Here is a 60,948-nt window from a genome sequence, read left to right as displayed (position 1 = left end):
GGCAAATGCACAGCCCGACTCACCTGGTCCAGCTCCCCGGGTCCAGCTCCAGCCGTGCGCCAGCCCCCAGGACGCACAAGCAAGGCAGTCAGGGCTGTCAGCGAGCGCCACTCTGGGTCAGCTCAGACTCCAGAGAGCCCTGGGCAGCCCTGCCTTCGGGTTTACACCCAGAATGCCAAGCATGCCGGAGGATATACACGGGAGATTCGGAGCCAGCCAAGTCGAGTGATTGGAATCAACCCCTCGGGAAGGTATTGACTTCCTCGGGCCACTTGTCAATTTGTTAACTATGTTTTTTGAAAAAAGGAGGCTGTGATAATCATCAGGAAGACAATGAAGACTTTCCTTAAATCTGGAGACTTGGCAGGAGCATGGCTTGTGTCAAGCCCAAAGGGCCTTGATGATCTTCTCTTAGCAATGCCAGGTCCCAGCGGGCCTGCAGCCTGGACCAGGGAAGGAGCAGGGTGGACACAAAGAGGCTGTCCGTGAGCCACCACGCTGGACAAACAGCCCTGTAGCTGTATTCAGCTGGGAGACTCGGAATTTAGAATTCGTGGTCCTGTGGTACTGCCTACAGTAGTCTCGTTTCATGAACGGAAACAGATTGGTGAGCACCATTTCTCGATGTGCTTCACTCAGTATATGTGTGGTTCTTACGCTACAACGGGAACCTGAAGATACCTGGCTTATCTGATACTTAGAAATATTAAATATATCTGATAGGAGAGAGGAAACCTCCCCTAAAATATCACTAGATCAGCTTCCTGAACCTTCTCCTGCTCCTCAGTTATATCTCTGGTCAGAGACCTCTTCTCAGAATCCTTCATGTGCATTCCGCTCAACTGAAGAACCCAGGACCACAGTGAGTACCTGGGGAGGAAGTGCCACACCTGGGCATTCTCAGCCCCATGCCCAGTGGGCAGGGCAGCCCAAGCAAGTCAGGGATCAGGCCTGGCGGACAGGGAGGGAATGATCTTGCCTCTTCAATTCCACATGTGTTCACTGAGGTTCTAGTATGTGCCAGGACCATGGGGTTTCCAGCACTGTTCCCCATTTTCATGATATGCACAGTATATTAGGGGGAACAGAGGGGTAAAAAGGAATCAAAATAGATGGAGCAGTGTGGGGACAAGGGGCTACCTACACAGCCAGCTACATCTGTCCAAGCAACCTTGGACAACAGAAGATTCAGCCAGAGTCATTCACAGTCAATAATCAATACAATGCAACCATACGGGTATTTAATGGATATGGAAAGTGGCATCAGCGAGGTGAACAGACTAGCTCCATTTGGGGGCTTAGGAAGACTTCCCAGACAGGACATTCTTGAACTGAATTTTGAAGGATGCCTAGGATTTTCCAGACAGGAATCTGAGAGGTGAGAGGAGCTAGGTCATTGTGGATGAAGCATTCTACTGGTTTGAGAGTTCCCTGCTGGAGTGTGAGCATTGTGTGGGCCAGGGCTGGAGCGTGGCAGAGACGGGGTAGCCAAGGCAAGGGTGGAGAGCCTCGACAAGAAAGCACAGTAGAGGGTAGGTGGGACCATGTCTCAAAACGTCTTTCTTGCTATGCCAAGAAATGTGGACTCTACTCTGGAAGCAGTGCACAACAGTGAAAGTGTTTAAGCTGGAAGGTTAACTTAGAGCATTCTTAGGTTTGTGTTTTGGCGAGATCCTTTTGTGGAAATGTAAAAAAAGACAAGGTTGGAGGTTAGGCAACCAGTTGGGAGATGACCATATAATAATAAAACATTGCAGGACACCACGTGACCCAGCCTGCTGTGGTTTGAATGTGTCCCCCAACGTACATGTGTTGGAAATTTGAGCCCTAATGTGGTGGTGTAGAGAGGTGGGGCCGAAAGGGAGGTGTCTGGGTCATGGAGGTGCCACCTGCACGGAGGGATGAACGTCATTACTGTAGGAGTGGGCTCACTACACAGCTTGCTCTCCGTCTCCTTCTCTTCGCCATTCTGCCTTCTGCCGTGTCATGATGCAGCAAGAAGTCCCGCACAGATGCTGACCCCTTGATCTTGGACTTTCCAGACTTCAGAACTGTGAGAAATAAATCTCTGTTCTTTATAAATCCACCCAGCCTCCGGTATTCTGCTACAGCACCACAAAATAGACAAAGACACAGCTTCATCACAGTCTCACCTCTAAGGAACAAAACACAACAACTAGAAATTATGAAAAAGTAACTCCAGTCTTTCTGTGTGCTTCCAAAACCTGTAAAGGGAATACAATTCAAAGCATGAAGCAACACATCTTAGCAGCTGTCCACATTCCCTGAATGTGAGCAGTTGGAGAGTGGCGACCCCGCCTACCGTATTTATTCCTGTATCCGTCGTATCTGGACTAGCATTTGGAGTGTGTGTCTGCTGACTTCTCTGTGGAGCCTCTCACACTCCAAACCCAATTATGCTTACCCTCCGCCCATTTGGCCCATTTTTCCTCTTCCTGTTTTCTTTTCTTGGCACCACAGAAACTGGGAACTTGCCTGGCAAAGTCTATGCTCTGCATGAAGGCTGGTGGAAAGCTCCAAGGTAAAGATGCAATTCTTTTGTGGAAAAAGAGGCTGAGAACACTTAGACATAATGACTCACAGTTGGGACACTCCAGGCAAGAGACGACAAGGACTCACACTCAGGGGCTGGTAATGGGAGGAAGGCAAGGCTGGCCAGGACCGATGGCACAGGGACAGCGTCAACAGGATGACCACCCCAGAGACGAGAAAGCTGGAGGGTGACTCTCGCAAGAAGGAGGACTGTGTGATTTATTCCCATGAATGTGGCCTCCGAAGTTAATGAGTTACTGTTTATTGCACTCATATTATGTGCCAGGCAGGACACTGCACTCAGCATCTTTGATATTTGACATTGCGAAGTAATACACACAACCCCTGTGATGTCACTGTTACCTCCATTTTACAGATGAAGAAACTGAGGCACTGGGAGGATAGGTGACTTGCCTAATGTCACACAGTAAGTAGCAAAAATGGGACTTCACCCAAATCTGTACAGCTTCAGAGATCAGAACTGTTAAGCGATATTGTATTGGTCTAAGTTTACAAATATTGGTTTTTCTCTAGGGAGAAAAATTAGAATCTGTCCTGATATCATAAATTTTTCAATATTTACTTTGTCTTCTTCGTTAAAAAAAAATTTAACCTACTATTTTTTGGGTAAAAGAGAGAAGGAGAGAACAATGGTGTACGAGGTAACGTGTTTGTGAGAAAGTCTGTCAGTGTGATTGATTGCCTTCAGTAGATACCTGCAACCCATTAGCTAATGATATCAGATAATTCTGTATCAGCCAATCAACAAAAATTTTGTGTGCACTTACTCTGTGTTATGTACTGAATGTTTGTGTCCCCCCAAAATACATAAATTGAAATCCTAACTCCTGGTGTGATGGTCTTAGGAGGTGGGTCTTTGGGAGGTGATTAGGACATGAGGGTGGAGCCCTCAGGAATGGGATTCGTGCCCTCATAAAACAGGCCCCAGGGAGATACTGCACCCTCTCTCCGCCGTGTGAGATGCAAGGAGCAGCTGGCAGTGCACAATCTGGAAGAAAGCCCTCGCGGACCCTGACCCTTCTGGCACCCTGATCTCAGACTCTCAGACCGCAGCACCATAGGAAATAACTTTTTGTTGTTTATAAGCCACCCCATCGATGGCATTTTTTAAAAAGCCAGCCAAATTTAGAAGTGGAGGCTTGTAGTATGGCATTTTTTATAGCAGCCAGAACTAAGACGCTTTATTAAGAAATCCATACTAGCCATTGAGAGAATCTTGAGAAAGGCAAACGGAACCAATGCAAAATTTTGGGCCAAATGAGATTTCTATATTCCAGTAATGTTGAAAATCCATCTGTGGCCCGTAAGCTTGGCTGATACCTTCTGAGCAGTGGCTGAAAGCATTCGTTTATCTGCCCTTGGACTGTGGGTGTATGTTTATAACTCTGAAATGTTAAGAGGTACCATTGGTTCCTTTCTCTAAACCCCCATTTTGGGCTCTTGTTCTGCCATTCAATATGTGGCCATAGTTGGATAATTTCTTATGAAGAAAGAAAGGAAATCTCTAAAGAATAGATTGGAACATTGATCCAGTAACTCACCAGTGATGTCTTTCCTTGTGGCCTTTGCCTCAAAGTCCGCAGTGTTTCAGTCAGACTTGGTGACTGTGCAGTGCCGTTTGCTCAGCCCATCCACCGCCATGTTCTTCAAGCAACTCTTGAAAGACCTGGGTCTTGGTGTGCATGGACAATGAGCACTTTCTCACCTAAATCAGAGAAAGAAAAAAATCTTTCAGGGGGGAGGGAATTCCTCTTGGTCATAATTCAAGGAAGAAGAAAATCATTAGCAAATATTTAAGTACATCAGCTTATTTGAAGTGGAGAAATAAGATTTTTAGTACGTCATCTTTTAAAATAGTGATCATTTTACATGTTTTAAGGGGTAATTGATGAGGTTTACTTTCACCCGATTTTACAATATGCAGGGTTGGAAAACAAGATGGAATAAATCGTGTCCTCTCAAAACAAAACAGCCGAACTTTATAAAAAGACTGCTATAATTAAGCTATTCTAGGTGAGGGGTTTTAGCCAGTCCTCATGAGAATAATAATAATAATTCATGCTGTGCCTTGAATCCACAGGAGTGCTGACTTTGGCTCTCAGCAATGGTCACACCCTGAAAAATATCAGTCTGGTTGTAAGAATGTTTATGTTTTCTTCTCCTCCAAGCCCATAGGAATTTGATACTTAACCCAAAGCAGAAAGAGCTAGCTTAGGATCCCTAGAGCCTGAGACCCATCCACTTTGGGTAGTGACACAGGTAACTGGGAGAAATTGGAACTGGTGACATCTCACAGGCTTCAATTATGTGGGCATCTCACCTGCCCCTGGTGTGGAGCCTCATGATTTCGGAACTCCTCTAAGAGCATTGTCCTTCCGGAAGACAAAATGGCAAACACCCTCTGTGCCAGCGAGGGGGCACACAAGACTGAACGCTGGAGTGTGAGCCAGGGCAACTGCAATTGCAAGGATAAATTCTGGATTTTGCAAGGATAATTCTGGAAATTGCAAAGATAAATTCTGAATTTTGAACCACCTGCTCAGGCCCTACTACAGAGGCAATATTGTACACAATGCAAAAATAATCTGTTTCAGGTCATTCTAGCAAGAATAGGAGTTGAGAATCAAGAATGTTTTTCTTAAGGTTTTTATTCTAGTCTCCAAAGCCCATGTTTCATGTCTTGGAAAATTAGCTTTATGTTTTTTCCTGAAGACGATTTTATTTATGGCTCCAATTTGAACAAAAAGGAGGAGACCCTGATAGCTCTGGATTATCTGCCAGCCATGATCCCTTTCTCCCAAGGTGTACTTTGGTCTGGGAGAGGTGTGATCTCAACCCCCAGGGAGGAGCCAGCGTCACTGGGATGGGTCAGTGAGAGTGTCACAGGGCTCTGCTGCCACCTACAGCCTGTGCATGCGCAGTGGCACATTCATGACAGCCCAATAGCAAATGCACCTGCAGCCATCCATCACACCAGCTTGGGGATCAAAGCCTTTGTTTTCGTCCAGTTAATCCTGTGGGTCCCTAAATGCCCTTTAGCTGGGCTCCCCCCTTCTACCCTAAATTGCACAAGAACTCTGGGGGTGTTCTTAGGGATTTTGGTTTCAAATTTTGAGAGTTGGGCAAAGTGGAAAAATCTGATCTATCCACTAACACCAGTGCTTTTGATCCTGCTGTTTTGGAGTCACTGTTGAGTTTATGTCCTGCACAGCCTCATGAACAAGCATCTGCTGGGGTGGGCATGCCCTTGATGGTTCAGGGCCCCTACCCCCCAGGCGGCCCCTCTGTGTACTCTGAAGGTGCCGCCCTTTTAACTCAGCCACTGTCCCCAAGACAGAGCTCCCTGTCTCGGTGGTTGACATCAAGAGAGTTTTTAAAAACAATACATATCTAGATTTATTTTATTATTATTACTCTTATCACAAACGATTCACATATATAAAAGTAAACCTTATATAAGGCCAGGTACAGTGGCTCATGCCTGTAATCCTAGCACTCTGGGAGGTCAAGGCAGGAGGATTGCTCGAGGTCAGGAGTTCGAGACCAGCCTGAGCAAGAGCGAAACCCTGTCTCTACTAAAAATAGAAAGAAATTATCTGGACAACTAAAAATATATAGAAAATATTAGCCAGGCATGGTGGTGCATGCCTGTAGTCCCAGCTACTCGGGAGGCTGAGGCAGGAGGATCGCTTAAGCCCAGGAGTTTGAGGTTGCTGTGAGCTAGGCTGACGGCACTCACTCTAGCCTGGGCAACAAAGCAAGACTCTGTCTCAAAAAAAAACAAAAACAAAAACCTTATATAAATATGACTTAAAGGACAGTGAAATGAATACTTGAGTATCCACCACCTGGCTTAAGACATAGAACATTAATAATAGTATTAAAGACCTATGTGTCTCCTCCTATCACATCACTATTCTGAATATTTAATGATTATTTTACCACATGAGTATGTATCCCAGAGTGACTTTTTATTTGGCATGTGTTTATACTTAGTCTAAGTGACATTCTGTGACCTGGTGTTTTTTTTTGTACTCAATTTTATATTAATAATTATGAAATATACACATCTTGTCTTGTATATTGTAGTTAATTATTATTTTGAGGGATAGTAAGATGTGTAAATGCTCAATTTTACAGTTAAGTTTTTGGAAAGTGTACTCATGTTCACTAATGTACACTACCCACCAGCAGTGTGTGAGCTCTCCTATTGAACCACATGGGGTAATCACTAATGCTTGGAACCATCTAGACTGCTGGGCATGGTGATTTTTCTATATCTATTAAATCAATTTTGTTCAACTATTTGTTCTTTTAATTTTGTCTGTTTGACTTTCACTTACTAAGATATGTGTGCTGAAATCTCCCACTCTGATAGTGGATTTGTTGATTACTTTTCATAATTCAGTGTTTGCTTTACACAGTTTAAAGCTGTTCATTAGATACATACAAGTTTGGAATCACTATAACTTCATATTGAATTGAAACTTTCATCATTACGCAGAGACATTCCCTATCCCTAATCATAGATTTTGTTCTACTGTCTGTTTCTGTTGGATGTTGATGCAGCCGTCCTGCCTGCTTCTGAGTCAGTGTTCGCGTGGCAGCCTGTCTTCTTTCACCCTTACCCCGCCGTGTGCGTTGCAGATACATCACTTATACACTGCGCATAGCTAAATTTAATTTTATACACTCTGATTCTGGCTTTTAACTGATATTTTTATTCCTTACCTTTTTTGTGATTACAGATAATGAGGATTTGTTGCACCATCATATTCTATATCCTTAATTTGTCCTGTTTTTATTAATACTATTTATTTTTTCTCCATTCTTATCTTCTTTTGGATGATTGTATTTTTCTCACTCCATTTTTTCCCTCTACTAATTTGACCCTCAATTTCCATTATTTTAACGCTTATTGAAAAAAACCCACTTATCCTAGAATTCGAATACACATACATCACTTAAAAATCTAAAGTTAATCACTAAATTTATCCTCCTTGGAAAAAAGTAAGAACTGGCTGTTTTAATTTAGATTATACCCACTATGTTTTAAGTTATTTTTGCCCAGGATTATAGTTCTAATAACATCTGGTTTTGAAGCTTGTGAATTCGACTGTATTGTTACTACTGTCTTAGTCATTGTTTGGGTTCACTCACATACACCATTTTCCTTGTTCCCCATTTCCTCTTGCATTTTAGATCTTCCTTTCTTCTGGAATCACTGCCCTTCTAAAAGAAATACAAATTTTAGAAATTCCTTTAGTAATGACTTTTCATAGCAAACTGTAGTGTTTGGTTTTGTGAAATGTCTTTATTTACTCTAATAATTGAAAGAGAGGTCTGGATTTATAGTTATCTTTTCCACAACATGTTGGTGATGCTATTTCACTGTTTTCTGATTTTCACTATTGCTATTGAGAAATCTGTTGTCATTCAAGTTGTTGCTCCTTTATAGGTGATTTGTCTGTCCTTTCCATTTTTCTTTTGTGGCAAATAGTTTTGATATGCTATGTCTGGATATTCGTTTTGGTTTTTTTAATCCTTTTTGAGATATGTGGCACTTATTAAACCTGAATAATGATATCTTCTATAAATCCTGGGAAATTCCCAACTCTGGTCTTTTTTGAAATATGATACTTTCCCATTTTCTCATTCTAGAAATTATCATATAAGAATTATATTAAAAATATAATAGGTCTTTTAACTCTATTCTCCATGCCTCCTAATCTGTTATCCTTTTCATTTCATTCCTTATTTGTTCAGATCTATCTTTCATTTCACTAATTCTCTCTTCATCTGTCTAATTTACTTATTTATTGAGTCTTTAATTTCAATGTTTGCATATTTCAGTTCTATTATATTATTTTTCACGTCTGTTCACTTGAATGTCTTTATTTCTTTAAACATTTTATTCATGATTATTTTGTGTGAACATATCTTATAATGCAAATATTGAAGCTCATGGGCAATTGAATCTATTTCTTAGTGTTATTTATTTTCAGTCATAACATTTTGTTTCCTCATGTGTTTGGTAATTTTGGAGGGCATATATTAGGCTGATCTTACTCAGGGGAAATTCTGACAGGCATGAGATAATGTTCTCCAGAGAGAATTTATGTTTACTTTTTCCTACACCAAAGATTTCTATCATTTGAGGTCACTTAATTTCTTTAGATTTCACCTGACTTTGTAGATGTGGGTAGAATAAATTCCAATCCAAGATCCTATGGTACGGGAGAGGTGGTTTTTACCTACCCAGAGCTGAGAAGGAGGTAGGATACCTATCTCCCTTTAAGGGCAGGTATGTTTTTCTACCTACCTTTTCACTAGGGTGCGGCCCCTTTACGCAGGGTCCTGATTCAGCTGCCCACATTGCACACACCAGAGCTCGGCTCTCTTGCTCCCTTTTGCCAGGTCAGAGGCATCAGTATTTCATCCTGAGGCAGCCTGGGTTTCTCACCTGCTTACCATGCTGCTATCAGCAACTAGTTTTTTGTTCTTGTTGTTTTTGTGGGGTGAGGGGTTGCGGGTGATATGCTTGGATATCTCCCTTAGTTTCTTGTGATCTTAGTAATGCATTTAAAAGTACATCTGTTGTATTTATCTTCTGGCATAGAGAAGTTTTGCTGCAGGAGGGCTTTTTAAAATGTCTTGTCTGCCACAGAGCAGGAAATGCAAGTCTGTGTAGCATTTTTTACCTGAACCAAACACTTAGCAAGAGAATCTCTGATTCACAAAACATTAGGCCTTTTTGAGCCAGGGAGCCCAGCTCAGATTTCTTCTATTTTCACTGCGAACTCTCCTGTAGTGTCCTTGAGGGTCATTTCTTTAAAATGTCTTTTGTTCAGTGCTGCTCCAGTTCCCTCTGACAAGGTCCTTACCCTGAGAGGTTCAGAGTACAAGCTCTGGAAAAGGCTGCCTTGGGTTTAGTTTCAACTCTGCCACTTGTAGGGGTAGAACCCTGGTCAAGTTACTTCAATTCTCTAAGCCTCAGTTTACCCATCTGTAAAATAGAGATACTAACAAAACCTTCTTACAAACTACCAGCTCATGCTGGGAGAAATCATCACAAAACACAAACCTTCCATCAGTGATTCAAGAATTTAAATCAGTTCAAGCAGACACATGATCTGATTCCTGATAAACTTTGTCCTTGATACATTTTAATGAAACACATAACTAGATGGTTTTATTAATAGGTTTCAGCACATCAGTCCCACTTTGCAGAAGGAAAGAACCGGTGGGAGGCAAGCAGGAATCAGGCTTGCGGGGAGACACACCCTGGGTCAGGAGCGGCACGGGACTACTGGGATTCCAGACAGGATTCCAAACTGCTCCTGGGATGTCAAGGGGAAGATTACATGTGACAGAACTGGGGACATACTGGCATCCTGCACATCAGGTGGGGACCTATGTAAGGCCAGAGTCCCCTTATTTCACAGACGGGGAAGCTGAGACCCAAAGAGGTTGGTGCGCTTGTTCAGGGCGAGTGCGTTACTGGCAGAGCTGGGCCTGGACTCAGAAGCAGCCTCTGCTGCCTCGTCAGTTCCCCTCGGTGGCAGCTTTTCCTTCACCTTTTCCTCCTCCTCCTTTGTTTATTAGACACTAAGACAACCTATTTTGTGAGAAAAAGAATTTAATAAATTATACTACAAATTTTGTTCTATTTTTTGCATACCTTCTATGAGTATTTTTATATTATTATAATATGGTCAAGTTCCAGAATTAATTTATGTTTTGTTTTCACTGGAGTACCTCATATTTCCAGGTAGACAGTAGCCATGCTTGTTGGGTTATTTAGGATTCTTTCCTTGTACCCGATGTAAACTTAACTCAAACCACTTAAGCAAAGAAGGCAGCGTGTTGCCTCACCTAACCGAAGAGCTGAAGAATAAAATTCCAGCGTCAGGCAAGGATGGAGCCAGGTGTTCAAAGGAAGTCACTAGGAAGTTGTCCCTCTGTGTGGCTTGGATAAACTTCCCTCACTGTGGGCTCTGTTTGCAGGCCAGCGCTGTGTCGTGCACGGCCCCAGCCAACGTAACATTGTCACAGTTCCAAGTCCAGAAGCAAGAACAGGTTTCCCTTTCCCGACACGTCCAGTTGATCCCCAAGTTTATTCTCTTTGCCTGGCCCTTCTGCTGCTGGCCCACGGGCCACTGATTGGCCGGGTCTGCCGGCACGGCTCCTGGGAACAGAGGAGGGGCCACCCATGAAAGCCACGTGGCTTGGGGAAGGAGCGTGGTCCCCAAAGGAAAACCAGGATGTTGTCATGAGAAGGGGCAGAAATAGATGTGGGACAGGCATGGGTGACTGTCCCTAATATCTGCCATTTACAGTTCAGTGGGTGGCCAGGGTGCTTCATCAGCACATTGGTTGCTTCAGAGAAACCAGGTGCTCTGGGTTCAAACCCCACATCTGCCCCTCTCTTGCTGTGACCATGGTACAAGTGTCTTCACCTAACTGCCTCAGTTTCCTCATCTGTAAAGTGGAGATAGCATAGTTCTTGCCCACAAGGCTGTTAGGAGGATTAAATGAGCTAATAATACACATAAAGAATTTATATCAGCCCCTGGCACATAGTAAGCATCCAATAAACATTAGCTGCTGCTTCTCACTGTTATAACCAGATTTGATAAAAAATGAAACACTTCATTACAAAATTACTTTCACTGTCTCTGTGTTTCCCTGGAACCTATTTCTGTGGACGGAATCGCCTGGCCAAAGGTCCCGCTGTGTTGGGAGCGCTTGTCGTTTGCAGCCAGGCCGTGCTCAGCAGTTCTGCGGCAGTTGATGCCACCCTGAGGCAAGGCACCCGGCACTGGTGTGATCCAAGTGGTCTGGAGCACGTGACAAACGTCCGTCAGAGGGCAGGCAGCCTGGCTGTCCCAAGGTTCCCACATCGTCCCCACCGCTGAACTGCTCCCGTGCTGGCTTTCTTCTACATCCCCGTTGCCACCCTTTCCTGTCCCCTGGCTGTGAGCAGCAGTCGCATGCTCACGCTGCTGCTGGGAACTTCTCTAAAATTCCTGGTGCTTTCTCACATTGAGCAACATGGGCTCTTTCCTCTTTTTATCAACCTCCGCCCGAAGGAGGCTCTGGGACCTAACTTCACATAACCAAGATGTGACTGTAGACTCGGCTGCAGTCATTTCCTTTCTTCTTTCTTTTCTTTCCCTCCCTCTGTCCATCCCTTCCTTCCTTCTCTTCTTTTCTTTATTTCTTTTTTTTCTTTCCTTTATTTTTTTTCTTTAGTTATTTCCTTTCTCTTCCTCCCTTCCTTCTTTCCTGTTTCTTCCTCCCTCTCCTTCATTCCTCTTTTCTTCTTTCCTTTCTTTTTCTTATTTTTTGTAGAGACAGCATCTCGCTTTTTTGCCCGGGCTGGTTTCCAACTCCTGGCCTCAAGCGACCCTCCCACCTCGGCCTCCCAAACTGCTGGGATTACAGGCGTGAGCCACCACACCCGGCTCCCTTTTCTTTTTCAATAGCAATCCCCACTGCCCTGCTGATGCCGTGGTTATTATACCTTTAAGTTTTTCAGCAATAAGATGTTAAAAACTGGCAGTCAATGTAGCAGGGTGCCTGTCCTGTGGGAGCTGAGACCCCAGCCCTCCAATTGCTAACGGTGTGCTTTGTAGGCAGAAATCAATGTCCTCGGTGTAGGCGAGCCACGGTGGCAGTACTGACTGTCAGGGCCATGGGCCTTTAGGAACCTGGAGGGTGGAGAGAAGTCTTCCCCTTGAACTTCGCATCCTCTCACCCACACAGGAAGGGGCAAGGCCCTCTAGCAGGTTAGAGAACCCACCCTCCAACACTGCAGGGTTGCTGAGGGAGGATGTGGGACTTCCTCCTCAGGGGGGTTGTGCTGGAGTCCAGCAACCCCAAGGACCCCGGGATGAGGCTCTGGAGGGCGCAGGCTGCCGCGGCCCACAGAGCCAGGGAGGAGCAGGGGTTACCGGAGCAGCGAGTCATCAGGCAGGAGAAGGGAGAGCCCGTCTGGGACATTTCTCCTGGGCCGGCCTGGCCCCACCTGGCCTCCCAAACCTGCAATCCCGATCAAGAGGCGGGCTGGTTCCGCAAGCACAGGAGCGGAAGAGAAACCAGGGAGCAATAAAAAAATCCCTGGAAAGGTCAGGTGGTCAGAAGGCACGCGGCTCGTGGAAACGCACGCCCACGTGCAGCGATGCTGCCCTCTCGCTGACAGCCAAACTCTGCCGCCTGCCATCCGGGGCTGCGGGCAGGCGGTGCAGCCCTGCCTCCCAGGACTTAGAGAGTGCCCAGTGCAGCGGGCGCTGCCTCCCACTGACGTGCCCTCTGCTCTCACGGAGCCCGGTCGGTCTGAGGGAAACTGCCGTTACCAGATCACCCCAGCGTTTGAAACGTCTGTGAGATGTCCTCATGTATTTCTTGTATAAATAAAGCTCCACAGAGATTTCCTTTAGAGGCGGGGTCTCGCCGTCGCCTGGGCTGGGGTGCAGTGGCTATTCACAGGTGCGATCACGGTGCTCTGCAGCCTCCAACCCCTGGGCTCAAGTGATCCTCCTGCATCAGCCACAGATTTTTTTAAAATCAGGAGAAAGGCAGGGTGTGGGACAGGGGCTCCAAACTAGTCCAAGGGGTAGGGGAGGCTTCTTTAACCAAGTGGCTTGGAGGAGGGTGTGCGAAGGGTAAGGCGGTAACAAAGCAAAACCGCACTCCTGCCCGAGGGGCGGCCTTGGCCTCAGCCTGCACCAGGACATGTGGGCCTTGGCAGGAGGGACGAAGTCAGGCACCGCCGGGCACAGACTCAGAGGGGAGAAGTTGCTAGAAAAGCCCAAAGAGAAGGCAGAGCCACGTGCCACACCTTGCAGACCAGCTCAAGGATTCTGGGCATTTCCTAGGAGCCACGAGAAACCTTGGAGGAATTAATAAGCCTCAAGGGCAGCAATGAGCAGATGTGTGTGTGTATAGGGTATGTGCATGGATGTGTGTATGGGGGTGTATGAGTGTGTGTATGGATGTGTGTATGGGGGTGTATGAGTCTGTGTATGGATGTGTGTATAGGGGTGTATGAGTGTGTGTATGGATGTGTGCATGGGGTGTATGAGTGTGTGTATGGATGTGTGTATGGGGGTGTATGAGTGTGTGTATGGATGTGTGTATGGGGGTGTATGAGTGTGTGTATGGATGTGTGTATGGGGGTGTATGAGTGTGTGTATGGATGTGTGTATGGGGGTGTATGAGTGTGTGTATGGATGTGTGTATGGGGGTGTATGAGTGTGTGTATGGGGGTGTATGAGTGTGTGTATGGATGTGTGTATGGGGGTGTATGAGTGTGTGTATGGATGTGTGTATGGGGGTGTATGAGTGTGTGTATAGGGGTGTATGAGTGTGTGTATGGATGTGTGCATGGGGTGTATGAGTGTGTGTATGGATGTGTGTATGGGGGTGTATGAGTGTGTGTATGGATGTGTGTATGGGGGTGTATGAGTGTGTGTATGGATGTGTGTATGGGGGTGTATGAGTGTGTGTATGGATGTGTGTATGGGGGTGTATGAGTGTGTGTATGGATGTGTGTATGGGGGTGTATGAGTGTGTGTATGGATGTGTGTATGGGGGTGTATGAGTGTGTGTATGGATGTGTGTATGGGGGTGTATGAGTGTGTGTATGGATGTGTGTATGGGGGTGTATGAGTGTGTGTATGGGGGTGTATGAGTGTGTGTATGGATGTGTGTATGGGGTGTATGAGTGTGTGTATGGATGTGTGTATGCGGGTGTATGAGTGTGTGTATGGGGGTGTATGAGTATGTGTATGGGGGTGTATGAGTCTGTGTATGGATGTGTGTATGGGGGTGTATGAGTGTGTGTATGGATGTGTGTATGGGGGTGTATGAGTGTGTGTATGGATGTGTATAGGGGTGTATGAGTGTGTGCATGGATGTATGTATGGGGGTGTATGAGTGTGTGTATAGGAGTGTATGTGTGTATGGCGGTGTATGAGTGTATGGGGGTGTATGAGTGTGTATGGGGGTTGAGTGTGTGTATGGGGGTGTATGAGTGTGTATGGATGTGTGTATGGGGGTGTATGAGTGTGTGTATGGGGGTGTATGAGTGTGTACGGATGTATGTATGGAGGTGTATGAGTGTGTGTATGGATGTGTGTATGGGGGTGCATGGATGTGTGTATGGGGGTGTATGAGTGTGTGCATGGATGTGTGTATAGGGGTGTATGTGTGTATGGGGGTGTATGAGTGTGTGTATGGGGGTGTATGAGTGTGTATGGATGTGTGTATGGGGGTTGAGTGTGTGTATGGGGGTGTATGAGTGTGTGTGATGTGTGTATGGGGTTGTATGAGTGTATACGGATGTGTGTATGGAGGTGTGTGAGTGTGTGTATGGATGTGTGTATGGGGGTGCATGGATGTGTGTATGGGGGTGTATGAGTGTGTGTATGGATGTGTGTATGGGGGTGCATGAGTGTGTGTATGGATGCGTGCATGGGGGTGTATGAGTGTGTGTATGGATGTGTGTATGGGGGTATATGAGTGTGTGTATGGATGTGTGTATGGGGGTGTATGAGTGTGTGTATGGGGTGTATGAGTGTGTGTATGGATGTGTGTATGGGGGTGTATGAGTGTGTGCATGGATGTGTGTATGGGGGTGTATGAGTGTGTGTGCATGGATGTATGGAGGTATATGAGTGTGTGTATAGATGTGTGTATGGGAGTATATGAGTGTGTGTTTATGGATGTGTGTATGGGGGTGTATGAGTGTGTGTATGGATGTGTATGGGGGTGTATGTGTGTGTGTATGGATGTGTGTATGGGGGTGTATGAATGTGTGCATGGATGTGTGTATGGGGGTGTATGAGTGTGTGTGTATGGGGGTGTATGTGTGTGTGTATGGGGGTATGAGTGTGTGTGCATGGATGTGTGTATGGCGGTGTATGAGTGTGTATGTGTGTGTATGGATGTGTGTATGTGTGTGTATGGGGGTATGTCTGTGCATGTGCATGTACGTGTGTGTGGTATATGTGAGCCTAAAGCTTACACTAAGAATTCTGCAGACAATGGGCTGTGGGGACAAGTGGACGAGGGTGATCACTAAGGAGGTCCACGTGACAAGCCAGGCAAGCGAAGGCAGCATCTTGGACTAGTGTGGTAGGACTGTGAAAATAAATTATCCATGAAGCTTGCACATAGGAATATGGAAAGATATTAGACAAATATTAAAGTAAAGAAAACCTGGGTGAATAGTGGTCAGAATAGAATTCACTATAATAAGCTGATTATTGAAATGATTGATCGGGCCCTATAAAACGCTCAAGACACTCATTCATCTACTTCATTAAATGTTTCCAGTTTGCTATACTGTAATTTTATTTCATGACTGCATTTCCCTTTGCACACGCTTGGGTCTCCTAGTGTGTTGCTCACAAGATGTGCACGTGGCACAGTCACTGCCCGAAGTACCACGGGGGCGTGCAGGCGATGGGCTCCTCCTCCCAGATGGTCTTCAGCCTCCGGGCCCACGCAGCCACCATCCCCTTTCTTTCCTCTTCTGATGCCATCTCAGGAGCAAAACTGATCTGAGCGGCAAGGACTTTAAATCCACAGAAGTGCAACGCACCGTGCTACAGCCACAGGAAAGGAAGGAACTGATTAGAAACTATGCCTTTTACCTACGCTTTGGTTAGACGATTAAAGGAGGGAAGTGGTAAGAAGCAAACCTTCAAAAAATTATAAAACAACTTTAAGGCTACAAGGTAACTGAAAATTAAACTTCCCTATGACTTAGGAATTGGGGCTTTATGAGTGAGGTGAAGAACTTGGGGTAGCTGGAATTTCCAAATTCTATTTTTTTTTTTTCTTTAAGAGATGGGTCTACCTATATTGCCCAGGCTGGACTTGAACTCCTGGGCTCAAGCAATCCTCTCACCTTGGCCTCCTGAGTAGCTGGGACTACAGGCACATGCCACAATGCCTGGCTTCCAAATTCTATTCTTATAATTGAGATTAACCTGCAATCTTTGCTACTGAATCAGACACTAAACATCACGACTTTGATTGATTAGGCAAATTATGGTACATTCATACTACGGATTACTCTAAAATGAGGTTATTCTAGCTATAATGTGCCACCATGGAAGGTTATTCAAATGAAATGAAATGATATTTGTCAAATGGAAACAGCAACAAATTTTAAGCAGTATTTTTGGTACAAAATTTATGCAAAAGGATAATAAACATAATAAAAATTATGTATGTAAGAATTTATGGGGTATAAGAAAATAATTGTCAAAAGTGGTTATTTCTGAGATGGGGGATTAAGGGGACTTTCTCTTTTTCTATTTCATATTGCCTCATTTTTTTGCTATGATATATACTTTTGCAAACTAAAAAAATGTAAAGATTCCTTTGTTCCTTCTCCATTCCTACTGCTTCACTTGACCAGCCTTAAAAAATGATAATAAATAAAAATAAAAAATAAAATAAAGATTTTTCAAAGCAAGAAGAATTGAAGCTTGGCTATGACATGTAAGAGGTCAGCTGGCCTGTGAAGGGACAATTGTAAACTATCTCTCCTTCAGGTGGTATCACTAATTGGAATCACATGCTTTCTCCTTTCAAAGAAGACCACTTTTTTATAGAAATCTCACGCTCAGGCCTCTGCATTACTGCCTTTAAAACCTGCACCTGTGCCAGGCCTGCCCGTCAGGTGGGGAGTGAGAGGCCCACACGCCACTTTCTACATTTTTGTTCTCAGAAAACGTGACTTTATTACTGGAAACCAGCTAAAAAAAAATTATGATCAGTAGGAGAAAACAGAAAATGGTCTGGGTAAAAAAATAATATTCAGAAATCAACAGCCTTCATAAACCAAAGTAGATTAGACGATATAACCGAAGACGAGTCCCATTCCTAACAGCAAACAACAACGGTAAAGGACGAGCTTAAAAATAAGCATGCGGCCGGGCGCGGTGGCTCACGCCTGTAATCCTAGCACTCTGGGAGGCCAAGGCAGGTGGATCGCTCGAGGTCAGGAGTTCGAGACCAGCCTGAGCAAGAGCGAGACCCTGTCTCTACTAAAAATAGAAAGAAATTATCTGGTCAACTAAAATATATATATAGAAAAAATTAGCCGGGCATGGTGGCGCATGCCTGTAGTCGGGAGGCTGAGGCAGAAGGATTGCTTGAGCCCAAAAGTTCGAGGTTGCTGTGAGCTAGGCTGATGCCACGGCACTCACTCTAGCCTGGGCAACACAGCGAGACGCTGTCTCAAAAAAAAAAAAAAAAAAAAGCATGTGCTTTGGCTACATGAAGAAAAATCTTAACGTTTGGAAAAGACACAGGGTTAACTTCTCTGATACAGAAAGGGTGCCGACATCCCGACAGGCACGTGGGCAGGGCTCTGGAGGGCGTTCACAGAAAAGGGACGATGCCTACTTTTTAAAGCAAGCTCATAAACCCCCAGATTCAAGTCCTCCTCCTGCCTTGACAAACAGAACAGCTGCGCGTTAGGTTTCTGGGTCTCCCAGGGTCCCTAACCTGGGCCTGCTCCCCCGACTCCAGCCCTGCCCTGCACGGGGTGCTTCATGGACACCCGGCCTGACTGAACTGCTCTGCCCTGCCCCTTGGCAGACGGCTGCCCCTCGGGCCCAGGCAGCACGGACCCCACCTAGGGGACCAGGCCTGGGATGGGGCTGGGGACTGGGAGGTGGCTCCACGGACCCCTCGCCCGGGCGGAGTCGCCATGGCCAGCAGAGGCCAGCACGAGGCCATCCAGAATGCAGGGCCCAGGTGCCTCCTGCCAGGGTCCAAGGAAGGCGCTGCCTTCCCCAAGCACTGCCGCAGCCACGTGGACAGCTCTCTACCCGGCCGCTGGGCCTGCCACACACGCAGGGCCACCTGGGGACATTCTGCTTACCACAGGGCAGACATCAGCCAAGCGGGTTTGGCTTAGCTTCTGCCCAAACAATATCAAAGGCTATAATTACGACATGTCCTTTCCCTATCGGCCAAAATTATAAAGGACAAAATGTTATATGATTTTTTTGTACCCAGGAGTCATTAAAATGGTGTGGATCATCAAGCTTCCATCACATCTCATCTTAGCCCTCAGGGAGCTGAAGGCGTGTGTGTACGGTATGCGTGTGCGTGCATGAGTGCGCGTGTGCGCGGCGGGCCAATGCAGCAAGGGAGCCAGGCGCAGCTCGTCTACCTGGAGCGGCCACAGGAAGTATCGAAAATCTCCGCTGACTCCTGCCTTCGAGTACATCTCGGCCGTGCCTCCTGTGGTCAGGGACAGGAGGGCTAATTTATCCTGCAGGGGAGAAAGCAAGGCGTCCGTGTGGGCTCCAGGAGAGGGTGGAAATGCTATCGTGACCCCAGCACAAAGGCTTGTCCTGGCCAGCAGGGAAGACGTGAGGTCAGCGTCCTCTGGGGATGGACGAATGGAACAATCCCACCTTCAGCAAGCCCACGCTCGGGTGACAACTGCACCCCAACAGGAGGGGGCAATGGGACAATTGGAGCCAACCGACCAAACAACTGTGACAGCTCTAACACGCCCGGGTTTCAGGCAGAAAGCAGGAACAGGACTTGGGGGGAGGCCAGCAGTGCCCGGCACCCGGAGCCACTCGGGCAATGGCAGCATCATTCACGGTCCTAGACAGATCTTTGTTCCTTGGTCTGTTTTCCTTACATGCAACTATTCTCTGACTTTTTTTAGAATTAAAAAAATACATTTCTTTTAGTAAGAAGTTCACAGCCACACGTGTGGTGCATCCACCAGGCTCCATGCACCGCTCGCCCTGCAGTGTGGGTGTCATGTCATTCTGTCTCACAGGGAGGCACGGGGAGCTCAGGGCGTGACCTTGTGTGAGGTCAGGGCTGGCTTTTGCCACAGAGGAGACGCCCTGTCTGGGACCGGCGGTGGCTGCCATGTGGCCACGTCAAGTTGCCTACTGCCACCCTCGCCCACCCCCTGTCCAGCCCCTTCTCTGCCACGTATCAGTAGCTCTCACTAGACGATAACTCCATGATTTCAGGAATGACGCTTTGCTCATCTGTGTGCATCACACAGTGCTTTGCACATGGTAGGTGCTCAATCGATATTTGCTTAAAAAAATAAAAGGAAACTAGAAGTTCAACTTGAAAGACGCCCCTCTTCCCCACTCCAATAGTCTGCAGTGATCCAGATCCCAGAGCACATACCTTGAGAAAACCGGCATCGTAGAACTCGGGGATGTCGAAGGCAAAGCCCTGGCAGAGCACCCTGTCCATCCAGCCCTTGAGCACGGCCGGCACGCTGAACCAGTACAGCGGGAACTGCGGGAGGGACACAGGGGGACCCTTGCTGCTGCGGGCCCCAGGGCTTCGTACTCAGTCCGTCTGCTGACTCAGAACGAATCCCGCTGTCCTCTGCCCGGGCAGCTGGGCAGGTGAGGGCAACCCACATGCTCAGCCTGAGAGGTGCAGTGTGGATGGGGGCGGGGCGGAATTGACAATGGTCCTGGTCACTGCTGGGGTGGGTCTGAATCCCCCACGACAGCCCCTGATGCTGGTCCCCGGGCAGGCAGGGAGGGGTGAGGAGCTCTGCGGGACGGGACACTGGCTTTGGGGCAGCAGTCTCTGTGACCGAGACAACCAAGAGGAAGGGTGTGGAAAAGAGTGTGCCCCTTCCCGTGCCTGGGGTGAACCGGGGTGAGGTGTTAGCTTCTGGGGGGCAGACTGAGTCAGGCGCTGAGCAGCTGTGGTTTTGACACAAACCAAAGCCTTATGCTCAGATTCCTCACACCAGCAGTAAGATCTCCCCAACTCCACTGGGTCCCACCGAAGCCCTAACATCATATCCAGTGGTACCGTCTAGGAAGGGAAATAAACACATGCAATCAACAGTTACCAAAAGTGGAAGCCCATGTTCCGTGTGCTTTCAATATAAATCAAAATCAGGATCTGGCAATGAAATCCAAGCTCCACAACCTACTGCTGTGTGATGCTGGCAAGTTACTTGACCTCTCTGTGCCTCCTTTTCCTGATTTGTCAAATAGGGGTACTAACAGTTTGTAGCTCACAGCATTGTGGTGAGGATTCAAGGACACAATACAGTGCCTGGAACAGAATGCCCAGAGCAGAAATGCTCAGTGAGTGGTGGGCTCTGCTAACAGCAGTAGTAGTGATGAATGAAATTTTTACTAGTGTTGAATGAAAAAAATAAACTTACAATGCAAAGTCTCTGGACAAAGTACCAGAAAAAGAGGGAAGGCAAGGAGAGAAGAAACATGAAATGAGATGGAACAAAAGAAAGACCATTAGAGAAGAGTTCAGTGTTGGCTTACCCCAGCCACCCAGTTATGGGGTGGAGCAGGTAGGTGGGGCAGGGAGAAGTGGGCCCTGCGTGGTTGGCCAACACCAGGGGGATAGGAGCCCAGTGAGAGAGCTGACCACAGCTCTGCTGGGACCATGTGGCTCAGGACACAGGCCCATCATGCCAGCATGACTATTAAGTGTGCATGATGAACCGTATGGTACTTAGGTCTAAGGCACTGTGGGTCTACCCGTGTATGTTAGGATAAAGGAACATCCTGCACTTGGGCCAGAGTAGCGTCTCAAGGTGGCTTGTTAAAGAGAGGGCTGGCGTCAGGAAGGGGTGCACAGAGGCAGGCCTGGGCAGGGGTGAAGCATCCCTCCTCCTACATACACGGGTTGCTTTTGTGAAGGGTTTGGGAACCATGACAACCTCCGCCTTACCCACACGAGGGGCTCTGCACCCACCGTAAGGACAGTGGTCTTCTCCCACCCACGCCCTGCCCTCAAGCAGGGCAGAGAACAGAGGCAATCTGGACCCATCAGATTCCTTGTTTCAAAACTCTGGATCTAGGGAACCCAGGCCCTGGCATGCAGGAGAGAGGACCAGGCTGCGGGGAGAAGCAGACGGGAATGTGAGGAGGACAGCAGAGGTGCTCCTGCCTCGGGGGACATTATCCCCAAATCCCAGCCGCAGCTCTGCCCTTGGGGTCCAGGAGATCCAAGAAACCACAGCCCTTATGATAAACTCGCCTTTCTTTCTAGCTCAACTTGGATTTCTGTCAACCCAATTCCCTCAAAGGGCACGTGTTTACATGGCTGCCAGGCTTATGGTCACATCTGTGACTGCACGCATTCTCCTCTGGGTGGCAGGAAGTGGCCTTAATGAGTCAGCGTTCCTAGAGGCTGTTTTGTGGGGCAGTTCTCTCCTCCTTGTGAACAAATACATGGAGGGTGGCGGAGGTTCAGGGAGGTGAAACAACCAGTGAGAGGATAGAAACCAAAGATTTTCCTCTCAATGATCAAGATATTTAAGGCAAGAGTTGCATTTGGCTGGATTGCCCCTGCTGACCACTCGTGTAGGCAAATTGGCATGTCTGGGGGTGGGGGCTACAGGAGAATGGAAGCAAAAGGTCTGGCAGGATCCAGACATTTTTTGGACCATTGGGCTAATGGATAAATCCTTCATTTCTATTTACCTGGGGTCAGGATTTTGAGTGAGTGATACTGGCTACATAGATCTCTTTATCCAACTAGGTAAATTGCTGAACTAGTGTTGTAAGTAGGTAAAGTGTTACAACCGGGTTACAACACTCAAGTGTACAAATGTGCAAAAAACATTGATACCACTTCTAGGAGGAGCCCCACACTCAACGTTAGGAAAGAGTTTGTACACAGATGACTCTGATTCACTATATTGGAAAAACAAACCTGAAATATCACTAGATCAGCTTCCTGAACCTTTTTCTGCTCCTCAGTGATGTCGCTGGCCAGAGATCTCTTCTTGTAGGCTTCATAGACTTCCACCCCGTAATTGAACAGCTCAGGATTGGAGAGAGCACCTGGGGAGGAAGAGGCCAAACGCTGTCACTGGCAGGTGCATGTCTGCAGCCCGTCCCAGCCGTCGCACTAGTGCTGTGTGTACCTGGGCTCCTCCAAGCACGCCAGGCACTCCTTCAACCTGACCAGGCGCTGCACCCTGGGGCCAGGCTAGGGAAGGAGCGAGAGCCTGAGCAGGGGGGGGGCCACAGACTGAGCACTTCCTCCCTAGCAGGTGCTGTGCTCTGCACATGGCCCCTTCTCATCATAACCACCAGCGAGGTCGGTGCAGTTCCCAATCCACCAGAGACAACCGAGGTCTCAGAAAAACTAGGTGGCTTGTCCAGTGCCACACGGGTTCTACATGGCAGAGGTGGGTGCAGAGGTGGGATGACCTGAGGCCCAAGTGTGGCCCAGGTGTGACCCACTAACCCACACCAGTGTGTCTGGCAAAGAGGGTGCAAAGCTGAAGCCACCTGGAGAAGAGCCACATGAGAACTGGGCCAGTAGTCCTTCAATCAAGTCGTAATTAAAAACCCTTTCAGTGTTCTTTGCATCCTCTTTTAACCTACTTGTATTTGATTTTTATTCAAAAAGTATACATTGAGTTCTTCTATGTATAAAATCCTGTCTTTACGGGAAGCCTAAGAAGGTGACCACGGGCGGCAAGAGGCTGTGTTGTGTCAGGGAGGTTGTCACCTGGAGTTTCCATGACAACACTGTGTAGCACCCAGGACCCCGTCAGGCTCTTTCCTTCTATAGCTACAAAGTTTCAAAATACCACATGGATATGTATGTTTGCACCAAAAGGTTAAGCTCGTTTGCCTCTGGGGTGTGGCTGGAGGAGGTGTCAACAGGGGCTTCTACTTTGTACCCTGTGTTCACCTATATTTAAAAATATTTTTTACCCCAAGCTTGTGTTACTTTATTCACTTAAAACTAGTGGCTCTATATCCCAGTGTTATCTATTTTTCTAGCCCCTGCTCTGCTGTTCATTAAGAGAAAATAGTTGATGGATCTATTAAAAGGGAAGAAAGAAAGTAAAGACCAAAAAAAAAAAAAAAAAAAGAAAGACAAGATGTAGACTACTGACATGAGTCCTGAAAATTGTATCTGGAGATCTAGTTAACACAGTCACAAACAGAAGGAAATTAGAGGTACTGAATACTGAAAAAGAGGAGATGAAATTATCAATATTGGCAGATTATTTGATTTCATACCTGGAAAGCCCTAGAAAATCAGCTGGGAAGTGTTACAAACAGTAAGAAGACGTGCGGCGGCCAGACACACACACAGGCATGCACAGAGATGGTCCCCTCACGTGGGAAGCAACGACCAGTTGGGAAGAATTATGAAAGATCTGCATGAAGAAAATGTCTACACACTTTCTGAGGGGGTCAAAAAAGACTTAAACAACTGAAAAGCCACATCATTTTCTTGGACTGAAGAACAGCATCATAAAAGGTCAATTCTTCCTAATTCCATTTATAAGTTTAATAGGATCTTAGCAAAAATACCATTGGGTTTCTTTTTGAATCTGAAAAGGTAATTCAAAGATTTTATGGAAAAATTAAATAAAAATAGAAAATAAGGAAAGTGAGGGTGACCTCTATCAGGTATTAAATTAAATGATTTGGCAAAATAATTAAAACCATGTGCTACATGTCCTGAGTAGATAAGGGGAAAAAACAGAACAGAAAGAAGGGAATAGAATCAAATATGTGGGAATTTAGGTCACGATGAAGGCGGCATTTTAAATCGGGGACAAATGGCTGAATCATACAATAAATGGTAATGAGCTAACTGAGTAGGTACTTAACTGGACCCACACCTCACATCATACACCAAAATAAATTTGAAATGATGAGATATTTAAATTTAAAAAGTAGAACATGATCAAATACTAGGAGAAACTAAAACTTTTAAAAATATAATCGTAGAGTTTATAGAAATATAACATAAAATCCAAAGATCATAGAAAAAAAAGATGGATCAAAAGTCAACAAAGTCAATAAAATCCTACATGGAAAAAAACCATAATAAGTAAAATCAAAATTTTTTAAAAAACAAGAAAATTAGGTAAAAAGTATTTGCAATTCACATCCCACACTATAGGCTAATTTTTTAATATATAAAAAGCTCTTTAAAATCAATCAGAAAAAGACCAACAGTCTAATAGAAAAATGAATAAGAGATAAGAACAGATATTTCACAGGAAAGAAAATATTTAATGTGTTATTAAAATATTAATATTAATAAATATAAAATACTGTAATACTGAACTTCACTTATAATGAGACAAGAACAAATGGGAACTACACCAGAGACCATCCTTCACTTGCCAGACCAGCAACTGGGAAAAAAGTGGTGACGCTGTTGGTGATGGGGGGGGAGGGGGCGGGCCGCACCACAAGCACGTGAGACATTGCTGGTGGGAGTGTAACTAGCACAACACTCACGGAAAGCAGCTTGATACCTCCTATGGAAACTAAACACACGAACTCCCTCTGACCAGCAGTTCCACTTCTAGATGTGCCTGCATACACAGGGAGACACATGTGGCCATGATTATCTATTGCAGCCTTGTTTGTATCAGCAAAAGATCAGAAGCACCTTATAACACACTTCAGTAGGGGCTACTCAAGCTATGACAACACAGCCATACAAGGGAAGACTTTGCAGTGGTAAAAAGGAAAGCAATGTGAAACACAATGAGTATAACATGCTACCATTTCTGTAAAAAGCAGAGAGAAAATGGAGAATACCCTGATATTCCAATTTGTTGGCATATAGTTGATTCAGAATCAGCCAGGCGCGGTGGCTCACACCTGTAATCCTAGCACTCTGGGAGGCCGAGGCGGGTGGATTGCTCGAGGTCAGGAGTTCGAGACCAGCCTGAGCAAGAGTGAGACCCCCGTCTCTACTAAAAATAGAAAGAAATTATCTGGCAAACTAAAATATACATAGAAAAAATTAGCCGGGCATGATGGCGCATGCCTGTAGTCCCAGCTACTCAGGAGGCTGAGGCAGTAGGATCGCTTGAGCCCAGGAGTTTGAGGTTGCTGTGAGCTAGGCTGACGCCATGGCACTCACTCTAGCCCGGGCAACAAAGCGACACTCTGTCTCCAAAAAAAAAAAAAAAAGAATAGTTTCCAATGATTCTTTGTATTTCCCTGGTCTCAGTTGTCTCCTTTTTCCCGTAAGATTTTCTTCTCTCTTTTTTCCTTAGTCTTGCTAAAGGTTTGTCACTTTTGTTTATCTTTTCAAATACCAACTTTTCGTTCCATTGATTTTGATTCATTCTGCTGTTGAGAACCTCTAAATGAATTTTTCAGTTCATTAAAGGTACTTCTCAGTTCCAAGATTTGTTCAGTGTTTTTTATTATTTCAATCTCTATTAAATTTTTCTGACAATTTCTGAATTGCTTTTCTGTGTTATCTTGGAAATCACTGAGTTTCCTTAAAACTACTCTTTTGGACTTTCGGTCAGAGTATTGCCATCTTATTAGGGTCAGTCATTGGTTGTGTGCTTTGTGTTTGGGAAGGTCATGGATCCCTATTTGCTATTGTTTTTGTGGATGTGTGTCCATGCCTTTGTATTAAAGGACTATCTATGTATTTACTTCAGTCCTCTCTGTCTGGCTTGTTTTGGTTTTTATTGGATACGTTTGCTAGAGACTCTTTGCCATTTACCTATTGAATTTCTTTTCTTCCCCCCACTAGGTTGCTGCCTCCTTTTCAGCACTAGATGGTACCTTAAGCCCAGCTTTGCCTCAGCTCTAGTAAATGATTTAAGCGCTGCCTGTCCCAAATGGAGGTGGTCCCACAGGGGCTGTCTGGAGTGTGGGAAGGATGGCTAGGGGCTCCTGCCCAAGGGACCTACGGAGTGAACCGCCTCCAGCATGGTGCTGAACAACCACTCTGATTTGGCGTCTCCTTTGGCCAAGGTACAGAGCACAGTTTCCAGGGCTGGGCATGGTAGTCCTGCCTCCCCACTTGTTTCTGGCTGTTCTCAGGAATAGTTCTCCCTTCAGGTACTCCCAGTGCTTCCTGTGGGGTGAGGCAGGGACAGGTCTCCTGCGAGGGAACCCAAGACAACAGGGAAGCTGGTTGTCCATCGAGATCTCACGTTTTCCAATGTAGAAACTGTGGGTTGGGGGGAAAATTTCCACAAGCTTGGTGCTGGGCATATTGGGAAGGGGGTGTTGCAGACATGAAAGTTCAATTCTCTTACCATCTGCTTGGAGTTTTTTCACTTCCCTGTGGCCCTGGGAGCTACCTCATCCTGGTACTTGAGTTCTGGGATATTGCTGGTGATAATCTCAGTGCTACAGGTTTTTTTTTTTGGCTTTCTGTGGGGGCTAGGGGAGTGAAACCAGCTTGTTTCTAGCTGCCCTTTTGGAATCAGAAGTCAACATGTTTTTAATTAACACAAAGAAGAAAGTTAAAAAAAAACAACAGAGAGTTGCCCCCATGACTCACCAGTGATGTCTTTCCTTGTGGCCCTCGGCTCAAAGTCCATGGCGTACAGGTCAGACACAGCGACCGCGCAGCCCTGCTTGCGCAACTCGTCCACGGCCACGTTCTTCAAGGTGCCGTTGAAAGACCGGGGCTCTTGGTGTGCATAGACAATGAGCACTTTCTTACCTACATGAACAGAAGAAACGGTTCCCCTTGAAGAGCAACTTCTCTATGTCAAAATTCAACGAAGACTAAGGTGAAAATTAAATGTTTCAGTGCATTATGGTGCTTGAAGCAAAGAAATGCCAATGAGTGGCAGTTTTAAAGCAACGGACTTTTTTTATTCAGTTGTATCCCAGCTCATCATTACTTGGGTTTACCAACGCATGAAAACACAATGGGCCAAATTATGTCTCCTCAAAAATACCACCACTAAATTCTTCAAAAGACTGATCTAATTTATTTAGCCCCTGTGAAAAGGTTTAGGCCTGCACCCTAACATCAAAATTAAAAAGCTGCTGGAACCAATCTTCTATGCAACCTACATTGGCAGGCATCAGCCACCGGCACCTTTCGGTCTGGCCCGGTCTGCTTCCACCTCCTCCACGTTCATCAAAACCTGACACGTAAGCAAAGCATGAAAATGGAAACCCTTGATCCCAGGGGAAGGCAGGGCTACTGCGAGTCCGTCTGTCAGTGTTGAGACTGAGGACAAAGTGCAGGCACCAGCCGTACCATCAACCCCGGGGGCCTCGGAAGCAGTGTTTTCCTCACTCAGGAGAGTCTGCGAGATTCTGTACTGATTGCTTCCTGGAGGCAGTGTGGTGATTTGCTTAATTAAATATACCCTGGTAACATCTAAAAAGATGTTAAACTCTTGATTTAAAATTTTCAGTCTAGGACCTTAAAAAGAAAATAGAGGTTTGAAGCCAACAGTTTCAGGGCATTCAGCTGAGTGTAAAGGTTGAATTCCATGAGTTAGATTAATAGTTAACACTTTTATTTTGCTTTCTCAGACTCCTGTGTTATAAAGGAATTCGAGTTGCGGGCTTAACAGGAAAATGGATACAAATGAAATACCCACAACGAGGTTTCTCAACTGGGGACTATGTTGCCTGTCAGGGGACATTTCTCAACATCTGGAGATATTTTTGGTTGTCACAACTGGTGTGGGAGGAGTGCTACTAGCATCTGATGGGTAGGGGCCAGGGCACTGCTAAACATCTCACAGTGCGCAAGCCTGACCCCACGACGAAGGATTATCTGGCCCATGATGTCAGTGACAAGGTTAAAAATCCTAATCTACACTACAATATATAGAATAAGGTGAATCTGTGTGTTCTATAATGAAAGGATTTCCACGTTATATTGCTGAATGAAAAAAATGAAGTTGCAAAATTATGTGTGTATGTGTGTGCACATGTGTGTGTGTATGTGTATATGTGTGTGTGCATGTGCGTGTGTGTGTGCATGTGCACATTATAAGCAATCACAAGAGTAAAGATGGAACCACACCAAGTTTTTGACCAAGGCACCTCCTGGGGGTCATTCAATCAACAACTACTCTGGGGCAGCATGTCCCAGGGGTGAGTTCAGGGAGAGGAGGCAGAGAAAAGACAGGACCGGCAAGGCCCCACTTTTGAGGAACTTACATTCTGGAGGGGGTGAAATGGACAACAAAACAAGTGAGAAGAATTCCAGATAGTGGTCCATGTAATAAACAAAACAGGTTTATACACTTCCATGTTGTTTGGACTTTTTTACAACAAACAATGTCTTCAATTTCTCATGAAAAGTCTGCGTCCCCCATGACTACTGGTTACCTGCCATGCTGTAGTACGACAGATCCTTCCTCTCCGACTGAGCGGGTGGCCCGGGCTTTCAGCTGCGGTCACTCTCCTCCGAGAGCCCCACGATCTGGAAGAGAAAAGGAACATGAGGGAGGTGGATGTGCCATGGCCGGGCCTCGCCACAGCTTCCTGCAGGACGTGCAAACGCATCAGAGAAAAGGCATCTCCACATAGGCAAGGAAGCATCTGGAGAGTTAGGTCTCGGAGCACAAAGCATGCAGGATGCCAAACCACTCCTTCTGTGTTGCTGTGGTTGAGGGAACTCAGAACCTTCTGTGAAGGCAGCCATGGAGAAGAGGACCTGGGAAATAAGCCAGGTAGGAAGCAGGAGTTGTACCTCCTTGGCCTTCCTGTCTCCCTTAAGTGTCCTCTTCAGATGACAAAGGGAGCTGAGCAGAGGAGGCTCGCGGTGCGAGCTGCCACCCCACAGCTAGCTGCCTGGATGCCTCGGCTCTGCTGGGAAGACGAGGGGATGGCAGTGGGTGTTGCTAGGCCTCTTCCTCACCTGAAAGAAAGGGAGTTGGTTTCGACCTGGTTTCCAACCTGAGGTGTCAGAAGTTCCTCCAAGGAGGCAGTGTAGGCCAATGGAGACCTCCTGGTCAGATGGACTTGGCCTCGGTTCCAGCTCTGCCATTGGTAACTGCGGGCCCTGCAGCACATGCCTTTGCCTCTCTGTGCCTCAGCCTCCTCCTTGACAAAGTCACAGCATGGCCCAAGACTAAGAGAGACTGTCTGTATGTGTGGTGGCTGGCACACACTAGGGCTCAGGGAAAATGCTGGTTTTCCCCGGGGGCCTCAAAGGTTGTGTCTTTAACCCCAGTAGCCATCTCTGAAATAACTGGCTTCCTTCTGAGAGAGACAGGATATTTCCAACAAACCTATTCTTGTTGCCGAAAAAACAGCTCAGATAAAACTCAATGCCAAAAACCAAATAACTCAATTTTAAAAAGGGCAAAGGACCTGAATAGACATTTCTCCAAAGAAGATATATGAATGTCCAACAGGCACGTTAAAAGATGATTGACATCACTCATCATTACAGAAATGCAAATCAAAACTACAGTGAGATACCACCTTGCACCCATTAGAATCGTCACTCTCAAACAAACAGAAAATAACAAGGATTGATGAGAATGTGGAGAATTGGAACCTTGTGCACAGTTGGGGAAAATGTGAAATGGTGCATCCGCTGTAAAAAACAGTATGGAGGCGCCTCAAAAAATTAAAATGAGAGTCACCATACAATCCAGCAATTCCACTTCTAAGTAGGAACTCAAAAGAATTGAAAGCAGAGTCTCAAAGAACCATTTGTTCACTCACGTTCATAGCAGCATTATTCACAATAGCTAAAATGTGAAGCAACCCAAGTCTATCAACAGATGAATGAATAAGCAAAATGTGGTCCATCCATATAATGGATTATTACTCTTCCTTAAAAAGGAAGGAAATTCTGACACACGGTACAACATGGATGCGCCTTGAGGACATCATGCTCAGTGAAATAAGCCAGACACAGAAAGATAAATACTGTGTGATTCCGTGTATACAAGGTTCCTAGAGGAGTCAAATTCATAGAGACAGAAAGTAGAATGAGGGTTTCCAGGGGCTGGTGGTGTGTGTGGGTGGAGTGAAAAGTTAGTGTTTAATGGATACAAAGTTTCAGTTTAGCAAGATGAAAATAGCTATGGAGATGGATGGACGTGATGGTTGCACAACATTATGAATATACTTAATGCCACTAAGCTACAAACTTAAAAATGGTTAAGATGGTAAAATTTTATGTTAAGTGTATTTAACCATGATAAAAAAATTGCGGAAAACCCAAACAACTCAGAGCATGTGACTGGGGTTAGGGTGAAGACACTGCATGCTGCAAGTTGTGCCCAAATGACAAGTTTAAAATAACAGTGCATCTTTACGGGATAATAAAAAGAACAGAGAAATGCAGAAGTTGAGCTTATCCCCGCTGCAGCTGAAACCTGGGGCAGGGCCTGCGTTTGCATCTGCAGGGCCCACTCCCCACCTCCAGCCGTCCAGAAGCGCTGTGCAGGGCCGGGTCTGCAGAACACTGCCGAGCAGCGAGGGGTGCACAGCAGCGGGCTCTACAAGATGGGTGCCCTGTGGACAGAAAGGAAAAGAGGCTTCCACCACCCTGGCTGGGGAGCTAAGTCGGAGGGCAGTCCTGGGACTTACAGAGGGGGGTGCTGTCACTGCCAAGAGGGAGCAGACAGCTCTGATCACTCCAAACACCCTCACACCACAAAGGTGAGTTAAAGTCCTTTCCCATTCACTTGACTATTGACTGCCTCTTTGGCTATCCAACATCCCCTCCTCATTCCTTAGGAACACACCCTGAATTTATTCAGGGAGTTAACGTGCCCAGGTAAAGATCACATCTCCCCAGCCTCCCCTGTAGTCAGGGGTGGCCAGTGAGGTGTGAGCAGAAGTCACTGGGTGGGGCTTCTAGGAAATGTCCTTAAGGAGCTGACTCAGCTGGGGGGGTGAGGGGAGGTGCCATTTTGGCCCTTGTCACTGGCCTTCCTCCTAGCTGGACTGTGGAATAGGAGGGCAGAGTCAGTCATCCAGGGACAGAGGCTATACACGGAGGATGGGGAGCAGAAATACAAATGGAACCTGGGTTCCCGATGCCTTACTGGAGAGGCAAGATGGTTCTGGACTACCAACCTCCGGATATTTTCACTTTGGTTTTTTTCATGCAGTAATATTTGCAGTGGCATTTAATCTGTGGGGAGGGCCATGGACTGTCAGTTTGGAACCACATAAGCCCTCAAGGTACGTTTTGTGTCCAAGCACTTTAGTGTGTTCAAGCCAGAGCACAGGAGAATGTGGGAGAGGTCACATTCATGCGTTCAAAGTTCAGGGGGGTTTCTATTACGACAACAGCAACACAATGGTGAACCTAAAGCTGGGCAGTGAGGAAGGAAAGAAAAAAGAAAGTGTGTGATGACAGATGGTATTGTTTGAAACAAAAAGTTGCACTATAAATCACAATGAAAAATATTATGTCATTAAAACAGAAGAGTTCACCTGCTCGAGGATGAGGCCTTTGGATTTCAGGCATTTGCTACCTCTTGTAAGTCCAGGGACCTGCGCTGCCCCTGCTTTCCCAGAGTTATTAGTACCAGAGCACATGTCGTGAGAGACATAGTTGTCCCATTGCTGAGGCTGAAATCCTGGATGTTCTCAGCAGCACAATTGTGGAAATGAAGCTCGCAGCAAGCATGTCTCTAGCTCCCCAGAGGCCACTCCTCAAAGCCTGCTGATGAGGCAGGTTTCCAGGATCCACTGTCCCTGGGCTAGCTGCTGACACCAACACCTCAGGCAGTGAGAAATACGGCTGTAACTTACAGCAGGGGCCAAAAGGGCAAGTCATGAAAGGCATCGTGTGGCTCATCGCAGTAAGAGAAACAGCACAGAGTTAATGACTCAGCTAGGAGGCTTTGCAGTCTTGGTAGACAGACATTGCCTTGAGGTTTAGCTTGTAGAAAGTGAACTTCGGCCATCAGAGAGTGTGTGTAAAAAGTGCACATGGAAGCCTGAGAAAAGCACAGGGCAACAGAAGTCGTGTTGTTGAGTCAGATAGGATGGCCCCTCTGGTGATTCCCTGAGCATCACTTAGCACGGCAGCTCATAGCCTGGCCCACCTGCTCAGCTTCCCTCTAAAGTCTATCGTGAGCATTTTAGGAGGCCGAGGCAAGAGGATCACTTGAGGCCAGGAGTTCGAGACCAGCCTGAACAACATAGCAAGACCCCATCTCTACAAAAAATTTAAAAATTAGTTGGGCATAGTGATGCATACCTGTAGTCTCAGCTGTTTGGGAGGTTGAGGCAAGAGGATCACTTGAGCACAGGAGTTTAAGGTTACAGTGAGCTATGATTATGCCACTGCACTCCAGCCTCGGTAACAGAGCAAGACCCTGTCTCAAAAAAGTAAATAAATGTAAATAAAGTCTCTCATGAACCTGGGAGGTAGGCAGCTGCTAAGGAGCACAAACTATGCAGCGATCCTGAGGCCAGAGCTGGTATTGGTCTAAGGTAAAACAGGTGCTCTGAAGCAAAAAAAATGGAAGAATCTAAAGCACAATTGAGAACAGGCTCCCAGGAGGGTTACAGGTCAAGTCTGAGGTGAAACTGTGAATGGAAGGTGAATATGGAGCTCAGATTCAGGCAGGTTCCAGAAAGGCTGAGGGTTTCAGACAAACTCCAGATTTCTTCACGTGAGAAATTAAACCGTGGGTTTTGTGAAAGCCACTGGAATTGACTCTATTATGATACTAGCAGTAAGTATGATGCTAACAGATATGCTCATTATTCATTCAGCCACATCCACACCTTGTTGGAGGTGACCAGGTACTGCACTGGGTGCTGAAGTGACAGTGGTGAATAAGCCAGATGAGAAAGCAACATTGTATTATACTTTTGTTGGGGTGGTGATGGGGAATAAACAAGCAGGCAAAGAAAGCAACCATAGAATTCCAGATACCAGTACACAACAGTAAAAATGGTAAATAATGGTGATCAGCAAATAAAGTATTCAGTGGATAAAATGGCAGGGATATGTTTGGTATTTTAGAGGTGGTCTAGGAAGGTGTCTCTGAGCAGGACAGTGAATGGTGACATGGAACCAGCCATGCAAAGATCTGGGGGAACAGGTGTCCAGGCAGATGGAATGGCCGTAAGGGCCTGAGGTGGGAGGTGGCCTAGGTTCAGGAAACAGCAAGAGAGCCTGTTTGGCTGGACTGTGGTTGAGAAAAGAAGAGTTCGGTGGCGGGAGATGCAAACTGAAAGATGGCAGGGGTCAGGCCCCTGGGGCTTGGGCAAGGATTTCAACCTAAGCCTAACAGAAAGCCACAGGAGTTTCTTAGGCAGGGGACTGATGTGACCTGCTTTACGTTTTAAAATGCTGCCAGTGCTTCTGCAGACTCAGGGAACACCTTATCCTGAGACTCCTAAACTGAGGGCCGAAAGACATGTTGGTTTGGATCAAATGCTTTTAATTTAAGGCCCCTAGGCAGGGCAGGCACCTTCAGTGTCCCCAAGCCTCACCACTTCCTGTGGTCTTGCTTGGCCCAGTTTACATATTTATGTCACATGCCTGGCCTGGCATTTGTGTTTGTGACTCCCTATCTCCAGTTCTCCTAGTGCTACAATAAGAAACTGAGGCCCAAAGACAGAGCAACTTGCTGAAAATAACAGACAAAAGACTCCAACCAGGTTCCTGACTCACAGTCCAGGGCACTCCAGCCTCAGGCCCGTCCCTGAGCGCCCCATCCACAGCAGTAATCTTTTCTCTTTTGTTAGAAACTACACACTTGCCCAGGCCTACAGGAAAAAGGGCCACCTGGTTATTAAACTCTGCATATCACATCAAATGGGCTTTGCTATTGTTGACGTACACAGTATTTCATCTTAATCAGCATCCAGAAGGTATTTTATGATGTTTTCACTTTGTTATTTCCTGTGCCTCTTTCCATGAGGACGGGCCCCATGCTGGACATTCTAACAGCTATACAACTTTTCATGGTGTAGTAGGTGTAGTGACACCATTGCCCACATGCCCTTTTGTGCCCATTTCCCTATTTCTGGGCACTTAGGTTACTTCCACTTTTTTTTCAAAGGATTATAGGTAGCATGGTTAGAAGTGTGTATTATTTAATACACATTCCTTTTCCCGTGTTGGTTTGGCTGAGATTTTCAGAGATTAAAGGTTAAAGAAGCTGATTTTTTCAGACTGCCACAGTGTCCTGGACAAGGGCAGCGCCAAATCACAGTGACTCAGCCGCGGGATCAGGGCAGCCCTGGGCGGTGCATCGGCCTAAACCACCGCACCCCTTTGCAAACTGACCTCGGGCTCCCGGATTCCTACGTGAAATACGGGCCGGGCGAGGGCAGACTGGATGGGATGATTCCTGGGAAGCGCTCACAGCTGGCCCCAGCGTGCGGCGGCGCACAGGCAGAGGTCCGTCCCATCACATTTTCGAAATGGTCCGTGGCCCAGGCGCAAGGAACCACGGAGCCCACGTGTCCACCGTCTGGCGGGCAAGTTAAAATCGCAGGGACCTCTCGAGCCCTGCGGTCCAGGGAACAGTCCCAGCCAAGCCCCGGGTCCCCGGTCAGAGGTCACTCACCCTCTGGCCAGCGCACGCCTGGGTAGGAGCGCCAGGCTCGGACTCGCGCCTCCCCGAGGGGCGCTCCGGCCGTCCCCTCCAGGTTACAGTCGTGCCGGGCAGAGCACGCGCAGTCGCCGGCGTGCGGGAGTTCCTCGGCTGCCCGCTCCGGAACCGGGTGCTGGCACAGACCAGGCTGAAGCTGGATCCCTGCGCCGCCGCGCTCCAAGCCCTTTTCAGTCCGGCGCCCACGCCCAGGCCCCGCCTCCGGGTAAGCGCTCCGCCCACGTCCCGCTTCCGCAAGGCGCTCCGCCCACATCCAGGCCCCGCCTCCGCACAGGCGCTCCGCCTACGCCCAGGCCTCACCTCCGGGCAGGCGCTCCGCCCACGTCCCGCTTCCGCAAGGCGCTCCGCCTACGCCCAGGCCTCACCTCCGCGCAGGCGCTCCGCCCACACCCAGGCCCCGCCTCCGCGCAGGGATTCCGCCCACGCCCAGGCCCCACCTCCGCGCAGGCGCTCCGCCCACACCCAGGCCCCGCCTCCGCGCAGGGATTCCGCCCACACCCAGGCCCCGCCTCCGCACAGGCGCTGCGTACACGCCCAGGCCCAGGACACTGGTGGGTTCCAAGGCGGTGGAAGCTGCACCAGCAGGACCTGGACCCCCGGGACGCTGTGCTGGGTGGAGCAGCGCCCAGCCATGCGCCTCCCCGTCCCGCCGCCCTCGCGGGTGTCCGGGTCGGAAAATGAGGGTCGGTGTGCTGGGCCGCGGCGCCGCCCTTGGCAGTATGAAACGAGCTCCTGGTGCACCCACAGCCTGCCTGGAACTCCGGGGCGTTAGCCGAATGAAAAAAGCCAATCCCGAAAGTTCTGCACCGCACGGTTTCGTTTCTGGAACGAACAGGTCCCGGAGGAGCTGATCGGTGGCGTCCAGTAGGGGGGAAGCGGCCGGAGCTGCGGAAGCCGCGCGGGCTGTGCGGTCGCGGCGGGGTCCTGTGCCTGGCGGACCGCGGCCAGCGTGCGGGTCGGGGTCCCGGGCTGCGGTTTTGTGAGACGTTACCACTGGGGAAAACTGGATAAGGGGTATATGCCTCAAAATAAAAAACTAAAGGGAAACGGACGCGGGGCGGCGTGGTTCCTGCCTGCGGTCCCAGCTACTCCTTAGGCAGAGGCGGGAGGATCCCTTGAGCCCAGGAGTTCGAGGCTGCAGTGAGCTCTGATCAGGCCACTCCAGCCTGCGCGACAGAGCCAGACACTGTCTCTTAAAAAAAAAAAAAAGGAGGAAAATGGTTTAAGATCAAGAACATCCTCTAGAAAGTGGAAAGTCGTGGAACCAGAGCCTGGGGGCCTTCGAGGGGGGGGAGTGGGGGAGAGTAGTGATGCTGAAATTTGGGCTACTTGTCTCTTTTTCCAGTGCTTTCTGGTTTGTGTCACCTCATTTGGCAGCCCACCTGCCACTGTGACCTCCCCAAGGCCCTCCCTAAACTCTATGCCTTGATTTCTGGTGTCCTGGGATGGCCTTATTCCAACAACAGAGCAGAAGGAAGGTTTTCCCTGTGTTCTTAAGGTTCCTAAAGAAAGTACCTGCAGCGGTTGGTTCCTGGGACTTCCCCTCTTAGATTTATGTTTATTTATTTTTGCTTTCACTCGCAGTGGCCCTTCCCCATCTTAGGATGCAGTGTTGGGCTTGGTCAGTCTGTTGATGATGTTTTCTTTGTCTTCAGAGACGGGAATATGGCCTCTCTGGGATATCCTCATGCCTTTGAGCTCCCCAGCAGGGAGCAGGCTGCTTTGTCTTGTGAGATCACAAGACAGTTTTCGTTTAGGAACGGTCCACGGGGAGCACTGGCATCTGCACGTCGATCGCGCGCATCTGTAACACAACATCACCACCTTGTGGCAGCAACGAGAAATCACAGTGTGGACTGAGCAAGCTGTAAGCTGGACTGACCTCAATTCCTGGTTCTTTTGAGTGGCGTTAAATGGAATTGTGGTTGATTCCAGGACAGTTCAGTGGGAGCCCATCCTCAAAAGAAAAACAACAGAACTTCCAGCTAATCTGGCATCAGGGGCAGAGCAATTACTGCAAACAAATAAGATGTGATCATATTTGTATCCCGAGTTAGAGGAGGAGGTCATGCTATTAAAACAAGATAAAATAGAGTTAGCACCAAGGACAAACATCACCTCTGGGGACTTCCAGACTTGGGTATACACCCAGCAGTGGAATTGTTGGTATTAAAATAATGCTATTGTAATTCTATATTTAGCTTTTTGAGGAACAGTCAAAGTATTTTCCACAGTAGCTGCCCCATTTTGCACTCTCACTAGCAATGTACAAGGGTTCCAATTTCTCCACATTTTCACCCACATTTGCTTTGTTCCTTTTTCCCCTAAATCATAGCCATTTTAATAGGTGTGAAGTGGTATCTCATTGTGTTTTTGATTTGCATTTCCCTAATGACTAATAACTTTGAGCATCTTTTCATGTGTTTACTGGCCATTCACATATACAACTTTGGAGAAATGTCTGTTCAAGTCCTTTGCCCATTATTTAATTGGTTTTTTTTTCTTGTCTATTTGTTGTTGATTTGTAGGAGTTCTTTATATATTATGGATATCATTTGATGTATGATTTGTGAATATGTTCTCCCATTCTGTAGGTTGTTATTCATCTTCTTGATAATGTCCTTTGATTCGTAAAAGTTTTAAATTTTGAGGAAGTCCAATTTATCTATTTTCTTGGATTTTTTTTTATTTTTTTGTTTTGCTTTTTTGCTTTGGCTTTTGGTATCATATCTGAGAACCTATTGCCAAATCCAACTTCATGAGGATTTACTCCTATGCATTCTTCTAAGAGTTTTATGGTTTTAGTTCTTATATTTAGGTCATTAGTTGTTTGTTATTTTTTGTATATGGTGTGGCATAGGGGTCCAACTTCACTCTTGCTTGTGGAAATCCAGTTGTCCCAGCATCGTATATTGAAGAGACTATTCTTTCCCCCATTGAATGGACTTGTCACCCTTGTCAAAAATCAACTGGCCGTAGATATGTGGGTTTATTGATGATCTCTGTATATCTCTCGCTGCTTTTCAGATTCTCTCTTTGTCTTTTACAGGCATACCTCATTTTATTGCACTTCCCTTTATTGCGATTCACAGAGACAAATTGATGATTTGTGGCAACCCTGTTTTGAGCGAGGTGCCATTTTTCCAACAGCACATGCTCACTTTGTGTTTCTGTGTCACATTTTGGTAATTTTTGTAATATTTCAAATTTTGTCATTATTATGACATCTGTTATGGTGATCTGTGATCAGTGATCTTTGATTGTTTTCAGGTACCATGAACCAAGCCCATATAAGATGACAAACTTAATTGATAAATGTTGTGTGTGTTCCGACTGCTCTACTGCCTGGCTATTCCCCCATCTCTCTCCCTTTCCAGGGGCTTTCCTATTCCCTGAGACACAACAATACTGAAATTAGGTCAATTAAAAACCCTCCACTGGCCTTGCAAGTGAAATGAAGAGTTGCACCTATCTCACTTTAAATCAAAAGCTAGAGGCCAAGTAGAATTAATTATGCCTGTAATCCCAGCACTTTGGGAGGGCAAGGTAGGAGGGTTACTGGAGGCTAGGAGTTTGAGACCAGCCTGGGCAACATGGCAAGACCCTGTCTCTATAAAAAAATTAAAAAAAAGTAAATTAGTTGGGTGTGGTGGCATGCACCTATAGTCCTAGCTACTTGGGCAGCTGAGGCAGGAGGATCACTTGAGCCCAAGAGTGATCCTTGGGCTGCAGTGAGCTATAATCGTACCACTGCACTCCAGGCTGGGCAACAGAGCAAGACCCTGTCTCTTAAAAAAAAAAACAGAAATCATTAAGCTTAGTGACAAAGACATGTTGAAAACCAAGATAGGCTGAAAGCTAGGACTCTTGCACCAAACACTTACCCAAGTTGTGAATGCAAAGTTCTTGAACAAAATTAAAAGTGCTATTCCAGTGAATACAAAAATGACTAGAAAGCAAAACAGCTTTAGTGCTGGTATGGAGAATGTTTTATTGGTCTGGATAGAAGATCAAACCAGCCACAATACTCCCTTAATCCAAAGTCTAATGCAGAGCAAGGCCCTAACTCTCTTCAATTCTATGAAGACTGAGGGAGGTGAGAGTGCAGTGGGGAAATTGCAGCCTTGAACTCCTGGGCTCAAGTGATCCTCCTGCCTCAGCCTCCCAAGTAGCTAAGACTACAGGAACACACCACCATACCTGGCTAATTTTTTTAAAAAAATTTTATAGAGACAGAGTCTCACTATGTTGCCCAGGTTGGTCTCAAACTGTTGGCCTGAGAAATTCTCCCACATCAGCCTCCCAAAGCACTGGGATTACCTGTGTCAGCCACTGTGCCTGGCCCCTGAAGAAAATTTTGAAGCTGGCAGAGACTTGTTCATGAGGTTAGGGAAAGAAGCCATCTCCATAACATAAAAGTGTAAGGTGAAGCAGCAAGTGCTGATGGAGAAGCTGCAACAAGTTATCCAGAAGATCTAGCCAAGATCATTGACGAAGGCAGCCACACAAGAGATTTCCAATGTAGAAAAAAATAACTTTATATTGGAAGAAGATGCCATCTAGAACTTTTATAGCTAGAGAGGAAAAATCAATGCCTGACTTAAAAGCTTTAAATAACAGGCTGGCTTTCTTGTTAGGGGCTAATTCAGCTGGTGACTTTAAGTTGAAGCCAGTGCTTTTTTACCATTCTGAACACCCTAGGGCCTTAAAAATTTGTGCAAAATCTACTCTGCCTGTGCTCTATAAATGGAACTACAAAGCCTGGATATATGTATATATATGGCACATATGTTTACAGCATGGTTTACTGAATATTTTAAGCCTACTATTGATACCCACTGCTCAGAAAAAGAGATTTCTGCTCAGAAAAAGATATTATAGCTCATTTACAATGCACTTGGTCACCCAAGAGCTTGGATGGAGATATACAAAGAGATGAATGTTGTTTTCATGACTGCTAACAGCATCCATTCTGCAGGCCATACATCAAGGAGTAATTTCAACTTTCAAGTCTTATTATTTAATAATTAAATTTCATTAGGCTATAGCTGCCATAAATAGTGATTATTCTGAGAGATCTGGGCAAAGTAAATTGAAAACCTTCTGGAAAGGATTCACCATTCTAGATGCCATTAAGAACATTCCTGATTCATGGGAGGAGGTAAAAATATCAACATTAGCAGGAGTTTGGAAGAAGTTGATTCCAACCCTTATGGATGGCTTTGAGGGGTTAAAGACTTCAGTGGAAGAAGGAACTGCAGATGTGGTAGAACTACCAAGACAACTACAATTATAAGATGTGATTGCATTGCTGCAATCTCCTGAAAAAACTTGAATGAACGAAAAGTTGTTTCTTAGGGATAAGCAAAGAAAGTGGTTTCTTGAAATGGAATCTACTCCTGGTGAAGGTGCTGTGAAAATTGTTGAAATGACAACAAAGGATTTAGAATATTACATAAATTAAGTTGATAAAGCAGCAGCAGGGTTTGATCAGACTGACTCCAATTTGAAAAAAGTTCTACTGTGGGTAAAATGCTATCAAACAGCATCAGATGCTATGGAGAAATATTTTGTGAAAGGAAAAGTCCACATGTGTGGCAAACTTCATTATTGTCCTATTCTGAGAAATTGCCAGTCACCCTAACCTTCAGTAACCACCACCCTGATCAATTGGCAGCCATCAACATCAAGGCAAGACCCTCCACCAGCAAAAAGAGTATGACTTGCTAGAGGCTCAGACAATTGTTAGCTTTTCTAAATAAATACTTTAAAATTAAGATATATACTGTTTTTTATACATAATGTTTTTGTATACTTCATTGACTATAGTATAGTATAGACATAATTTTTGTATGCACTGGAAACCAAAACATTTGCGTGACTCACTATTGTGGTATTCACTTTATTGTGGTAGTCTGGAACTGAACTTGCAATATCTCCTCAGTATTCCTATAACTAGTTTGATTACGATGTGTCTCTATGTGAGCCTCCTTGAGTTCCTACTTGGAGTGCATTAAGCATCTTAGATTTGTAAATACATATGTTTTATCAAATTTGAGAGGTGTTGGGGCATTGTTTCTTCAAAGGTTCTTTGTGTCCTTTCCTCTCTCTCCACTTTCTGAGACTGCCATAATGTGTATTTGGTCCGCATGGCAGTGTCCCATGGTTTCCTTAGTTTGTGTTCACTTTTTGTCATTCCTTTTTCTTTCTGTACCTCAGACTCAATTACTTCAATTGTCCCATATTGTCTGATAGAATCCAATAGAATTTTTCTTCCTGCTTGAATCTGTTGAACCTCTCTAGTGAATTTTTCATTTCAGTTATTCTACTTTTCAGCTACATAATTTCTGTTTGGTTCCTTTTTATACTTTCTATCTGTTTATTGATATTCTCATTTTGATCATACATCATTATCCTGATTTCCTTTAGTTCCTTGTCTATGTTTTACTTTAACTCTTTGAGCATATTCAAGACATTTGTTTTAAAGTCTTCGTTTGGTAATCCTGATGTCTGGGCTTCCTCAGGGACAATTTCCGTCACTTTATTTAGTTTCTTTCAATGGATCATATGTTCATGTGTCTTTTTAAGCTTTGTGATTGATATTATTATCAACTGTTATATTGTTATTTTTCAGAAAGGTTAGGCAATCTATTGACACCTCTAGCATGGGGTGATCACACATATAGCCACATGTACAAAAGGTATGAATACCCTGTCAGTCACAAAGCTGTGTTAATTGATCAAAGCAATCTTTGAGTTTAGTTTTCTCTCTGGCATGACCTATCTAAATGGAGATAAAAATTTTTTAACCACTTTCATTAATCTAGATTTATTAATAGATACAGTAGGCTCTACACAGCCATAGGTTGTAATATAGTCTATTTGCTGATTCAACAACCATGAATGGAATATATTTAAAAAAATAACAATACAACAATAAAAAATGATCCAAGTTTTAGAATATAGTATAACAGATATTTACATTGTATTAAGTATTATAAGTAATCTAGAGATTATTTAAAGGATGCAGGAGAATGTGCACAGGTTGTATGCAAACACTACATCATTTTATATAAGGACTCAAACATCTATGGAGTTTGGTATCTGTGGGGGTCCTGGAACCAATCTCCCTCACATACAAAGGATCTACTAAATATATAGTAGAAAAATCAAATAATCCCAGTAAAAAGTGGGCAAAAGACACGAATACACACACACACACACACACACACACACACACACACACACACACACACAGTAGATCTATATATATCTGTGTAGATAGATCCTTGGATTCTATTATATATATAGTGAATATTTTCTCCCATTCTGTACATTGTCTATTTGCTCTGTTGATTATTTCCCTGGCTGTACAGAAGGCTTTTAATTTAATCAAGTCCCATTTATTTTTGTTGTTGCTGTAATTGCCATTGGGATCTTCCTCATAAATTCTTTGCCTAGGCCAATATCTAGAATTACATACATAAAATTTGAAAGTATTATGGGGGCATAAATATTTCTGGTTACATGGATCACTTTTGTAATGCTTGAATCAGGGTTAAAGTGTGCCCATCACCCACATAGTGTTCATTGTACCCGCTAGGTTGATTTTTGCCCATCCCCTCCTCCCCCTCCCCCACTTCTGCTTGATTTCCATTGACTTTTACTTCCCTTTATGCACATGTGTGTTCATCAGTTAAGTCCAGTTTAATAGTAAGTACATGTGGTGTTTGTTTTTCCATTATTTAGATACTTCACTTAGGATAATGGTCTCTAGTTCCATCCAAATTGTTGCAAAAGGCATCAAGTCATCCTTCATCATGGCTGAGCAGTATTCTATGGCATACATATACCACATTTTGTTAATCCACTCATGAATTGATGGGCATTTGGGTTGATTCCACATCTTTGCAATTGTGAATTGGGCTGTAATAAACATTTGAGTGCAGATGTCTTTCTGATAAAATAACTTCTTTTCCTTTGGGTAAATACCAAGTAGTGGGATTGCTGGATCAAATGGTAGGTCTACCTTTAGCTCTTTGAGTAATCTCCATACTATTTTCCAAAGAGGTTATACTAATTTGCAGTCCCACTAAGAGTGTGTAAGTGTTCCTTTTTCTCTGCAGCCATGCCAGCATCTACTGTTTTTGGACTTTTTAATAAAAGCCATTTTTACTGGGGTAAGGTGATACCTCATTGTGGTTTTAATTTGCATTTCCATGATGATTAATGACATAGAGCATTTTTTCATATGGTGATTGGCTATTTGCCTATCTTCTTTTGAGATGCTTCTGTTCATGTCTTTTTGCCCACTTTTTAATGGGGTTGTTTGATTTTTTTCTTGCTGATTTGCTTGAGTTTTTTGTATGTTCTGGTTGTTAGTCCTTTACCAAATGTATAGCTTGCAAATATTTTCTCTCATTCTGTAGGTTGTCCATTTGCTCTGTTGATTATTTCCTTGGCTGTGCAGAAGGTTTTTTAACTTAATCAGTTCCATTTATTTTTGTTGTTGCTGTAATTGCCACTGGGGTGTTCCTCATAAATTCTTTGCTTAGGCCAATATCCAGAAGAGTTTTTCCAATATTTTCTTCTAGAATTCTTATGGTCTCATGCCTTACATTTAAGTCCTTTATCCATCTTGAATTAATTTTTGTGAGTGGTGAAAGATATGGATCCTGTTTCATTCTTCTGCATGTGGCTATCCAATTTTGCCAGCACCATTTATTGAAAAGGGATTCTTTTCCCAGTGTATATTGTTATATGCTTTGTCAAAGATCAGTTTGCTGTATGTGGATGGTTTTATATCTGGGTTCTCTGTTCTGTTCCATTGGTCTATGTCTCTATTTTTGTGCTAATACCAGGTAACCTTGTGGTGTAGTTTGAAGTCTGATAATGTGATACCTCCTGATTTGTTACTTTTGTTTAAGATTATTTTGGCTATTCATGTTCTTTTCTCGTTCCAAACAAAGCATAGAATTATTTTTTCTAGATCTGTAAAATATGATGTTGGTATTTTGATGGGGATTGCATTTAATCTGTAAATCACTTTGGGTAGTATGGACATTTTAACAATGTTGAGTCTACTGACCCATGAACATAATATGTCTTTCCATTTGTTTGTATCATCTGTGATTTCTTTCCTCAGTGTTTCATAGTTCTCTTTGTAGAGCTCTTTCACCTCCTTGGTTAAGTATATTCCCAGGTATTTTCTTTTCTTTTTAGCAATTGTGAATGGTATTGAGTCTTTGATTTGACTCTCAGCTTGACTGTTATTGATGTATAGGAATGCTACTGATTTGTGTACATTGATTTTGTAATCTGAAACTTTGTTGAATTTATTTATCAATTCCAGGAGCCTCTTGGAATCTTTGGGGTTTTCAAGATATAAGATAATGTCATCTGCAAAGAGCAATAGTTTGACCTCCTCTTTCCTGATTTGGATGCCTTTAATTTCTTTCTCTTGCCTGAGTGCTCTGGCTAGGACTTCCAGCACTATGTTGAATAGAAGTACTGACAGTGGACATCCTTGTCTTGTTCCAGTTCTTAGTGGGAGTGCTTTCACCTTTTCCCCGTTCAGTATGATGCTTGCTGTAGGTTTGTCATATATGGCTTTTATAATTTTGAGTATTTTCCTTCTATGCTTAGTTTGTTGAGAGTTTTTATCATGAAAGGGTGTTGAACTTTGTTGAATGCTTTTTCTGCATCTATTGAGATGATCATATGATCTTTGTTTTTCCTTCTGTTTATGTGGTGAATCACATTTATTGATTTATGTATGTTGAACCATCCTTGCATCCCTGGGATGAAGCCCACTTGGTCATTGTGGATTATTTTCTTGAGTGCTGTTGAATTCTGTTTGCTAGTATTTTATTGAGGATTTTTGCATCTATATTCATAAGGGATATTGGTCTGTAGTTTTCTTTTTTGTTGTGTGCTTTCCTGGCTTTTTCTTTTTTAATTATTTAAGACCTTTATTAACAAGTGCTTGCAGTTTGTTGACTTTTTTGAAAAAATCAAGTTGTAAACTTTTATTACAAATTAAAAATGAAGTTCTTAAAAATCTCAACTTGACCAGATATGAAACAATTTAAAAACCTTTAAAGGCATATTGAGAAAAACCAAGCTTTTTTAAAAAACACGTTTGTTATTACCAAAAAAGACATCTTTAGGTAAAAATAATAAAAACCCCATGCTGCATAGATAATGCAGATAGTTCTAGTTATCTGGTCAACGGGCAAAAAGCAAGCACTTAAGGTCTTCAGCTCCAATCTTGTTCATTTCTTATTGCTGGAACTTCATATTCATTTCTTCTTGTTGGATGACTAAACCGGACAATGGTGGAGATGGTAAGCCGGCATTTACTCAGCCCTACCCTGCTCAGCTCGGGAGTAGATGAATTCTCAGCTGGTGGATCGGCTGCTTTTGTCTCTTTGCCGTCTTGTGGTTTAGGGTTTTCTGGGTATCTGCATCGGTAATTGAAGTTGCGGTGGTACCGACGTTGAGGCAGCTGCTGACCTTGGGTCTCATCTCCTTGATTCTCTTTATCCTCTTCATTGCTGTCCTCTCTGGGCTGTCTTTGGCGAGGAGGGCCCCTGCGGAATCGTGGTCTATGACCCCGGTACATATTCTGTCTTACTGGTGGTCTACCTTGTTCTCCTGCACCCTGGTTGTCAGCATCCTCCATCACTTCTCCCTGCACAGGAGGGTTGGGATACTGTGGTCGATGCCCATAGGGTCTCCGCATGTAGTAAGGTGGGAACCTTCGCCGGTGGTAGGGCCGGCTTTGTTGGGCCTGGCCTTCAGGAGCACTCTCCGATCCCTCATTCTTTTCCCCACTCTCACTATTCTGGTAACTCTGCTGGAAATTGCATGGAGGACCCCTGCGATGTGGATAGCGTCTGTAATGGTTATGGTCTGCTGCATATTTACTGCCTTGAACTGGAATTCCACCAGGGCCTGTAACGTTTGCTGCCTCCGCACCCTTTTCTCCTTCAACAACATCAAACTCCACAGTTTCTCCATCTCCTATGCTGTAAAGGTACTTCCTGGGGTTATTCTTCTTTATGGCAGTCTGGTGTACAAATACATCTTCTTTGGTGTCATTCCTGTTGATGAAACTATATCCGTTTCTTACATTGAACCATTTTACTGTCCCCAAAACCTTCGTTGCGATGACCTTCTTGTCCTGGCAGGTGCCGCCGATGAGAGGCTGCCCAGGCCACCACTCCCTGCAGCACTGCCTGTGGTGCCGGGCTTGGTGTCAGCAGCGCTGAGGGTGGGGGTGGCAGGGGGGGTGGCAGACAGCTGCTGGGTCTTCGCCTTGCTGCTCATGGTTGCGGTGGTGGTGATTAGGGCTGGCTGCAGCAGCTGTGGCTCCTCACAATGTGTGATGGTAACTAGGCCGGCGGTGGCAGTGGGGCTGCCCAGGGCTCTCTGGGGTCCGCTCTCCGCTCCTGCTACTGATTGAACTCTCCTGGCTTTGATATCAAGGTAATACTGACTTCACAGAATGAGTTGGGGAGGATTCCCTCCTTCTCAATGTTATGGAATAATTTCTGTAAAATGGATACCAACTCTTCTTTGTAGGTCTGATAAAATTCAGCTGTGACTCTGTCTGGTCTATGGTTTTTATTTGTTGTTGGAAGATTTTTTTTTATTGCTGCTTCAATATCATTGCTCATTATTGGTCTGTTCAGGAGTTCTGTTTCTTCCTGATTGAGTCTTGAGAGGTTGTTTCCAGAAACTTCTCCATTTCCTCTATGTTCTCGAGTTTATGTGCATAGAGATTTTCATAGTATTCACAGAAGATATTTTGTATTTCTGTGGTATCTATTGTAATATCTCCTTGTTCATTTCTGATTCAGTGTATTTGAGTTCTTTCTCTTCTATTCCTGGTTAATCTAGCAAGAGGTCTATCGATTTTGTTTATCTTTTCAAAGAGCCAACTTTTTGTCTTGTTGATCTTCTGTATTATTTTCTTGTTTTCAATTTCATTTAGTTCTGCTCTGACCTTGGTTATTTCTTTTCTTCTGCTGGGTTTGGGATTGGTTTGCTCCTCCTTTTCTAGTTCTTGAGATGTGTCACTAGATTGTTAATTTGTGCTCTTTCTGTCTTTCTGATGAAGGCATGTAAGGCTATGAATTTCTCCCTTAGGACTACTTTTGCTGAATCTCATAGATTTTGATAGCTTATGTCCCTTTTGTCATTCAGTTCAAGGAATCTTTTAATTTCCATTTTAATTTCATTATTGATCCAATAATCATTCAGCAGCAGGCTGTTTAATTCCATGACTTTGTGTAGAATGGAGTGTTTGTCTTGGAGTTGATTTCTAGTTTTATTCCACTGTGGTCTGAGAAGACACATGGTATGATTTCCATATTTTTTAATTTTTTGAGCCATGTTTTATGGCCTAAAATATGATCAATCTTGCAGAATGTTCCATGTGCTGATAAGAAGAATGTATATTTAGTAGTTTTGGGGTAAAATGTTCTGTAAATATCTGTTAGGCCCATTTATTCTAGAGTCTCATTTAAGTCCAGGGTTTCTTTATTTATTTTTTGCTTGGATTATCTGTCTAGTTCTGTCAGTGGTGTGTTGAAGTCCCCAGCAACTATGATGTTGCTGTTTATCTCTTTGCTTAGATCTAGTAGCATTTGCTTTATGAATCTGGGTGCTCCTGGGTTAGGTGCATAAATATTTAGGATTGTTATGTCTTCTTGTTGACTTCCTCCCTTTATCATTATGTAATTTCTTTACTATTGTTGATTTCAAGTCAATTTTTTCTGATATGAGAATGGCTATATCTGCTCTGTTTTGGTGTCCATTTGCATGGAATATTTTTTTTCCATCCCTTCACCTTGAGTCTGAATGCGCCCTTGTGGGTTAGATGTGTTTCCTGGAAACAGCAGATACTTGGCTTGTATTTTTTTTTTTTTTTTATCCATTCAGTCAGCCTATGTCTCTTAAGTGGGAAATTCAAACCATTCATGTTGATTGATAGAATTTATACTTGGGATGCTGTTCTGTTCATCCCATTGGACTTATGTTATTGCTTTGTTTTGCCTCTTGTACTATTGTTTTATATCAGCTATGTGCTTTAGCTTTTGGATGGTTTTTCTCTGGTGGGTGACTATTGTGCTGATCCATGTATAACGCAGTTCTGAGTATTTCCCGCAGGGCAGGTCTGGTCTTGACAAATTCCCTCGCTGTCTGCTTGTCTGGAAAAAAACTTTATTTCTCCTTCATATATTTTTCTCCTCCTTCATTAGTTTTGCAGGATAAAAAATTATAGACTGGCAGTTGTTATGTGTAAGAAGACTAAAGATGGGGCCCAATCCCTTCTGGCTTGTGAGGTCTCAGTTGAGAAGTCTGCAGTTAGCCTGATGGGTTTTCCTTTGTAAGTTACTTGATATTTTCACCTCACGGCTTGCAGGAGTTCCTCTTTCATGTTGACTTTGGCCAGTCTGATGACTGTGTGTCTTGGTGATTGCCTCTTTGTGATGAATCTCCCAGGTGTTTTTTGGGGCTTCTTATACCTGGATGTCTAAGTCTCTATCAAGACCGGGGAAGTTTTCCTCAATTATTCCCTCAAATAGGTTTTCCAGCTCTTGTGTACTTTCTTCTTCACCCTCAGGGATGCCTATGATTCTTATATTTGGTCATTTTACATAATCTCATATTTCTTGTAGGCTTTGTTCATTCCTCTTAATTCTGTGTTCTTTATTTTGGACTGAGTTAATTTGACAGAGCTGTCTTCAAGCTCTGAGATTCTTTTTTATGCCTGGTCAAGGCTATTCTTAAAACTTTCCCCTGTGCTTTGTATTTCCTTAAGTGAATTTTTCATTTCCAGAAGTTCTATTTTTTTTTTTTTAATTTCAATCTCTTTAGTGAATTTTCTATTCATTTCCTGAATTGTTTTTCTGGTTTCTTTGAGGTGGTTTTCCATTTTCTCTTGTACTTCATTGAGCTTCCTTACTATCTATATTTGGAATTTTTTATTTGTCATTTCAATTATTTTCATTTTGGCTAGTACCCATTGCTAGAGAGCTGGTGTTCCCTTTTGGGGGTGTCCTTTCACTCTGATTTTTCATATTTTTGGAGTTTTTTTGCTGATTACTTCTAATCTGGAGCAGCTGTTCCTTCTTATTTTTGGATTTTCTTTTGTTTAGATGGGACTTCCCACTCCCCAACCCCACCCCACCCCCACATACACACATACAGGTGTGTTTGTAGCGTATGTTTGGTAAGAACCTTTGGCTTTGTTTTGCTTTGTTTCAATGGCCATCCAGGCTCTGGATGGATGCCTTGATTATACCTATCTTTGGTGTGGTGGTTTTTCTCAGTTGCTAGTTGTTTGTAGGCTGTAGGAGTGGTGAGCTATGTGAGTGGGAAGATTCGCTGTCTCTCTTCAATGACGGGGGATGGAGGTCTTTGAAATCCTTTCTCTTTCCCCAGCCCTGTGGTCTTCTTAACAGTGTGAGTTGTAATGGCAGGCCCAGTTTAATCTCTGAGACATTAGGTGGTACTTGTGGGTAAGAATCAACCACACCCCATATGCTTGAGTCAGTAAATGCTATAAAGGGCATGTAAATTGACCTCCCCGTCAGTAGGCGGTGCTTGACAGAAGGAACAAGCTGCAATGTTGTTTTGGGGATCTGTGACCGGGCTGTAGTCCCTCAGCAGAGGCACTTGAATGCCCAAGGTGGTGGGTGTGGCCCTGGAACTTCCAGGTGAGTCTCTATTCTCTGCCACAGCAGAGGTGGGTGGGTGAATGAGGCTGGGTGGGGCTGGGTTGGGTGAGCTTGCCCTCAGGCTCCACAAAAGCTGGCAAGGTATCTGCTTCAGCAGAAGTCAAAAGTCTGCTCCCAACTTCTGGGCAAAGCCACAAGGAGGGGCTGAAGTGGTCCCAGCCAACCAGAAAGTCTGCTTGTGGAGGCGGGGCCATCTGAGATTCACAGTCTGGCTGTCCCGAGCAGGCTTCCCTCTTCTCTGCCCTCCTCTGCTCTGCGGTTTCCCTCTGGCATCTGCCAGCAGGCAGGAGTTCAAACTAGCTGAGCTCTCCCACGATTGTGCTGCAGACTGGGGAACTTCACCCGTGATCCCGGCCTGGGCTGAAAGCACAGCCTTCTTGTGGGGGGAGGGGTGCCCCATGAGTACACAGTGGCTGGGACCCACACTTCACTCTCCTCTCAGTTCTGCCCCCATGGGCTCCCTCGCCTCCAGAGATTAGTTCACAAATGTCCCCTCTCTGCCCCCAGGCAACACGATTGAGACCTGGGGTATGGGGTCTAGCATGCAAGCCTGAGCCTGGATCCCTGAAGATTAATCCCTGACCATGCCAGGGAAAAGTATGCTGGTCTGAGTTGGCTATGGGGTGCTCAGGCAGGTTTGATGTCCTTCTGCTTGGGGGCATGCCCTGCTCTGAGCCGTGCAAGCAGGACCAGGGAGGGCCGGTGAGCAGGGAGCTCATAGTTGGAGCAGCAGGACCTTAAGAGCTCTTGGCAACCACGGGTGGGGAGGGAAGGGGAGAAGAGTCCAGATGGAGGAAAGCTAGCACTCTGGTCATCTCTGTCCCTCCCTTAAGGAGGCAGCCCACCTGGAATCAGGCTCTGGAGTCATGCAGATGCCCTGGAACCCGTAAGACCCCTGTGACTCCCACAGTCTAGGCCAGAGTTGGGAAATGTGTGAATGAGCAAGACGAAACCTGAGGAGCTGACACGCCCTGGGGAGGACAAAGGCACACAGTGGGTAGAGACACAATGTGGCGCCTGCCGTCCCAGCTGAGTCTGTGGTGACAAGGAGCACCCCGGGGGTGGGGGGAAGCCTGGTGCTTTGTCCACAGGAAGCTCCCAGATCACTGGCAGCAGCAGCTTTTGAGCTCATGGAGGAAGAAAGTCTCTCCAGCAGCTCGGGAACCCGCTGGCCGTCAGAGATGTGAGGGAGGCAGAAACAAACCGGTCCACCTGCCCTTTTCACTGATCGCCAAGCCAGTTGATTTCTGCCAATATTTTGCTCCTCCTTGTTCTGCTCCACACCTTCTTCCCGTGGAGTCTCTTGTAGGTTCTGGCACCCTTCCCTCAGAATTATACCTGATCTACGTTTGTTTGTTTCTCTTTCACCTAAAACTTTTCCTTCTCACTGAGATGCTTTGGTAGCCAATGTCTCTGGTCAGCCATCTTGAATCCCCAAGCCTATTTCTCCTATATATATATTTTTGAACATTAAACCACCTTCTGAAACTTTAAAAAAAAAATTTTATCAAGTAAATAATCTTTAGGCAAAATAGTCTGTACTACTGCCATCTTTCAAGTATTAGTTGTTTATCAGCCACATTTCTATTAAGATTGACATAAATTTGACCAGACCGTGTTTCTGAACAACTCACATGCCTAAACCAAACATTAGTTTCTCATGCAAACATAGCCTTTCTTTGCACAGTGTCTAGTTTTTTCATATGTGCTAGACACGTAACACTTGTAAATTCCTATGGTCTTACTGGTATGTAGAAAATATTTTCAAATCGTATCATAGAAATGGTGACACTGGAGAGGATGGTAAATATAACACCAGTGTAGACACTGCAGTCTTAGACTCAACACCCTTGTTAACATGCCGCCTTCTTCTAAGGAGTGTAGGTTCCTGGTCTGAAGCTACTGTCACATTATTGATGCAGATCACTTAGAAATATGTCATTGACAGCAAATACTTTGGAAAACTCTCAAAGTGGCAAAAACATCTGCATTGAAACAAATGTGTCATTTTTTGAAACTATCAAACTTATCAGTTTTCTTAGTAAATAAGTCTTGAAGTAATACACTCTAGAGATCCTGTAATATCTATACAGATAGAGAGAATAACAAATTTTACCTTTATCACTTAAACATATTTTGTCTTAATATGACTTTTATTTACATTTCAGAAACACTATGTCATTAGTTGCATGCCTTATAAATCTTGAGGTATTTATAAGGTCACTGTATTATTATTGTCACTTACCATATTTCACATGCATTACTTAGTGAAAAAAAATCTTTACCAAGGCCTGATTTCTCAAGTACATTGATATAATATATAGTTAAAGGTGATATGTTATTGATAAATAAGTTTCTCAAGAATATCATTTGTTTATAAATTACCACTGTAAAATTAAATCCACTTTTTCTGCTATTTTTAAAATACTTAGGCTGACATTAATGGAAAAACTGTGAAATCCAAATGAAGTCTGTAGTTTAGTTAATGTTAATGTATCCATGTTGGCTTCTTAGTTTTGACACATGTATCTGTTTTAATTTAGGATCTTTAAGATGGAGAACATCCCTTCAATGAGTAGGAAAGACATAAGATAGAAATAAAGATGTTATTGCTTACAGGCTCTGGGGGTAGACGGCATGCCTGGAGGCCAGACATAAAGAGGCCAGGGAGCATGTAGACCCATCAGCCAATGACTTTACTGGGTCCAGGGCATTTTTCAAACAGGTTTCCCAAGGGAAGTTTTAATTGGTGGGTTTAAAGCAAGCAGATATGAGTTCTAGGAGGTCATGCTATGACTGTGCCACATCTGCACAGTCCACACAGGGTGTGATGGTCAGCAGGGCCAGCAGGTTGTACCTAGCTGTCCCCCAGGGAAGTGGTCACCAGGAGGCAGTTGCATAAGGCAGATACCTGGGTCAACCACATGGAAGAACTGGGAGAAGGTGGAGAATTGGAAACTGTGTCCAGGGTGACTAAGCCCTGCTTCTGGTATGAGAAAATCCAATTTATATTCACAGTGGATGCCGAGACAACATAAAATTATAAGAATTTGCTACACTACCACAGTAATTTAAGATGTTACCATTAGGGGAAACTGTGTTAGGGTAAGATAGTATTATCTTTCCAACTTTTCTGTGAATCTAACATTATTCCAAAATAAAAACTGTATTGAAAATAACTTTTATATATAAAAGTTTAGATATGCTAAAATCCCTGCTTTTAAAAATCTCATGAGCTAAAAGAGCAAATTTCTAATTTATATAAATATAGATGCTGTTAGCTATAAGAATATATTCTTAGTAATACTAAGATCTCCCCCAAATTATGTTTTTCTAATTTATTTTAAAACCCTACTACAGAACTACTTATTGGTGGTCTCATAAGCTGCTATTCTAATTTTAGGCTGATTACATTATTCTAGGTTGTTTTTACAAATTCATCTAATAAAAAAAAAAACTGAATCTGTCATGAATAATGTATAAATTAGACCACGAAATTCTCTTTTCTGAATCAAATCTTGGTCCTGTGTTATAGCATTAAAGAATTTTAGAGCCTTAATGCCAAAGATAGAAAATTATAATAATTATTTTATCATATCTTAAGACACAGTTTGGTTATATCATAATATCTCACATTAAATGAACAAAATTCCCCTGTGTTTGTGCTTTAGTAAATTAAAAATTGTGTATCATTGTGAACTCAAAAGAGAAGCAGGTAACAAGTGAATTGGGATCATGGAAATCATAGAATAAAGCAAGCCCCGCACAACACTATCTTGGAGGCTGGCAGTGAGAAGATCTTAAACATAGTATATTTCAAACAAACAATAAAAGAAAAAGGATGACCCTAGAAGCTTCAGATCGGTAAGATTTAGTCAAGCAGTCATTCATTTAAAAAGTGCTTAGTAAGAGCCAGGCACAATGGCAGGGGCCTATAGTACCAGCTACTCTCAAGATTGAGGCAAGAGCTGGCCTAGCATGGTAGGTCACACCTGTGATCCCAGCACTTTGAGAGGCTGAGGCAGGAGGATCGCTTGAGCCCAGGAGTTTGAGGCTATAGTGTTCTATAACATCACCTGTGGAGAGCCATTGCACTCCAGCTTGGGCAACATAGTGAGCCCCTTCTCTAAAAAATAAAAAAGAACTTTTAAAAAAGTTATTTACTGAGCCTCTACTCTGTCACTAACTATTTGGGGCATGGAGGACTCATTTCCCAGCAAAAACAGACCCTAGTCCCCTGGTCTCCTGGAATCACGTACCTTACAGACTAGTGGGGGAAACGGACTAAAATTGGGAACTAGTGCAAAGAATGACTGCAAAATAAATTGCAGTCATCTTGAAGACACATGCATGTGTGTGTGCATGTACGGGTATATGTGTGCATGTGTATGTGTATATATAATCATATACACACACACACACACACACACACACACACACACCAGGCTTTTTAAATAAAGAGGCTTTAGGTGGGGAAATTTTGCTGACGTTACTCCCTTAGTATGCATTTATGTAGCCTGTCTTTTTGAAATTGTCACAGTAGATGATAATCATGCTCTGGTAATCTCAGTTGCTACCAGGGAAAAATAAAATTATTTCAGGGTCCTGTCAGAAGGGACCTCAGTTCCTGCTGGGTTGGTTCGTTTTGTTTGTAGATCTTCCTTTACCAATAATATGGTTTTATTTTTGTAAAAATATTATATAAATGTAGAAGTTTCCACAGATATTTTAATGTACACAGGGTCTCTGGGGGAGAAAGGGATAATATATTTTATTACTTTCTATAATTCTGGATTGTTTGATTTTGTTACAAGAACATACATTGCATTTGCAACATTCTTAAAGCAAAGTGTATGTGGAAGAGTCCTCTGGGCTGAGCTTGGAGTGGAAGGGGAGAAGCCTATATTTATAGAATTAAAAACAGCATGGAAGCATTTTGTTGCAAGATGGCATCTGAGCTCATGTGAAGCCTTCCCATCCAAATTCCTTGAAATATAAAAAACTTTTAAAAACATAGGCAAACCCTTAATCCCACTAGAAAACAAGGAGGCAAGCTTTGGTGGACCAGAAAAACTCTCAGTAAGCACTAACAAATAGAAAGTTGACTATGAACTTTGGGTGACAATGATGCGTCAATGTAGGTTCATCCATTGTAACAAATGGACCACTCCAGTGGGAAATGTTGATAATGGGGGAAGATATGCATGGGGTAGGGGGAAGAGGTATATGGGAAATCTCTGTATCTTCTTCTCAATTTTGCTATGAACCTAAAATTGCATTTAATTTTTTTTTTTTTTTTTTTACAAAATAAAAAGCTGGGATCAGCTCAAAGAACTACACTGCTGATCAGAACATTCCCAGGAGAAGCCTGCTATAAAAGTCAGGAACAGCTCCAGAAATGCCCCTGAACTGCACCAGGCCCCTCAGGTAACCCACCACAGGGTGGTTAGTCAGGGACCTCAGCAGGAGCAGACAGGAAAATCAGCTCTTGAATGTGAACTCTGTTTCCCTACCAAAGTGAGTAGCAAAACAATACATTTCTGGTCTACTTTGAGAATAGTACACCACAGTAACTAACCAGCAAAACTTAGCAAAATGCATCTAGTTTTAATGATCTGCATAGGATAATGAAAATTCTACTTTTTTTTTTTTTTTTGAGATGGAGTCTTGCTCTGTCATCTGGGCTAGAGTGCCGTGGTGTTAGCCTAGCTCACAGCAACCTCAAACTCCTGGGCTCAAGCGATTCTCCTGCCTCAGCCTCCCGAGTAGCTGGGACTACAGGCGTGTGCCACCATGCCCAGCTAATTTTTCTATTTTTAGTAGAGATGGCGTCTGGCTCTTACTCAGGCTGGTCTCGAACTCCTGACCTCAAGCGATCCTCCCGCCTCTGCCTCCCAGAGTGCTAGGATTACAGGCGTGAACCACATTGCTCAGCCAAAATTCTACTTTTTAACTGATGTTAGGCTATTTATACTTTGTGCTTATTTTCGAAAGTGCTTTAAAAATGGTCTGAAGTGTAGATAAGATCTCAAATATCTAATGAAAAATTGGAGCAACAACAGAAAGCTGGGCTGCAGGACTTCCACGAGCACAGACTGTTGTTAGTTGTCAGAATCAAAATGGAGTCACTTGTGCTAACAAAACAAAACAGAAAAAGCCTTGACCAACAGAGCCTGGGAAGGCCATGAAGGGGAGGGTTCTCATGCACCAATGCCTGATAACAAGAACTACTACAAAAGACTGCAAAAACCACAACCTTGCACAAATGTCATCACAACTTACACAAAAAATACTTCTACAAAGACATCCTCCCAGCAACTGCCTGTCTGTCCAGCCTCGGACTGGTGCCACCTTTGTTACTGATCCTTGTAGCCAAGGATAATTATCTCAAAACAATTATGTAATCCTCAATTTTCTTCTAAAAATCTTTGTCTTCCTTTACCTCCCAAATAAATATCATTTTCTTTTGGAAAACCTCTCTCTGTTACTTAGCTCGACACTGCACATGCAATGCCCGGTCCCGGTGTGACTCCTGGGGCTCCAACTGGTGTACGGGCTTTCCCTTGGCAAAGCCAGGGGCCCTAACAGTGCCTGAGTGGCACTGGCGTGGGCCTGCACGTTGGATGTGATGTGGTGAAGTTTCTCTTACTGCTGACCTGCGACGCAGCCAGTGCCCGCACCCCCGCTGGCCTTGGCCGGGCCTCAGCACGGGAGGCTGGCGCTCCGGAGCGCCCGACCTTCCTCCCCCGTGCCGGATGCGCCACGAGGCCCGCGCAGCTCCCGCGCTGGCGAACGCAGCGTCCTGAGCCCGCCTCCTGGACGTTGCCTTCGCGTGGAGCCCGGGATGACTGAGTAAAACGACAGACGGTGACCAGTGCTGCGAAGGAAATGAAAAGGAAGCTGTGGTAGACACTAGCAGACGCGGCCCCTTCGGGTGGCCTAGGTGTCGCTGGACCCCGCCCAGCCTGGGCCCCAGCCCATTTACCCGGCGGCTCCTCCCGTCAGGCCCTCCCGCCCTGCGCCCCCGCCCGCGGCCCCGCGGGCCCCAGCCGCGCCCTCGCGGTCCCCTCCCGGGCGCGGCGAGTTAGGTCGCGGGAGCGCTTCAGCCACCAGGGCGCGCTGCGGCGCCGACCGCGGGACGCGAGCCTGTGGGGCGGACCCCCGGGGCACGCCGCGGCCAGGGCGGCGCCAGCCTGGGCTCTAGCGCGGCAGGGAGGAAGGGACGCCCCCGGGAGAACCACCCTCCTCGCCGCGGACCCGGCGGAGCCCTCCCGCACGCCCTGCGCCCTGGGCTTGTGGTCCGCCACTGCAAGCAGGGGTTAACCCCTGGGGAGCCCCGGCGCTGTCTGTTGCTTTCAGGGGCCGCGTTCCGTCTCGGTCTCGGTCTCCGTCTCGGTCTCGGTCTCGGTCTCGGTCTCGCTCAGCTCCCAGCCCCGACGCGAGCCCGTCCCGACCCAGCACCCCTTCTTCCCCGAAACCTGGGTGACTCCTCCCGCACTCTACCATCTGACTCACCCTGTCGCTGGCTCTGGCTGTCGGGGAGCGCGACACCGTGCCTCGCCCCGGACTCCCCCGCTGCTGCAGCGCTCCGAGTGGAGGCCAAGCGTTCTGATCCCTCCAGCCCAGGACCGGAGAGGCGCCGGGAGGGCTCTCCCGCTCTTGGGCCCCCCCAGACCACTAGGCAGGCAGCACAACCTCCACCCTGCTTTCAGCCCTTATTTCCCCAAGCCTGGTCATTTCAGGCTCCTGCGTGGGGGAGTTTAGCGTCTGATTCGGCTTCCCCACCAACCTCCGTCCCCGCCTCTGCAGCCTTCAGCAAGCATCCTCAGAGAGGACCGGCCTAACCCCGACCCATCAGCTCCTACCCTGCCCAGTCTGAAGGCCCCTGACTCTCGGCCCTGGCCTCCCACTCCTGCCCAAACTGCTCAGCTTTCTTTAAAACGCTCCCTACTTTTGTGTGTTTTTAGTACCTCTTTCCTGATTTTTTTGCATGCCTCTCTGGCCCCTCGTCGTTTTCTGGGTCTTTCCTCTCTATTCACCCTATGTATGGCATTCCCTGAAGTCCCTGCTCTCCTGGGAAACCCTCACCGTGCCCATGCCTTCAGCTATATTCATTTGACCCCACGTTAACATTGGGCGTCTAGACCTCTCTCCTGAGCCTTTCACGCTATGCCAAAAAGCAAATACATTTTTTTCCTTCAAATCCATTCACCTTCCTGTTTTCCCTATCATGCTTGTTGTCACAGCCATTCACCTGCTGGTCCAAGTCAATAATCTGAAAGTCATGCTAGATTCCTCCTTCCTGATCCACCCATCCAACAAGCCTCAAGCCCTGTCTATCCTCCTTTGTAAACAGCTGGTACATCTGTGCCCTAATCCCCCACTGCAGCTGCTTGGTCCACCTCTTGGTTTCCCGCCCGCAGTCTGGCTGCGTCCGGGTTGTCTAGGTTGCTGCAGAGCAGTCTTTCCCATGGTGACGCTGATGACGTGACCACCCAGCTCAGGGTTCCTCAGAGGCTCTCCACTGCCTATGAAATGAAATAAAAACCACTTGGTGTGACTTACTGAATATAAGGACACTCTTCATAGGTGTCCAGTCTGAATCGCCTCCTGTTTAATGATGTAATTGACAACCCCAAATAAGTGACTGAGGCAAAGACTTCAGTCAATGGAGGTTTATTAAGCCAAAGGTTGAGGACTCACCTGGGATAAGCACAAACCACAGAAGCATCTGTGGCCTGTGCTCTCTGGAGAGGGATTTGGGAGCTCAGTAATTAAGGGGAGAGGGCACACAGAAAGAAAAAGGAGGAGGAGGTGGGCAGGGAGGCAAATGGTTATATTCTTGTGAGGCTCTAATTAGTGCTCAGTAAATTTACATTTTACATACGGTAAGGTGAATGTTCAAAGACAAAAAGGGAGTGAAGGAAGAATTCATTATGCAAATGTCTCTGGATAGGTGGAGGAATGATTGATCTTGTCTGTTTTGCACCTGGGAAGATAAACTTGTAATCAACATTATTTGGTGTAGAATCAAACAGACTTGAGTTTTAGGAGCTAGACTTAGCCTCCAGACCTAAAGTTACAATTTGCATGTCCTTGTTGTAAGTCCTGCCTTGGAGGCCAGCCAGGGATTTCCTTATGAATGATCTGTGGGGGCAGTATTTGTAGATGCCTGAGGCGTTTTACCTTTCTCTGGGGATCTGACTCATGTATAATGTTAGTAACGGAGATTCATTTGGAAAGGGGTGTTGCATGACTCAGCCTCCAGGCTTGGACTTCCCTTTTACATAAGGAGTTGGGGTGTCCTGAGATTTTTATTTTTCTTTACATAGTAATAGTAAGCTATTTGTTTCCTCAAATGTACATATTTTGGCCTGTTTCCCAATCTCCTAGGTGGTCATACAACCCTCTTGTCTGTCACCTGGTCAGCTCATCCTCATTCTTCAGATCTCAGCTCAAGTATTAGGGACTCTGGGACGCCTTTCTTGATTTGTCCAGTCAGACTTACTGTTACTACTTCTAATTTCTGTTGCTCCTTATACTTGGCGCCATTATAGTACATATGGCATCTTATTTCATTTGTCTGCACATCTGTCTGGTGTCTTGAGGCCAGGGACTGTGTCTCCTGTCCTCATAGTGCCAGTCCCTAGTATAGCTCCTGGCCTATAGTAAGTACTCAATGAAAGCTTGTGTAATGAATGAAACAATTAGTTACACCACAGTCAGTGAGTCAGTTACCACTTTACAATGCCAGATAGGTCATATAATGATGTTATTAAAGCTGATCAGCAAAGGTCAAGTTATCCAAAGAAAAGCACTGTCAATGATCTAAAGGGCTTTGCCCATCCGGTTGCATAACTGAAAGGATTAGAACTCCCCACAGTCCGTGTGAAAATAGTAGATCGTCTCTGGGAGTGGTGTTCAGCTTGGGAAAGAAACAAGAGTGTGTACATTGGGGGAATGTCTTGTGTGGGAGAAGTGAAAGAGGAAGATAGCAGTGGTGACAGATGGTACAGTCCCCCTCACTCAACCCTAACTGCTTTGTCCTTGGGGCTCAGTGAACAGATATCTTCCTGCTAAGGGGCTGGGGTTCTCTAATTCAGGGTGGGGTGGGTACTGAAAGTGAACAGCCCACCTTTGTTTAAAAAGAATGAAAATTTCGAATCACTCTTATTATTGTGAGTAGGAAGAATGAAAATGCATATCTCAGCCAGGCACAGGTGGTGCACACCTGTAGTCCCAGCTACTCAGGAGGCTGAGGCAGGACAATTGCTTGAGCCCAGGGGTTCAAGGCTGCAGTGCACTATGATTACACCTGTAAGTAGCCACTGCACTCAAACCTGGGCATTGTAGTGACACTCTGTCCTTAAAAAATTTTTTTTAATTAAAAAATGCATATCCCATGCCCTCTTTTGCTTTAATTCTGTAATACCCAAGCCTGCATCTGGAATTTAACTCCTTGCCCTTTGTGTGAAATCCAAGTGGGTCTTCAAGGGGATCCCTTTATGGGGAGCAGTAAGTTTGACCAAGGAGGCACCCTTCTGGATCTTCAAGGCCACCTTGCTGTAATGCAAGTCCCAATTTCAGCCCATCTCCCCAGCATCCCCAGTGCCAGGGTGGCATGATCCAGAGGCTCTTGCTGCACTATGGCACCAGCCACCCACTGGATGGAGTTGTTCTTGTCAAAGGAAAAGAACCCAAACTCTGTAAAATAATTTAAAGAGGTTTATTCTGGCCGGGTGCAGTGGCTCACACCTATAATCCTAGCACTCTGGGAGGCCAAGGTGGGAGGATCCCTCAAGGTCAGGAGTTTGAGACCAGCCTGAGCCAGAGCAAGACCCTGTCTGTACTAAAAATACAAAGAAATTAGCTGGACAACTAAAAATATATAGAAAAAATTAGCCAGGCATGGGGCGCATGCCTGTAGTCCCAGCTACTCGGGAGGCTGAGGCAGGAGGATCGCTTGAGCCCAGGAATTTGAGGTTGCTGTGAGCTAGGGTGATGCCACGGCACTCTAGCCCAGGCAACAGAGTGAGACTCTGTCTCCAAAAAAATAAAAATAAAAAAATAAAATTAAAAAATTAAAGAGGTTTATTCTGAGCCAAGTATGAGTGGCCCGGAGCCACAAGCAAGAAGCCTTGAGCAAGTAGTCTCACCATGGTTGGGTTACAGTTTGGTTTTATTTCAGGGAGACAGGAATTCCACATAAAGTCATAAATTGATACATGGAAGACATACATTGGTTTGGCTCAAAAAGGCAGGACATCTCAAACGTGGGGGATTACAGATTAT

General features: G+C 45.2%; 2 protein-coding genes and 1 long non-coding RNA gene across 4 annotated transcripts; all 3 read right to left on the bottom strand.

Annotated features, from left to right (window-relative positions):
- Positions 1 to 1,219: 1,219 nt before the first annotated feature.
- On the bottom strand, positions 1,220 to 2,722 carry LOC123638906. Its single transcript, XR_006735507.1, has 2 exons — positions 2,603 to 2,722; positions 1,220 to 2,155 (listed from the first exon to the last, which is right to left on the bottom strand). It is a non-coding gene; the product is annotated as an uncharacterized LOC123638906 (long non-coding RNA).
- Positions 2,723 to 15,908: 13,186 nt separating this feature from the next.
- On the bottom strand, positions 15,909 to 35,081 carry NQO2 (N-ribosyldihydronicotinamide:quinone reductase 2). 2 transcript variants are annotated; one of them, XM_045551582.1, is made up of 8 exons: positions 34,862 to 35,081; positions 29,050 to 29,217; positions 28,686 to 28,779; positions 26,884 to 27,048; positions 22,294 to 22,424; positions 19,771 to 19,884; positions 18,776 to 18,877; positions 15,909 to 16,187 (listed from the first exon to the last, which is right to left on the bottom strand). In XM_045551582.1, the coding sequence occupies exons 3-8, from the start codon at positions 28,690 to 28,692 to the stop codon at positions 16,011 to 16,013; spliced, it is 696 nt and encodes a 231-aa protein (XP_045407538.1). In that variant the 5' UTR covers positions 28,693 to 28,779; positions 29,050 to 29,217; positions 34,862 to 35,081; the 3' UTR covers positions 15,909 to 16,010. The 2 variants fall into 2 exon arrangements, with proteins under 2 accessions (XP_045407538.1, XP_045407537.1); XM_045551581.1 differs by lacking the exon at positions 29,050 to 29,217.
- A 10,083-nt stretch (positions 35,082 to 45,164) lies between these two features.
- On the bottom strand, positions 45,165 to 46,252 carry LOC123638763 (Y-box-binding protein 1-like). The gene is given in 2 exon segments (XM_045552593.1): positions 45,165 to 46,093; positions 46,096 to 46,252. Coding segments are annotated over 2 exon segments (1,071 nt in total). The 5' UTR covers positions 46,238 to 46,252.
- Between the last annotated feature and the right edge of the window lie 14,696 nt (positions 46,253 to 60,948).

The sequence above is a fragment of the Lemur catta genome, chromosome 5 (assembly GCF_020740605.2).
Source record: "Lemur catta isolate mLemCat1 chromosome 5, mLemCat1.pri, whole genome shotgun sequence".
In the NCBI taxonomy this organism is placed as follows: domain Eukaryota; kingdom Metazoa; phylum Chordata; class Mammalia; order Primates; family Lemuridae; genus Lemur; species Lemur catta.
This window is presented reverse-complemented; position numbering and strand designations above follow the sequence as displayed.

Bases quoted from the DNA above. Each gene is read 5' to 3' on its own strand.
- NQO2 (XM_045551582.1), bottom strand. The intron at 18,878-19,770 runs GTATGTGCTCTG...TCTCCCCTGCAG, and splicing joins ACGATGCCGGTTTTCTCAAG to GATAAATTAGCCCTCCTGTC. The intron at 16,188-18,775 runs GTAGACGAGCTG...CTGTGGCTGTAG, and splicing joins ACTTCCTGTGGCCGCTCCAG to CACGGTGCGTTGCACTTCTG.